At 42.1% G+C, this 72,089-nt stretch overlaps 1 long non-coding RNA gene and 1 other non-coding gene across 2 annotated transcripts; one reads left to right on the top strand and one right to left on the bottom strand.

Moving 5' to 3' along the window:
• Positions 1-16,924: 16,924 nt before the first annotated feature.
• On the bottom strand, positions 16,925-17,028 carry LOC135268992 (small nucleolar RNA U13). Its single transcript, XR_010337319.1, has one exon. It is a non-coding gene; the product is annotated as a small nucleolar RNA U13 (small nucleolar RNA).
• A 40-nt stretch (positions 17,029-17,068) lies between these two features.
• On the top strand, positions 17,069-26,945 carry LOC105721562 (uncharacterized). The gene is made up of 3 exons (XR_010337290.1): positions 17,069-17,408; positions 23,909-24,006; positions 24,860-26,945. It is a non-coding gene; the product is annotated as an uncharacterized LOC105721562 (long non-coding RNA).
• The last annotated feature ends 45,144 nt before the right edge of the window (positions 26,946-72,089 follow it).

The following is a 72,089-nucleotide window of genomic DNA, read 5'->3' on the forward strand; positions in this document are numbered from 1 at the left end:
CCACTGCACCTGGCCCAATGTAATTTTACTAAGTTTTTGGAGTGATAACCTTTAAGGGATTATCAGAATTATAATTTGTAAAAGCATTATTTATAAGTTACAGAAATAACACTTTGCAATTCTTATTTTTTCCTAGGGATGCAAACTAAGAAAGGGCTATAATGAAATTATGATTGTGTGCATACAAATAGAATAGATGCATTTGTTAATGGAGGGAAATCGTTTTTGTGACCATTCTTTTTTGATATTATTTTGATCCCAATGGAATGTTTTTAGAGTCTCAGATTACTTTTCACATGGGGAATGACTGTTTTCATTTACCAAAGATAGTCTTTAAACTAGTGATCTGGGAAAGATTGCTGTGTGAAATTAAAAAGTTTATTCTTGAAACAATGATGAAATGGGCACATCTTTTTAGCCTTGATGGAATGAAGCCACATGACAATTAATTTATAGTATGCATTGCCTCAGCCATTAAGAGCTTTGGAAGGACTCCTGGTGTTGAAGGATGAGGCAGATGGGGTGTTCTAGAGAACCAGAGAGTTTATTTTGGCTTCAAAGCTGGTTACTATTATAAGAGATAGAAAACTGGGCAATAGCAAGCTGCAGCAGAAGGGACGGCCTCAACAGATGAGACTGATGTATTATTTTAAGAACTTTCTTCCAAAGCCAAGTCATAACACCTCATTGCTTTATATGAAATACAAAACACATTTTCTTCATAGGACTTGCTTTCCTTGAAAATGATTAACATCAATTGCATGAATAGGGATGTTATTTTAATATAAAAATGTGGAGCTCTTAATTAATTTTCACAATGAAACATATTGTTATGTGCCTTGTTGGTATAGCTGTACGTTATACAAGTGGTATTCTGTTACTGGTCCCTGGTTCCATTAAAAAAAATTTGGTTGTGGTCAGGAGTGGTGGCTCACGCCTGTAATCCTAGCACTTTGGGAGGCAGAGGTGGGTGGATTACTTGAGGTCAGGAGTTTGAGACCAGCCTGGCCAGCATGGTAAAACCCTGTCTCTACTAAAAATACAAAAATTAGCCAGACATGGTGGCGCATGCCTATAATTCCAGCTACTTGGGAGGCTGAGGTACGAGAATTACTTGAACTCAGGAGGCAGAGGTTGTAGCGAGCTGAGATCAAGCCACTGCACTCCAGCCTGGGTGACACAGTGAAATTCTGTCTCATAAAAAAAATTTTTTTTGGTTGTATGCTTGAGACAATTGTGTTCACTAAATATTCCATGGGCTCCCCTAGTTCTCCATCTCACTTATAGTTGAATTGGGGCCATGGGTCTAGATCAGGCTGATGGGCCATGAGAAAAAGGAACTTTTGTCACTTTTGGAGTGAAACAGTTTAAAAACAAGCATAGGCTTTCCATCATCATCTTCTTTGGTGTGACCATTTTGACATGGAGAAGCCACAAAACAGAAGCAGCCTCTATCTTTGAGTCACCACATCAAGGAAAACATCCCTGGAGAGCTCTTTACCTGCATTAGACATTTTGAGAATAGGAAGGAAACTTTTGCTGTGATAGTCCAGTGAGATCTGGGTGTCTATTTTATTCCAGTGAGATTTGGGTATCTATTTGTTACTGCAGCACAGGCTAATGTTATGCTGACTCTTAACCATAGTTATAAATTTCAGTTCTTTATAAATTACCCAGGCTTTGATATTCTGTATGTCTTCGTCCATTTGCACTGCTATAACAAAATACTGGGTGATTCATAAAGAACAGAAATGTATTTCTTACAGTTCTGGAGGCTGGCAAGTCCAAGATCAAGGTGCCAGCAGACTTGGTGTCTAATTGGGGCTACTCTCTGCTTCCATGATGGCACTTTGTGACTGTGTCCTCATATGGCAAAAGGTGCAGGGGCAATGAACCCTGGTGAAGCTTCTTTGATAAGAAACACTTATAAAGGAAGACTGTCACAACAGCTGGATGTAACAACTGGATATAACAGTTGCATTTGACAAGCTGACAGAGGTGGTTACTAATCCCATTTTGTAGGCCTAACTAGGAATGATAATAATTTCTTTTCTTTTCTTTTCTTTTTAAGACAGAGTCTAGCTCTGTTGCCCAGGCTGGAGTGCAGAGGGATGATCTTGGCTCACTGCAACCTCTGCCTCCTGAGTTCAAGCAATTCTCCTGCCTTAGCTTCCTGAGTAGCTGAGATTACAGACATGTGCCACCATGCCTGGATAATTTTTGTATTTTTAGTAGAGATGAGGTTTCACCATGTTGGCCAGGCTGGTCTCTAGCTACTGACCTCAGGTGATCCGTCTGCCTCAGCCTCCCAAAATGCTGGGATTACAGGTGTGAGCCACCATGCCCAGCCTGGGAATGATAATAATTCACTTTCGATTTGAACATTTTAAAACATTTTGATAGCATTTTAAATTTTGGTTAAAATAACACATGTGCCATATTTAAAATCAACAAGCCCCTGTCAGGCCTGATGCCACCTCATTTCTCTGCCGGTTTACATTTGTATAGAGGTTTTCCACATTCATCTCACAGAAATAAATCTGGCTATTCAAGGTCAGTCTAAAGCTGTACTTCTAGAACTCAACATATGTAAATATGACCACAACATTGAGGTTTTTTTCCTCCATAGTAAAGACTTATCTTTTTTTTCCCTTAAATTAAAAGGACTGTATCAAATCGATTTCTATACTTTTTTTCTCAGTAAGCAAAAATAAGTTTTTCTTGTGCTATAAAGACAGCATGATATCTTTATGTCCTCTGTTCATCAGAACGTATGATAATAGTGACACTATGACATGTATGCGCAGGATTTTGTAATTATACTGAAATACGAGCTGTCTTTTGTTCATCTGTTTTATCAGGATTGCTCTCTCTTTTCTCATATTTGAGAAATCTAATGAGATCAAACAGAATAAAAATTGGGGTACTAGATTATTATTATTTATATATACATATTCCTAGAAGAATCTAGGCCTAATATAACTTTCATAAGGAATGATTTTTTCTAGGATCATTTTACCTGTTCATTATATATCCTCCAAACAAAAGTCTCTAGGTTTTTTTTTACATTTTCTTCTGGGAAAGATAAATGAGGCATTCCATAGTAGAATAAAAAACAGATTTGACTTTTGGGAGTTGGGAAAGTTCTGGTGAAATGCCAAGTGCTGAGCTGTGGGTTTTCAAAATTCTTCATTTTGAAGCTTACAATTGTTGGAAAAATATCACATATGAGACTCATGTCATTGATCTTGACAGTGAAATAGGTCAGGTGCCCAGGTGGTGTCTAAGGAGAAGCCCACAGAAAAAAGGTAATGTATACATCTCTTATTCAGCCCAGACTCTGTTAGCCATCCATATAAGAGGCTCAGTGGGGTTGAAAATCCTCAGTACCATTCCTTGAATACAGACTCATAGTCTGACTTTTATAATCATGGTCATAGTTATTGGGAGGCCTGATTTTTTTTCAAACTTTGCAAATTCCAAATTAATCCAGTATGAATTTGTTCATGGCACCATGTAACAGCAATGCCTGTTCTCAAGAGGCATATGCTTAGATCTATTTTTAAAGCAAATCAGCCTGAAATTCCAAATGTCATTATTCTGACTTTAGTTCATATGGTGAATTAACTGCATGCTCATAATATGCACAGAAACAGCAGTGATGCAGAAGAAGGGGCGGGAGGTTCCGGGAATGATGAATGCCAGGTAGGAAAGTGGAGAAAGGCCAGAATATGAGCACCCTCCCCACCCATTGTGGAGGGAAAGCTTTCTTGGTTTTCTTTTCCCCAGTGGGAAAAAGACTGCATTAAGAGAACTGGTCACTGTATTCCCAGCTACTCAGAAGGATAAAGCATGACAATCGCTTGAATCCAGGAGGTAGAGGTTGTAGTGAGCCAATACTGGTAGACAGATGATGATGTAAATTGAGTTTACTAAAGAAATGGTGAATGACATTGTCATGGAACAATTTTAGTTTCTAATAAACAGTTATAGCTTGGTTAGCCCGTCTGTGGGTGAGGTCGCCGCAGTCAGTATGTGCATACCCACCCCAAAATCGGCACAGAACATCTGCAGAAGTCAGTATGCCTTACTCTTACCCCTTCCTGGAATGGTGGAGCTGGATTCTGAAAGGGATTCCTGGACTTGAGAACATTCTGGGCAGACCCTGAAGGGGCAAGTCCATAGTATACAATATGTGGTAACAAGACAAGCTTCTCATCAAATCCATAAAGCTATCTAAACTGCATAATATCTAGCAATGAACTTAACCAAAGAAATGAAAAATCTATACAAGGAAAATGATAAAGCATTGATGAAAGAAAGCAAAGAGGACACAAGAAAACTGGGAATATATTCCATGTTCATGGATTGGAAAAATTAATATTATTAAAATGACAATTCTACTCAATAAGATTTACAGATTCGATGCAATCTTTATCAAAATACCAGCAATCTTCTTCACAGAAATAGAAAAAACAATCCTAAAATTTATATGGAACCACAAAAGACCCTGAATAGCCAAAGCAATCCTGAGCAAAAACAGCCAAGCTAGAGGCATTATACTACCTGACTTCAAAATATACTGCAAAGTTACAGTAACCAAAGCAGCATAGTACTGGCATAAACTCTTACTCATAGACAAAAGTAACAGAATAGAGAACCCAGATATAAATCCACACACTTATAGCCAACTCATTTTTCACAGAGGTGCCAAGAACATATGTGGGGGAAAGGACAGTCTCTTTAATAAGTGGTGCTGGGAAAACTGGATTTCCATATGCAGAAGAAGGAAACTAGACCTCATCTCACTATATACAAAAATCAATTAAAAATGGGTTAAATATTTATTATTTTTTCTTTTTTGAGATGGCATCTCACTATGTTGCCCAGGCTGGCCTTGAACTCCTGGGCTCAAGTGATCCTACCACTTCAACCTCCCAAAGTGCTGGGATTACAGGTGTGAACTACTGTAATCGGTTAAATATTTATTTATTTTATTTTTCTTTTTTTTTTGAGACCGAGTTTTGCTGTTGTTACCCAGGCTGGAGTGCAATGGCACGATCTTGGCTCACCGCAACCTCCGCCTCCTGGGTTCAGGCAATTCTCCTGCCTCAGCCTCCTGAGTGGCTGGGATTACAGGCAAGCGCCACCATGCCCAGCTAATTTTTTGTATTTTTAGTAGAGACGGGGTTTCACCATGTTGACCAGGATGGTCTTGATCTCTTGACCTCGTGATCCACCCGCCTCGGCCTCCCAAAGTGCTGGGATTACAGGCGTGAGCCACAGCACCCGGCCTCGGTTAAATATTTAAATCTAAGACCTGAAACTGTGAAACTACTAGAAGAAAACATTGAGGAAATACTCTTAGACATTAGTCTGGGAAAAGATTATTTGTGCAAAACCTCAAAAGCAGAGGCAACCAAACAAAAACAGGCAAATGGGATTCCATCAAACTAAAAAACTTCTGTATGGCAAAGGAAACGACAAAGTGAAAAGACAACCCACGGAATATAGTTCGGCTTTGTGTCCCTGCCCAAACTGATTTTGAATTGGAATCTACAGGTGTTGAGGGAGGAAACTGGTGGGAGGTGATTGGATCATGGGGGCTATTTCCCCCATGCTGTTAGTGAGTGAGTTCTCATGAGGTCTGACAGTTTTATAAGCGTTTGATAGTTCTCACATGATCTGATGGTTTTATAAGTGTTTGACAGTTCCTCTCTCACACTGTCTCTCTTGCCTGCTGCCATGTAAGATGTGCCTGCTTCCACTTCCTCCATAACTGTAAGTTTCCTGAAGCCCCCCCAACTATGTGGAACTGTGAGTCAATTAAACCTCTTTCATTTATAAATTACCCAGTCTTGGGTAGCATCTTTATAGCACTGTGAACACAGACTAATATACCACAGAATAGGAGAAAATATTTGCAAACTACTCATCTGACAAGGGATTAATAACCAGAATATAGAAGGAACTCAAACAACTCAATAGCAAAAATGCCAAATAATCTAATGTAAAAATGGGCAAAAAATCCGAACAGACATTTCTCAAAAGAAGACATACAAATGGCCAACAGGTGTATGAAGAAATGCTCAATATCACTCATCATCAGGGAAATGCAAATCAAAACTACAGTGAGATAACCCCAGTTAAATGGCTTTTATTAAAAAGGCAGAAAATATAATATAATAAAAATAAACTGCACAGATAATCATAATCTACAAGTTGGAGTTTGAAGTATCTCTTTGGGACTCCATTTGTTATAGTCTGAATGTTTGAGTCCCCTGCAAATTCATATGTTGAAGTTTCAACACCCAAGATGATGGTATTAGGAGGTGGGACTTTTAGGATATGATTATGTCATGAAGGTGGAGCCTTTATAAACGAGGCCACAGAAAGCTGGGCCCCTTCCACCATGTGAAGGTGCAGAGAGGAGACACCATCTATGAACCAGAAAACAGGCATTCACCAAACTTCACATCTGCTGGTTCCTTGATCTTGGACTTCACAACCTCCGTAACTGTGAGAAATAAATTTCTGTTGTTTATAAGCGATTCAGTTTATGGCATTTTGTTATAGCATCCCAAACAGATGAAAACACCATTCAACATAAATTTCATTTCAGGAGTGAAGCTCAAGCTCAAGAAACCTCTAAAGGTGTATCAGTGACTTGAATAAATTGTTAGAAACTTCTATTCTAAGCACTTATGTTTCAGAATACAGTATATATTCAAAAGACAGATGTCAAATAAGGAGAAATGTTTGTAAGAAAAGGGATCTGGTTAAATATAAAGGATTCCACAGATACATCTAGTGCATGGGCTCATCTAGGGTGGAATATCGTATCAAGCATTTAAAATATTCCCAAGTATCCAATATTTTTAAGTGCCAGCAGGGTTTCGTTCATAAATTCTTATGGCCCAAATGAGGCAGGGAAAATTCTCAACCTTTTTATAAGTGACCAAACTATAGCTCACAGGGATCTGGAAAGGAAAAGACTGTCCAATGTTACACAACAAAAATGAAAAACAGTACCAAAAATAGATTTAACTGCATTATGCTTTGCATAATATTTTTTAAATATCTTAACTGTTTTTGTCTTAGAAATGTATTCTCACTGAGTACATCAGGTAATCCTCCAAAATAAAAACTTCAAGGGAATAGAGATAGGAAAGAAAGTCAATCAGATTTTATCAGAAAATTTTTGCCTGATTTGAATTTTAAAAAATCTTAATACTAATATTAAAAATTTTCTGCCGTTTGAGTTGAAGTATAACTCATGTATAGCAAAGTACATAAATCTTACTTAAGGCATTAGCTCAATGAATTATATACACTTGTATAACCACCACTCAAATTACATTTGGAATACTTCCAGTACCCCAGAAGGCTCATACTCCCTCTCAGTCAATGCTCCCTCACAAAACACCCACTTCTGTGGCTTCTCTTTAGCCCCACAGGTTACTTTTGTCTGTTTTGAGCTTTTTTTGTGCTGGCTTCTTTTGCTCAACATTATATCTGTGAGATTCTTTCCTGTCTATAGCAGTAATGTGCACTTTTCCATTGCTGTGTAGTGTTCCATTGTATGAATATACTACATTTATTTATCCATTCTCCTTTAGATGGACAAAGGTTGTTTCTGGTTTGGGAACGATTTTGAGTAATGCTTCCGAGAATGTTCTTAAACTTACCTTTTAGTAAAGACAACTACTCATTTCTGTTGGGATTACACCACAGAATGAAAATGCCAGGTCATAGGGCATAACTCCATTCGGCTTGGCAGCTACTGCCAAGTTGTTTTCAAACTGGTGGAAGGGCTGAACCTTCCACAGCATGTATGAGAGTTCCAATGGCTCCTTATCTTTGTCAATACTTGGTTTTATCTGTTCTTCAATTTTAGGTGTCCTGGTAGATGTGTAGTGATATCTTATGGTGGTTTTACTTTGTATTTCCCCAATAACTAATGATGTTGAGCACCACATAAATGTATTTATATATGTATATTTTATTTTAAAATATAGATCTTATATTTATAAAATATATAAAAAATATTCTAATAATAAATAAATACATAATATATTTGCATAAATATTATGCATTTATTAAGACAAATATATTAAATAAATACACATAGAGAGATATATGCATATATTTTGAGACTAGGTCTTGCTATGTTGCCCAGACTGGTCTTAAACTCCTGGGCTCAAGTGATCCTCCAACCTCCATCTCTGGAGTACCTGGGACTACAAGCATGTGTCACCATGCCCAATTATATGAATATTTTAAAAAAATACATAAGTGTATTACTCTATTTTTAGTTTTCCATGTGTCTTTTCAGTAAGGCCCACATGTTTACACAATTATAATGAGAGTATATTTAGAATTTTGTGTCTTTTTAAACTAAGCATTTAAAAGGTTATGTCCTTCATGTTTATCCTTTAAAAATGGCTTCTTAATATTCCCTTGAGTTTGGTGTTGCTAAGACAAGTTTACTTGACGATTTTCTTCTTGTTGATCATGACAATTACCTGTTTTCCTGCTGGCGCATTCTTGTCTGCAAAGAGGAGAAATGCAGGTGCACAGACCAAGGGAATGTTTTAATATCATGGAAACTGTCAATAATGAAGTAAGATGAGCCAGTTAAGTACATTAGGTCCTTTAAATATGGTTTTCATTTCTTTCCCAGTATAACCCCTGGAAAGCGTCATCTCTGAACTTTTGATTTTTTTCACCTGTAAAATGGGTGCTATGATCTGAATATTTGTGGCTGCACAAAATTCATATGCTGAAACCTAATCCCCAATGTGGTGGTATTAAAAGCTGGGTACTTCAGGAATTGATGAGGTCACGAGGGTTCTGTCCTCCTAAATGGGATGAGTGAACATATAAAATAGTCCTGAAGGAGCTTGTGTCTCTTTTCCACCATGTGAGGACACAGAAAGAAGGTGCCAATGGTGAGGTGGAGAGTGAGCCCTCATTAGACACTGAATCTGCTGGTGCCTTGATCTTGGACCTCCCAGCCTCTAGAACGATGAGCAATAGATTTCTGTTGTTTATAAATTAGTCAGTCAGTTATTTTGTTACAGCAACCTGAACTAAGACATGTGGATTAAAAAGAGTAATATAATCATCTCATAGGGTGATTATGAAGATTAAATAAGTAATCATGGATAGTACTTAGACCGTTCCTGGCATAGGGGTAGTTTTATAAAAAAGTTATTCATGCCGGGCACGGTGGCTCACGCCTGTAATCCCAGCACTTTGGGAGGCCGAGGCGGGTGGATCACGAGGTCAAGAGATCGAGACCATCCTGGTCAACATGGTGAAACCCCGTCTCTACTAAATATACAAAAAATTAGCTGGGCATGGTGGCGTGTGCCTGTAATCCCAGCTACTCAGAAGGCTGAGGCAGGAGAATTGCCTGAACCCAGGAGGCGGAGGTTGCGGTGAGCCGAGATCGCGCCATTGCACTCCAGCCTGGGTAACAAGAGCGAAACTCCGTCACAAAAAAAAAAAGAAAAAAAAAAAAGTTATTCATTATTTACTTGTGCGCGCGTGTACATGCATAGGTGGAAACCTTCCAAAAATATTTAATTATGTCACAATCGTACTTAAAAAAAATCCAGTTATTAATTATAATGTATAAATTAACTCAAATTATAATTTATTAATTATAAATGATAAAGTTCTTTATAATTTGTCCTACTGATCTCACCAGCTTGCTGTTCCACCCATCCTGCGCGCACACGCCACACACACACACGCACACACACGCCACACACTTCAGCCATAGCTGAACTCCTGAGTTCTCACATGGGGTTGTGCCTTTACTTCCTCTCCATCTCCTCTATCTTCTCTGGAGAAGCACGGACTACAGCTGAGGAGTTTCTCCTAGTTTCTGGTTGTCACCATTTCCAGAGGCTCTACTGGTTTCCTTCTCCCGGGTTCTGGGAAGCACCCTTGCAGCCTCATTCCTTCTTATACTGGTTGGTGTTTCTTTCTCGCAACCAAAGAGTTCTGTTACTAGGACCTGCCTCATGTGAGTTCCGTGAGGTTTAATGAGATGACTCGTGACCGGTATCTATCATGATGCTTCACATATCCTGAGTGTTTAAACACCCTTATCATTGTGTGCTCCAAGTTGTTGACCAGAGGTGGATCTATGCACGTGAAAACACAAAACACTTAGCTTGCTGCCCCCTGGAAGGGAATTTCAAGTTGTGGATTGGAAAAGGATTCTGTTAAGAAAACAGAATGGACTTAAGGTGATTTGACTCTGAGGTTCTACAGAGTCACATTTACTTGAGAGTGTGCATGGTGAATGAAACTTAACACAGTTTCTGTAGGATGTGATGACCACCTGAGTAAATTGCGAGGGCCACGTTTAGTGTAGTCTGATGGGAGTGAGAATACTTCCTTTGGTTCCAATGCCAGCTCTCACCCTGATTAACTGGCTTATCTCAGGCAAGTGGTTAAATTTCTCTGCGCCTCTGCTTTCTCATCTGTAAAATGGATATGGTAGCTACCTTCAAGACTGTTGTAAAGATAAAATGAATTGACCGGACGCAGTTGCTTATGCCTGTAATCCCAGCACTTTGGGAGGCGGAGGCAGGTGGACCTTGAGGTCAGGAGTTCGAGACCAGCCTGGCCAACATGGCAGAACCCCGTCTCTACTAAAAATACAAAAAATTAGCTGAACATGATGGCACACGCCTGTAATCCCAGCTACTTGGGAGGCTAAGGCAGAAGAATTGCTTGAACCTGGGAGGCAGAGGTTGCAGTGAGCTGAGATTGTACCACTGCACTCCAGCCTCGGTGACAAGAGAGAGACTCTGTCTCAAAAAAAAAAAAAAGAAAAAAAGAAAATGAATTCATACATATGAAGCTCTTAGCATAGTGCCAGGTATGTAGCACTCAGTAAGAGTCATCTCATATTTAATCATCTAAGTTTCCTTTATCATCTCATTAGAATGTCAATTATTTTTAGCTGGAAATGACCTTAGTGCTCATACATGCCAGTATTTGACACACTTGTTTATTTCTTCTTCCTTTTTAAACAATGGGCTCTTTTTTTCCTAGTGAAACCAATGTGGAACTCTAGCAGTGAGGATGGGGCCACCGTGTGCCATGAACACACAGTATTTCTGGGCCATCTGGAGGCTTCTCTTTCATATCTCTCAAGGAATAGAGGTGGGAGGCAAATGTGTCCACACTCAGAGGTGATGCTACCTAACTGCTAACCCAGACGTGTGTGGACTCCCAGCAAGTGGTGTAAGCACAGATCTGGGCCCAAACCCCTTCATTTTATTCTCAGGGAGGCTGAGTTTCATGAAGATGCTAACAAGGAAATTTAAAAGTGGCAGAATTAGAACTTACTTAGGTTGTCTGACTTAAGGCCAGTAAACTCTCAGCTAAGCTGATTACATCTTACTACTTCTTTAGCAAGAAGACAACAAGAAGACAACAAGAAGACATTGGGTTTAGAACCAGGAGAACTGGCTTTGGATCTGGCTTTGCAACTTGCTAGTTTCATAACCTTGAAGACAATTTTTACCCTATCTGCCCCGCCTCAAAACCACGACCTCCATTTTCTCTACAAACTTCCTCTGCAGGTTGGCTCCACATTACTGCACCCTTTGTCCATAGCAGATGAGTGCTATTATTTTAGTATTCTTTGGAAAAAGCTGGATCCTTATTCCTGAAAAGTCCAATGCTGTGTAAAATGCAGGTGTTGGTTTAATTAGATCCAGTTGATGGAATCATGTTGTCCAAGTAACATCTGTAGCACTTCCTTCTGAATCTTGATTTAAATTTATTTTTTTATTTTAAGTAATAGTACTATGGACGCCATGGCCTTAAATGTGGATTTGCAGAATTATAATTCAATTCTGCTCACTATTGGCTCAATGCTGGTCTTTTATCTCCTTCAAAAGTCATTTTTTGAGGCTAGAGGTGGTGGCTTATGCTTGTAATCCCAGCACTTTGGGAGGATGAGGCAGGTGGATCACATGAGGCCAGGAGTAAGAGACCAGCTGGCTAACATGCGAAACCCCATCTCTACTAAAAATACCAAAACAACAACAACAACGACGAAAAACAATTAGCCAGGCGTGGTGGTGCACGTCTGTAGTCCCAGCTACTCGGGAGACAGACAGGAGAATTGCTTGAACCTGGGAGGCAGAGGTTGCAGTGATCCGAAATTGTATCACAGCACTCCAGCCTGGGGGTGACAGAGTGAGACTCTAAAAAAAAAAAGAAAAAAAAAAAAGAACTCATTCTGAGATGTCCTGCTCATGCATGGGAATTCTTTTCTGATTTAGCCCCGAATAATTTTCCAGCCCCACCTTCCCCATTGCCAAATACATACTTATTGAAACACTTGTCATTCCCCAGATTCTCCAAGCTCTCCCTGCCTTGCCTTCAAACATAATTGTTCCCTTTCCCTGGAATACCCCCTCCTGTTGGGCTTCCTGCCATCGTCCTTCAGGCCTGAGTTCCACTGTGTCAGTTCCTCTGAGTGGCCCCTCCTGGCCCTGCTGGCTGTATCTGCTCTTCTCGTCTGTGTGCTCATGGATTACAATGTGCCGGGATTCTCTTGGGGTTGTCAGTTGTCTTATCTGGTTCCTCCACTATGAGCTCTTTGAGCACAGAAATGTGCACTATTCATGTCAATACTTCCTCCAGGACTTACAAGAACTCATGGGGTAACATGAACAATCCATAAATATTGCTGAATGCATAAAGACTGAATGAATTATTTCTGACAAGGGAGGAAAAATGTTATAAAGGCATTATTAGGACTGGGCGCAGTGACTCATGCCTGTAATCCCAGCACTTTGTGAGGCTGAGGCGGGTGGATCACCTGAGGTCAGGAGTTCGAAACCAGCTTGACCAATGTGGAGAAATCTCATCTCTACTAAAAATACATAAATTAGCTGGGCGTGGTGGTGCATGCCTGTAATTCCAGCTACTCAGGAAGAGAATCACTTGAACCAGGGAGGCAGAGGTTTGGTGAGCTGAGATCATGCCACTGCACTCCAGCTGGATAACAAGTGCAAAACTCAGTCTCAAAAAAAAAAACCCAAAAACTATTTAGTCAATACTGATTTAACCTATATTAATTAGAAGTGAAATTGTGGCCTTTAATAAGTGACTTGCTGAGATTCAGTTTTAAAATGGATTTTAGTAAGGTGCCTTTGACTGTGAGTTTCCAGTTCTTTTGGAATTTACAATCTCCCTGTCTCCTTTTCTTTCGGAAACAGTTTTGAACCAAAAGCAATCTCAAATTCAACCTGATTGGATTAACTTTCTATTAACAAACCTACCATTTTCTTGCTTGTATTTGAACTTACAACAATGATGCATTTTATTAACATTTGGAAAAAACATTCCAGAACCTGATGAAATACAGTTGCTACCACCCTTATTAAAAAAGAGTAAATTTAATAGATATTTGCTCTTTCTTCTCACTTAGAAATGTTCCCATATCAAGTTTCATTAAATAGAGAAAGACATTAAAACTGTAGGTCCTTTTAGTTGCCAAGACTTTAAAAAATGGGTCTTACATGTTAAAAATTAATACTTTTTTGCCTTCATTTCTGGACCAAACCACATATCATCACCAAGATTGCCTGGTCAGGAAGAGTTTGCAAAGTGAGTTTATATCACGAGGTTTCATTGAGCTAACTGCTTCCCAAAAATAGCATCCTTCATTTGGAAGAGCTTGAAGTTCAGATAGCTGTTCTTCTTTTGTTAATTCGTTTTCCAGTGAAGTGAAAGTTCCTGTCACAGATTTATTTTTATTGTGAAAGTTGTAGGGGAGCAAAGAAATGTTATCTGTAGTCTTGTGGAAGGAAATGAAATCTTGGGACCCCAAACTCATTAAGCCAAAGGGAAAAGTCAAGCTGGGAGCTGGGTTACACAAGCCTGCCTCCCCCTTTAGGTTCCTAAATAAGATGGCTACAAGATAAAAGAGCTACATGCCTCCCCCGTATTTTGCCCACAAGAAAATTCCTAGGGAGCTGCAAGATCTTTTAAGGTGTTTCTGTTAAGATTTCGCCATGGCAATGGAAACTGATAGCTTATCCTTACAGGTGCAATCACCCCGGCCCACCAGACACAAATGCATATCTAATTGTTCCCTTGCCTCAGTTTGTCCATGTTATCTTACGTCAAATGCAGATTTCCTGCATTTTTCCTCTGCCCCATTTGTCTATGTCAATTTATGCAAAAAAAAAAAATGTGATTAATTGAGCCAGACAAAGGCATGAATCACTATTTTTCCCTATACCCCCCTCTTACATGAAAATTTTGTACTTCTCAATATCCTGCCATTTCCCCTTTAAATCTGGAGCCTTCAAAATCATTTTTGGAGAAAGGCATAGACCTGTCTTCTGGGTGCGCATCCTTAACTTTGGCAAATAAACCTCCTAAAATGATTGAGACTTGTCTCATCATTTTTCTTGATTGACAGTCTGTTTTCATTATTCAGATGTATCATTTCCCCTGTATCAACAGTGCCAAATGGGCTGGTTAGAGATATCATGAAATATACACTACCTTCTTTCTTTCTTTCCTTTCCTTCCTTTTTTCTCTCTCTCTTTCTTTTTTGTTTTGTTCTTTTGTTCTTTCTTTCATTCTTTCTTTTCTTTTCTTTTTTTTTTTTCAGAGACTTAGTTCCTGATTTCAACAGGGAGAGGTGGTTACCAGAGGGCACTCTAACGGAGTCTTGCTCTGTCACCAGGCTGGAGTGCAGTTGCATGGTCTCGGCTCTCTGCAACCTCTGCCTCTGGGGTCCAAGTGATTCTCCTGCCTCAGCCTCCCGAGTAGCTGGGACTACAAGTAAGTGCCACCATGCCTGGCTAATTTTTGTATTTTTAGTAGAGACAGGGTTTCACTATGTTGGCCAGGCTGGTCTTGAACTCTTGACCTCAGGTGATCTGCCCGCCTTGGCCTCCAAAATACTGGGATTACAGGCGTGAGACACCACGCCTGGCCTCTAATTTCTAATATTGTGTTTGTGACTCATGTTGACAGACAATGTCACAAGGTATGATCAAGTCATTAAACTCTCTCTTTGTATCGGTTGACTGTAGCTGCAGAACGACCTCAAGATCTCAATGGCATACCCCAGTATACGTGTATTTCTCACTCTTGAGTTTACAAGTCAGCTGAGACAGCTTTGTCTCATTTTGAGGGTTGACTGTGGTGGACCTGCTCCATACAGCTCTCTTCCTCTCCTGGTTCCCGCAAGTCGGCCAAGGCCTGTTCTATGATCTTGGTGGGTAAAAATGTGTTATCTTCCCTCTTGGCTAGGCAGAACTGCTAGCCCTCCCTGGATGACCTGTCCTTCCCTTGGTTCTTGCTGGTACTCTGTGAGTTCTGGGTTTCTGCATTGGTGTCCACCTGGCCCCTGGTGAAGGAGGCCACCTGAAGCCTCTGCTGTTGATTATTTCTCCCTTCAATGTGGGAGGCCCTATGAGTCTTTCAATTTACTGTCTCCTGAGTCTTCCTTGGGGACTATGGGAATGTTTCAGTTCTGCTTATGTTATTGGGAGCCGCAAATAGCCTGAGCAAGCAAAATATTAGGGTGCTCATCAGATGAGCTATTGTCCTAGTTATGGTTCCTCAAAGAAACAGAACCAATATCTCTTCCCCATATCTATCTATCTATCTATCTATCTATCTATCTATCTATTATCTATCCATTCATCCATCCATCCATCCATCATCTATTTACCTATCTAAAAAAAGATTTGTTATGAGAAATTGACTCACATGATTATGGAGGCTGAGGAGTCCCATTATCTGCCATCTGCAAGTTGGATACCTGGGAAAGACAATGGTATAATTCAGTCTGAAGTCCAAAGGACTGACAACTAGGGAGGCTGATGGTATAAATCCCAGCCTGAGGGCAGGGATGTCCTAGCTCAAGAAAAGTGGGTGGCAATATTTTTTTTTCCTTTCTCTACTGTTTGTTCTATTCAGGTCTTCAAACAATTGAATGAGGCTCACTCACATTAAGGAGGGCCATGTACTTTACTGAGTCCACCAGCTCAAATGCTAATCTCATCCAGAAACACGCTCCCAGACACAGCCAAAAATCATATTTCACCTGGGCACCCTGTGGCCCAGTCACGTTGACACATGAAATTCAACATCACAACCATGTCGTGCTTCCAGATTTACTTTGTTGTGTGCTATGGTTTAAATGTTGACGTCCCCTGCAAAATTCATGTTGAAACATAATCTACACTGTAGTGGTGCAAAGAGGTGGGCTCTTTTGGGGTGGATTAATGCCCTTATAAATGAGCTTCCAGAGAGAGAGAGATCATCCCTTTTGCTCTTCCACCTTCCGACGTGTAAGAAGACCCTCACCAGACATTGAATGCTCGTGCCTCGATCTTGGACTTCTTAGCCTCTAGGACTGTAAGAAATACATTTTTTGTTTTCTATAAATTACCCAGTCTCAGATATTTTGTTACAGCAGCGCAAATGGACTAAGACAATGTGTCTGCACCATAAGCTAATGCAGGACAACATGTAAGGGCCGGTTTTTAGGATTCACAATGAGGAAAAGGGGCAAGCCTTCCCCCTCCCTGCCTCACAGCGTCTCTGTTGGTGTCCCCAACCGGCACACCTAGATGAGCCCTCCCTTGGTTGGGGGAGGACCACCATTCCCCTTCTGGCTCAGAGAAAGGTGCATTGCGGCCATGGTCACCATCCATTCTAGGGAAAGGCAAGTGGAAACTCCACTTAGGCTTCAATTATACTCCTTTTTTAGTCTAGTTTTCCCCAAACAGCCTTGTCTTGGTGACATTATTGGGCATTTTCCAACCCATTCATAAATGTGGCACTTTGACTATTGGTTCACTATGGTTTAGGTTGAATTATATGAATGCCAACATTCAATATCATTTCTTTTTCACATCAGATGGGTAATGTGCCAACGTCGTAACAGGATCTGAGGGAGGCACATCTCACATATGAGCCTGAAAACACAATCATCACACTTAGGAACTACAAGAGGATCTTGACATCATTTTGACTGAAGCATAACAGCATTCCCATATGGCTCGATCCATATGTTAACTGGTAGAATTCCTAAAGAGAGGGAGGGTGAGTCTTAACCTGCTTCCCTCCTCTCTCCCCACTGCACTTCACATTCTGAAGATCTCAGAAAGCACAAATCCTGGAGGCAAATGGACCAAGCAAGAGGTTGTCAGAATTGCTGCCATGAGCCAGGCAGTGGCTATGGAGGGTTTACGCACTGACCAGGGCACCTGTGTACCGTAAGGCCTCTTCCTGCACTGGCATTCGTGATTCCGAGAGTCTGCTTTCTGCTCTGTGGCATCCAGGAGGGAAAGAAGTTGCAGCTCCAGTTTCACCTGGAAGTTTGACTCCTGCCCCAGGTGGAGTGATGCATTCATGCTTTCACATTGAAGAGGGCTGCAGACTGTGATGTAAAATGCATCAGAGTGTGTGTGTGTGTATGTGTGTGATGTGCACACAGGTGTGTGTGCAGGTGTGTGTGGGTGGGAGGGACATGGACAGAGGTAGTGGGCAGGCCTGACGGGAGGGGCTAGAAAAGCAAAAGCCAAAAACCTTAGTCCTTAATGACTGGTTGGTTTGCTCAGGCTTTTGAGGACACGCCGGCCCCACTGCAGACCCAATTTCAAAGATAGTTCAGGCCAGTCAGGGAGGGAAGGTAGGTCAGGGCACATCTGTATCCCCGAAAGGAGCTGAAATTGTTCTTTTCTCTGCATAAGGATGACGCAGAGAGAGAAGCAGAGCAGACATAGCCATTTTCGTAGTACTTTCTCAAATCGTTTTCAGATTTGGGAATTGCGGTTTCTAAAAGAAGTAGTGCCAGGCTAGCTGCCATCTGATAGAGCCATGGAGGTGTTTTTATACAGTCTTGAAATGTGTGGCTTTGCAGCTCCCCATGTGACAGCAGGCAGTACAATTCAATTTGGACCGGTTGGGGGAAGGCCAGTTAGACTTTGTGGGAATTCTGAATAGTAGACTATTTTAAAAGAAGTGGCATTGCATCATATCTTATCTTTCAGATGTGTATATAGGGATTCAAGCTGTTTATGGAGTTGCTATGAGTAGAGGGCCTGCTGCTCCTTCTCCTCACCCATCCCTGCTACCCTGCTACTCAAACTGCCTGTGCTCACCCAGGGGGCTGGAATGCTGACCTGCACCCCTCTCCCCATGCTGTGTTCCCCAGGAGGCCAACCTCTGTAGACAGCAGCTACCTTGATTTCTCACTTCTAGTGGAAGATGGCAGGGTTGGGGGAGGTGATGGGAGGGAGGAAACAGAGAGTCGGCAGTATTGCTTTCTTACCCCTCCCTGGAGGGCAGGGTTGGCAGTGGCTGCCTCCTCTTCTGAAGCCCCCAGCTCCATTGATGGCCACCTCTGGATGCAGTTCTCACTGGGGCTTGGAGAACCTGCCCAGCTCACTCCTTCAGGCCTAGGGGCGGTGGTGGATTCCTGCTGTTTTCACCCCAGGGCACTTCATCCCAGCCACTCTCCCCTGAGTCTGCCCACAGCATTGTTCGCTTTTCCTCATTCAACCCTCTTTGGAGCTGCCATCTGTTTCCTGCTGGAACCCTGACCAGGGTCCCTAATGCTGCGTAATCCATGACTTACCTGCATATATTTCAGCACTTATCTTCAGCACCTGACTGTGGACAGCTTCCTGTCTTTAAGTCCCTTCTCTCTGGGTTCCCCCATCTCCCTCTCCCCTGCTTGCCACTTCCCTCCTTCCAGTTCCTCCTGGGTCTTCCTGACGTGTCCTGGTCTGCCTCAACTTGTAACTCTTGGCCTCTTCACTTTTCATTCCTTATTCTCCCCCAGATGATCTTGACCACACCCATGGCTTTAACTTAGAGGAGGGAACTAACCCTTGCTGAGTGCATCTATGATTGATATCAGGGGCTTTCTTCCATCACTCATTTCAGTGTTGAATACTTAGTGTCTTCCATGCATCAGGACTGTTCTGGGGCTGGGGATATGTTATCTTTTTGACTCTTTACAACAAGCTATGCACCATCGTCTCCATCTTATAGATGAGGCTTCTGAGCCTCAGAGAAGTTAGATACCGTGCCCAAGGCCAGGCTGGGATTGGAGCCCACTTTGCCTCCAACGTCGGAGCTCCTCCTCCTCCTTCTGTATTGTATTCCCAACGGAGCACTTCTTCTACATTGCTGAACTTGAGATGAACTTAGCAGAACCTTTATATATTCGAAAAGCAGGCTCATCTGACTTTGGGGGTTTGAACTGTAGTAGACAACATTTTTTGCTAGCTCATTCATCAGAGACATGTGCCTGACTCTGACTTTGAGCCTCTGTTTGCTCCGTCATTCACTGTGATTCTAAAAATTACCCCTGGCTCCCCAAGTGCTCAATTTTAGACTCATGCTCTCCTGACAATACAAGATTACTTTAAAACCAGAGCAGCAGAATCTATTCCAGAGATTTCTTTTCGTATAAGAAATTAGAAATAGGAATCATTGTTTGCATCTTTTCATTCTACAAAAAGAAGGTGCAGATGAACCGTTTTCAGGGTGTAGGGCCAGGGCTACCCCAAGCTGCGGCCTCCGAAGCTCCATTATCATGGTTATTCCATTGTTGTGACCTCATTAAAAGAAACAAAGGGGGCCGGGCGCGGTGGCTCACGCCTGTAATCCCAGCACTTTGGGAGGCCGAGGCGGGTGGATCACGAGGTCAAGAGATCGAGACCATCCTGGTCAACATGGTGAAACCCCGTCTCTACTAAAAATACAAAAAATTAGCTGGGCACGGTGGTGCGTGCCTGTAATCCCAGCTACTCAGGGGGCTGAGGCAGGAGAATTGCCTGAACCCTGAAGGCGGAGGTTGCGGTGAGCCGAGATCGCGCCATTGCACTCCAGCCTGGGTAACAAGAGCGAAACTCCGTCTCAAAAAAAAAAAAAAAAAAAAAAAAAGAAACAAAGGAGGGATGCTTAGAGAATGGAGCCCCCACCTGGATCAAGCTTGGGCTGTGAAATTCAATCAACTTAGTTTCAAAATCTAGCTGGGTGATCTTGGTCAAGTGACTTAACTTCTCTGAGTCCTGACTTTACAGCTGGGAATGCTAGAGGTGAGTAAACCAGGTATGTACGCTCAGCAGTGCGTGGTGCGTTGGGTCCTAAAATCTTGGCCAGCCACTTTTGGTAGAGATCACAAATGTCACTTTGGTGGACTGAAGTTACTACTGGGGTTAAGTTGGGGAGGGGAATTGCTTCACTGGCCTCCCACCCCACATGCTTTGGAAAGCAAAGTACTGGAATGAACCATCAACAGTTTGTATGAGGAGTTCTATACCTTCTAAGAAAGAAGGGACTAAGCCCTTGTCCCTAAGAATTGAAGCTCAGAACAGGCTTCAGGAAGGTTCAGGAGGACGCTGAGCAGGGTCAGAGTGAGAAGGGTTCTGAAATAAAACTACCAACAGGGTAGAAAGAAGTGGGGCCTGGGGGTTGTGGTGGCAGGTGCCCTTGGCCTTGAGTGAGTGAGGAGAGAAGAATCCAGTTGGCCCTTGTCCCTTGAGAGGCAGTCCCATTTTCTGCTTGTCCCTACCCAGCTCTCCCGAAGGCAGACTTGGGCCTTAGAGGAAGTGGCTCAGAGGAATTGCCTAAAAAAGACCTTGTATACCTTAGAGTAAAATTTTTTTTGATATGGACAGGAGACAGGGAAATAGTGGGCAGAAAAGGGCAGTTACCTGGCATAGGCCCCACCCCCAGGCCTGGAAACCCATGGCACTAAATGGGAACAGGCATTTCTGTTTTTCCACCCAAATGTTGCCTTCTTGGCGCATGACACCTCCCTATCCTGTACCCATATAAACCCCAAACCCCAGGCTCCATGAGCAGATGAGCAGACAGACAGATGAACAGAAGAGCAGAGAAGCAGAAGAGTGGCCTGGTAGAGAAGGAGAGAAGAGAATCAAGAGGTATTTGGCTTGGGACGGTCAGAGAGGAGATTGGCCATGGGACAGCTGAAGTCCAGGGGAAGATCATCTTCCCATTCCATCCCCTTTCCAGCCCCCATCCATCCCTCTGAGAGCCACCTTTGTCACTCAGTAAAATCCCTGCATTCACCATCCTTCAAGTCCATGTGTGACCTGATTCTTCCTGGATGCCGGACAAGAACCTGGGTACAGGTGTGGGTACCTGGGTATGAAGAGGACACTGAGCACTTGAGCCATCTGCAGATGGCAGAGCTAAAAGACCACGGTAGCATGCCCACTGGGGCTTCAAGAGTCACAGGCACACACCCCTAGACACCACTGTGGGGCCGGAGCCCAAAAGAGCTCATCTCGGCTCTCGCGTCTGCCCATGTGCATGCTCCCCCTTCTGTAAGGGGTTTGAGCAGTGGTGGTGGCTGGCCGAGTAGACAAGCCACTCCCCTGTCTCACGTCCTGTGAGGGTGTCAGGGAACCCTGCCATTTCATTTTGACCGAGTTTTGGAGTAAGGAGACTGAAGCAAGCAGGACAGCCTGAAACTCTCCTCCTGCCATGGGTAAGTGAACAGAATCCTCCTGGACATGAGGGAATCAGATGGGCAGGGGCTGGGCCTTCTGCAAGTCAGGGTAATTGGGCTCATGGCATTATAACTTGGAAAATTACCAGAATATCAGTTACCAGTCACATATGTAAATCGTTAAGCACAACGCTTGGCACATAATAGGCTATCAGGAAATGGTAGGTAGCTATGAGTAATGTTACATTACTAAATGTCAACAAAAAGAGTCAAACTCTGTAAAATATTTGAAGAGATATATTCTGAGCACAATATGAATGACCAGTGGCCTGTGACACAGCCCTCAGGAGATCCTGAGAACATGTGCCCAAGGTGGTCAGGCTACAACTTGTTTTTATACATTTTAGGGAGACATAAGACATCAATCAATACATATAAGATGTACATTGGTTCATCCAGGAAGGCCGGACAACTGGAAGTGGCAGGGGTGGGGGCTTCCAGGTCATAGGCACATTCAAAGATTTTCTGACCAGCAATTGGTTGAAAGAATTGTTATCTAAAGACCTGGAATCAATAGAAAGGAATATCTGTGTTATGATAAGGGGTTGTGGAGACTGAGGTTTTATCATGCAGATGAAGCTTCCAAGTAGAAGAGGCTTCAGAGAGAATAGAGTGTAAAAGTTTCTTTCTTTTTTTGAGGGGGGGATGCAGTTTCACTCTTGTTGCCAAGGCTGGAGTGCAATGGCGCGATCTCAGCTCACTGCAACCTCCGCCTCCTGGGTTCAAGCAATTCTCCTGCCTCAGCCTCCCGAGTAGCTGGGATTACAGGCGGCTGCCACCACACCCTGCTAATTTTGTATTTTTAGTAGAGATGGGGTTTCTCCATGTTGGTCAGGCTGGTCTTGAACTCCCGACCTCAGGTCATCCACCTTCCTCAGCCTCCCAAAGTGCTGGGATTACAGGCCTGAGCCACTGCACCCGACTTAAGAGTGTAAATGTTTCTTATCAGACTTAACCAGTCTGTTCTGTTAATAATCCCAAAAGGGAGGAGGGCATCATGCGGTGTGCCCAACTTCCCCTTCCCATCATGGCCTGAATTAGTTTTCCAGGTTAATTCTGGAATGCCGTCGGCTGAGAGGAGGGGTCCATTCAGATGGTTGGGGGGCTTAGAATTTTATTTTTGGTTAATGTAAGAAAGATCTCGATGAACCACTAAGGCTGAGGGAAGAGGGGAGCAGGGCAGGACTCTGTGCTACACCTCATCACCTCTGCCAGGTGTCGGGCCCCAGTGGCTGGCACCTTGGACAGGGTGGGAATGGTCTGTGGGAGGAAGCCCAGAATTGTCCCTATACTTTTACCTATGGGGTTGTCACCTCCTGTTTTATTGCCCAGAAGCACAGTTAAGAGAGGCTAAGCGTTGCCCAAGTCCTCAAAGTGTGACCTTCAGAGTCTTAGTATCTTGGAAGAATTCCAGAAGCCATCCACCCATGGTTATCAAACATTTTAAAGCAGCAAAGTTCCTCTCCCCTTTTTTCTTCAATAAAATTTAGATGACATCCTGATACATAAAACGAAGTGGCATTTTTCTAATAAGGTATATTTTTAAGTGGAAATGTATTTCGTTGACTTGTGTTAGCATCAGTCAATGAGAACAATAAAACTATTTTGAAAAACCCGAAAACTCATAATTGAAGCTATGGAAGGTGGTTTCAATCTTCCATCAGATCTGGCAGTCATAAAATTCAAATCAAAGTGCAAATGGAATCCCAGAAGGCCCGCCCCGCCCCATCCCCCGCCCCCCCCCCCCCCCCGGCCCCCCGCAAGACACTCGGCATTCTTCAAGTCTAGCTCATTGTGTTAGTCTTCGTCTCAGCAGGAAACAGTTTGCATTCTCAAACTGAGGGACTTTAAGGAGGGTTTAAACTTATGAAACCATCCACAACTGCAGGAATGGGGAACCACACAGGATGGTGTAACACCCCAGGGCTAGTTGCTAGGGGCTGAGGGGGCTGGGCAAGGGAGCCATTACCAGAAGCTGGAAGGGGAGGACTGGGTAGACAGGGCTGCCTCAAGAGAGCAGGGAACTTCAGGAGAGGGACATTGCTACTCCCAGGAGATCCTGTAGGAAAAGAGCAGGGGGCAGACGAATACTTCCCTCACTCTTAGGACTCCCTCCTAATCACTTCCTGGGGCTCCCTGATGGCAGCCTAGAAGCCAGAGGGCAAAAGAGCCTTGTGATGTCATTCCTACAGGTCAGCCTCCGAGGACAGAAAGTAGGTTGCAAAAGGTGGACAGTGAAGCTAGAGGAGCCAGGGGACTGCCCCACCCCGCAAATACACCCCTTCCCCTGTTCTTTCTTTCTTTTTTTTTTTTTTTCTGAGACAGAGTTTCGCTCTTGTTGCCCAGGCTGGAGTACAATGGTGCCATCTCGGCTTGCCGCAACCTCTGCCTCCCGGGTTCAAGTGATTCTCCTGCCTCAGCCTCCTGAGTAGCTGGGATTACAGGTATGTGCCACCATGCCCAGCTAATTTTTTTGTATTGTTAGTAGAGATGGGGTTTCTCCATGTTGGTCAGACTCGTCTTGAACTCCTGACCTCAGGTGATCCACCTGCCTTGGCCTCCCAAAGTGCTGGGATTACAGGCATGAGCCACCATGCCTGGCCAGTGTTCTCCTGTTTTAAATAGAGCAAGAATGAAGGCTCAGAGAGTTCAGATGCCTCACCCAGGGTTACAAGGTTAAGGCAGTGGTAGGAAGCCAAGTGCTCCAATCTCAGTTCAGCCTTCTTTCCACTGTGCTTTTACATCACTGTGGGCTGAGGACTACTTTAGATACAGAAATGCTAATGTCATCCATTGGATTTTGGATCTAGAGTTAGGGGGTAGGTTTAGCCTAGTCCAGTAATTTCCTTTATTAGGGTCAACTAAGGTCACTGTTGCTGTGCAGCCCAGTGACTTTGCAAGTCTAAAGAGAAAGCATAGCTGTTTAGGGGACCAGCACATCAAGGAGCTCTTTGGTTTTCTGTCCCAGACTCCAGGTCAAACACTTTCTCAGAAAGGGCAGGAAGAATGTCGGCCAAACAGTGTAAGGGATCGTATGGCGTGACTTCTCTAACCTAGCTTACTTCGAAAAAAATACACATTTATTTTAGAAGAGTTTTACAATTATGGAAAAATCACAGATATAGTACAGAGTTCCTATATATCCTACCACCAGCTTCCTCCACGACTGACGTCTTACATTCGTATGCACATGTGTTGCAATTAGTGAAGCAGTATTGATATATTGTTATTGACTAACATTCATACTTTATTTGTATTTCCTTCATTTTTACCTAATGTTCTTTTTCCGTTTTCCAGGATCTCATCCAGAGGACCGTATTACTTTTAGTCATCATCTCGTCTCAGGCACTTCTTGGCTGTGGCGGTTTCTCAGATTTTCCTTTTGAAACAGCCTCATTGTCTGGAGTAACAGCCAGGTTCATTGTCTCACGTCCACAGAGAAGAGGACACGGACACACGCAGAGTGAGATTGAGAGCAGAAGTTTAATAAGCGAACGAAAGAGAATAACTCTCTGCTGCAGAGTGCGGTCCGAGAAAACGGGCTGCTGGATCTGTGGTGCAGTGCAGGGGGTTTATAGACGAGCTGCTAAGGAGGTGGTGTCTGATCCACGCAGGGCACAAAAGATTGGTTAGACCAGGTGTGCCACTGGCATAGGGCGCAAATCTCAGGTAGCCCCAATTCTAATCTTTTATTATGCAGGCAGGTTCTCTTTCTGAGCTGTGCCATGTTGCTTAGTTTTTAAATTACCATTCACATGGTAATAAAAAAAGGGAAGATGGAGCCTCTATGCTGGACATTCCTGGCTCCCAGGTAGCGCTTTTCTATTGGCACAGCTGCTGGCATTCTCCTGTGAGTGCTGGCATTCCGGTTGGTTATCTATGTTTGCAGCTTGATTTTTCAGGCTGCCCTTTGTTAAGAAAAAAATAATTTCTTGGGCTGCTTTTTGTTAGAAGGGAAGCTCTGGTGAGGACTCTATCTGCCTAAATAATGTATTTCTACTTCCTGCATCACCTGTTTTCATGGACCTTGACAATTTTGAGAAGTACTGGTCAGGTATTTTATAGAATTCGGATTCTGGGCAGAGTATCTATATGTATTATTGGAATTCTGCACAGGAGACTTGTCTCTTCTCCCCATTAATTTATTTATTCGGTCACTTACGTATACCCTTACAGACCTGCGGATACTTATTTTGTGTTTTGTGTTATAATCCAGTATACTTACCATTGTTGCTCAAATCGTTCTACCTTCAGACATGGAGAACTCTTTCCCTCAGTTCCTGTATCCCTTTGATATATCCACATCTTTGTGGAGTTTTTACATTTTTCTTTACTTTTTTGAGCACTTTCTTGATTTCAGACTGTATAAGATGCTTCAGTTGAGACAGCCAAGTATACAGGAGTCCCGGAGAATCTGCAGCTGGCCTGTGCGCTGGGAGAATGGGGTGGAGCTGTGGCAGTTTGCACCATTTGCAGTGGGGAAGGAGTCTGGCCCCTTCTGTTCCTGTGTGGCAACCTGGGATTCAGTCGGTTAGGTGGAGAGCCAGCCTGTTAGCAGGACTTCCTCTCACTTTGCTGTGTTGTTCTTCCTTTCTCCTCTTGACCCAATAAATTCCATCCCCCCTCACCCTTCAAAGTGTCTGCGAGCCTAATCTTTCCTGGTCTTGTGACAAGAACCCGGTTTTTCCTCCAACACAGTCATATCTTGTATATTTCCTGCTCTAGTCTGAGATTCGGCATTTCTCCAAGGACCCTTGGTTCCTTTTATTGGAGAATGGCATTAGAGGCAAAGATCTGGGCATTAGGTGTGCTTGTGGCTGCAGGGGTGTCATTACTTCTAGGCCCTCTTAGCTGACAGAGCAAAGAGATACGTGAAAGGAAAATAAATCTTGGGACTCCCAAATCACTAAGCCAAAGGGAAATGTCAGGCTGGAAACTGTGTCAGGCAAACCTGCCTCCCTTTTTATTCTGTTGGATTTCACCCTGGCAATGTAACTTGATAGCTCATCTTCACAAGTATGGGATAAAGGACAGAACACAAAGTCATCCCTCTGCTCACCAGAGACAAATGCCTATCTGATTGCTTCTTCTGCCCTATTGTTTATTTTACTGTATGTAAAAATGCAGATTCACTGAGCCAGACCTCTACTTGTCCCTGACCTGTAAATGTATTTGGTGAAAGGCTGATCAAAAACTTGAAAGAATGCAACTGTTTGTCTTCTATCTACCTACACCTTAAAAAAAAATTCTTCCTCTTTCCCCAATACCTGCCCCTTTCCCTTTAAATATTAAAGCCTTCAAAATTATCTTTGGAGAAAGGCACAGTCCAGTCTCCCGGATGCATGTCCTTATCTTTGGCAAAATAAACTTCTAAACTGATTGACACCTGTCTCAGACACTCTTTGGTTTACAGATATAAATGTGTATATATAAGCCATGTGTTTGTAGACATCCAAACTGCTATTGCAAAGTTCTGAGAAAATTATGACAAGTTTAAGAGATTTGACCTAACCAACTCCATCTTGCTTCTAACCTCCAGCCGTCCTTGTTCATTCCTGGGCATGGGTTGAACTAACTTTGGGAGGAGTTTAGTTTATAGTTTAACTTGGAAACAAAGACAGTAACAGCCCTTCCCAGAGCAAACCCCCTTCCTACCTGAGGACTAGACTGGCTTTGTAGGACAAACAAATTAGCCACAAGATTAGAAATTATGATTTAGGAGTCGTGCAGCTGGAGGCTAAAAAATTCTGACCCTCTCCAAATTGCTCCTGGGGATAACATCACTATTGTAAAACCTAAGATCAGTGCTTGAGACATTTTGCAGACCCTGTACTTGACGCATCAGCTGACACCACCCAGATGGATGAACGGGCTTATTTGGTCCTGTGCTCCCCCCTCAGGAACTGACTCAGTGCAAGAGAACATCTTCAACTCCCTATGATTTTATCTCCGACCCAACCAATCAGCAGTCCCAACTCACTGACCCCTACCCATCAACTTGTTGTTAAAAACCCTAACCCCTGAGTTTTTTGGAAGACTGATTTGAGTTACAATAAAACTCTTGTCTCCTGTACAGCCAGCACTGCATGAATTAAACTCTTTCTATATTGCAATTCTCCTGTCTTGATAAATTGGCTCTGTCTAGGCAGTGGGCAAGGAGAACCCATCAGACGGTTACAAATTTAGAAATATTTCTATATATAATCATCTGTACCTATATTAAGCTAATTATGAGTTCATACTGATGTCTTCAGTGCTAACCCATTACCATATGAATCATTCTAGCCACCTCCCCTTGCTTATATGTAAACTGCTGTGCTCCAAAAGTGAGAAACCTGGCTTTCGCCATCTGCCATCCATCTCTTTCTCTCCCTCTCTCTCTCTCTCTCTCTTTTTTTTTTTTTTTAAGAGAAAGGGTCCCTCTCTGTCATCCAGGCTTAAGTGTAGTGGTATGATTCACTGTCACCTCAAATTCCTGGGCTCAAGTGATCCTCCTGCCTCAGCCTCCCAAATAGCTGGGCCCATAGGTGTGTGCCACCATGCCTGGCTAGGTTTTACATGTTTTGTAGAGACGAAATCTCATTATGTTGCACAGGCTAGTCTCGAACTCCTGGCCTCAAGCAATTTCCTCACCTCGGCCTCCCAAAGCTCTGGGATTATAGATGTGAGTCACTGTATCTGGCCTGTCATCCATTTTCTTAATTGTTCAATTCCAGAATACAGGTATAGTGATTTCAGAATTGTTAACCTGTACCCCCAAGTAAATCTACATTATCAGCTAAAGTACAGTCTTATATACAGTTCCATTTGCCTTTAGTCTCATACACTTGTCATTTCCAAAGTTACTTAGGTCAGCACCTGATACGGTTTGGATCTACGTCCCCAGGCCACTCTGATGTTAAACTGTAATCCCCATTGTTGGAGCTGAGGCTTGCTGGGAGGTGACTGAAACATGGAGGTGGTTTCTCATGAGTAGTTTAATACCATCCTCCCATCCTCCTTGGTGCTGTTTTTGTGATAATGAGTGAGTTCTTGTGAGATCTGGTTGCTTAAAAGTACATGACAGTGGCCAGGCTCAGTGGCTCATGCCTGTAATCCCAGCACTTTGGGAGGGCAAGGCAGGTGGATCACAAAGTCAGGAGTTCAAGACCAGTCTGGCCAAGATGGTGAAACCCCCTCTCTACTAAAAATACAAAAATTAGCCGAGAGTGGTGACACATGCCTGTAATCTCAGCTACTCGGGAAGCTGAGGCAGATAATTGCTTAAACCCAAGAGGCAGAGGTTGCAATGAGCTGTGATCGTGCCACTGCACTCTAGTCTGGGTGACAGAGTGAGACTCCATCTCACAAAAACATGTGCATAGCACCTTCCCCCCCAGCTTTGTCCTGTGCCAGCCATGTGACGTGCCTTGCTCCTCCTTTGCTTTCCGCTATGATTGTAAGTTCCCTGAGGTCTCCCCAGAAGCAGCAGCTGCTCTACTTCCTGTACAGCCTGCAGAACCATGAGCCAATTAAACCTCTTTTCTTCATAAATTACCCAGTCTTGGATATTTATTTATAGCAGTGTGAGAAAGAACTAATGCAACACCCTTTCCCTCTACCCTGTCAGTTATGTTGCTTCCTACATTTGTAATAGAGTTGTGTTGTTTTGTTGCATTGCACATACCAATGGCATTCTCCTATATGATTTTTTAAAAATTTGCTTACATTAAGGTTCATTCCTTGTGCTGTAAAGGTCTATGGATTTTGGCAAATGTATAGTGTTATGTATCCACCATTGCAATATTATATAGAATAGTTTTACTGCACTAAAATATTCCCACATGCTTCACCTATTCAACCTTTCTCTCTCCCCAATCTGAGGGCAACCATAAATTTGTTTACTGTCTATCTATTGAAGGACAGCTTGGTTGCTCCCAGTTTTTGGCAATTATGAATAAAGCTGCTATTAAACATTCACGTGCAAGTTTTTGTGTGAACATAAACTTTCAAATCAGTTAGATAAACACTTAAGGAGTGCAATGATGGAGCTTATTGTAAGACTCTGTTTAACTTCGTAAGGAGCTGCCACACTGTCTTTCAAAGTGTCTGTACCATTTTGTGTTCCCATAGAAATGAATGAGGGTTTCTGTTGCTCTACATGTTCACCAGAAGTTGGTATTGCTGGTGTTTTAAATTTCAGCCCTTCTAATTGATGTGTAATGCCTAGCTGATCTTAAAACATTTTGGAATATATAATAGCTCTCTTAACATTATATGATAGCTCCACTTAATGGTCTTGACTTCCACTTAAGGGACTCATGGATCAAAAGACGTTCTCCACTCTTCCTTTAAAACACAGATGGCTGCTTCGTGTGCTGTTCCCTCATGAGATGATGCTAATTTAGCTCTGGTTTGCCTGTGCTGCTGAGCCCCCACCTGTAGAGATGATATGCTTACCAAGAATCAGTTTTGTTTTTGTATGTTTAAGCTGGACATATTTGTTACTGTAATTATGTAATTGATTGAAATAGTAATGAACCTATAAATATAAAGGTGAAATGAGATATTTTTTAGATGTAAAAATTTAATGGTCTGCATTTGGTCTGGCTCTTTTCCACTTAATTCAGATGATGGTATGCTTTATTTCCAAAAAGCCCTGGGTATGTATTTCAGGTATATCAACAAGCATAAATATCCACATCACTCTATTTTTCATCTTCCCAAGAATATTTCTGTTGCAACTGATGCTTCCCCGCCGCCAAAATCCTTGGGGAAGATTTATTGCAGTATAGAGTGCTAATGCATATTGATTTACACCTTTGACAGCACTCATAGAGTAGAAGCTAAAACCGCCTTTGTTCTAAGAACTGGTTTACAAATGTTAAAGCAAACTAAATATGACCTGAGAAGGACTCTGTACTTCTGTATCTGAGTCCTTGTTGACGAACGATAACTTAGCTTAATAGGCAGACAAGGCTGGGAGCAATGGCTCATGCTGTAATCCCATCACTTTGGGAGGCCAAGGTGGTGGATCATGAGGTTAGGAGTTCGAGACCAGCCTGGCCAACATGGTGAAACCCCATCTCTACTAAAAATACAAAAATTGGCTGGGCGTGATGGCGGGCACCTGTAATCCCAGCTACTTGGGAGGCTGAGGCAGAAGAATTGCTTGAACCCAGGAGACAGAGGTTGCAGTGAGCTGAGTTCATGCCACTGCACTCCAGCCTGGGTGACAAAGGGATACTCCGTCTCAAAAAAAAAAAAGCAGACAAGATTGAAAAGCTTAGGAGTATGTGCCTATAACAATAGCTGTGTCTTAGCCAATCCCAGCGGCCACAGTTCACCCACTCAGACTGCTAAGCGTTAGGCCAACACCAACCTGTAACCAATCCAGCTATTGCTGTACCTCACTTCTGATTTCTGTACATCGCTTCCCTTTGTTTTGTCTATAAATCTCCTTCCACCATGTGGCTGCACTGGAGTCTCTGAATCTGCTGTGATTCTGGGGGCTGCCCGATTTGTGAATTGTTCATTGCTCAATTAAACTCCTTTAAATTTAATTCGGATGAAGGTTTTCTGTTAATACATATTTTTTTTTTTGAGATTTTTTTTTAAACATGAAGATTTAATGCTTTGGGAAAGGCTTAACAAGGCAAGTGACAAAAGATGCTCTTGAATTAGGTGTGGATGAGGGAACTCTTATGATTAACAGAAAATTATAAACATCTGTGCTCAGAGATGCTCTACCCTTTCTTGGGGCTGTTAAAGAAAACCAAATTAGAAAACATAGGTAATGATCTGAAGTTTCATTTGAAAGCGAGAGAAAGAACTGGGAAACCACGTCACTGGTCCTGAACTCAAAGAAAAGGCCTTCGACCTGCACCCGTGATTTGTGGTGTCACGGGTCTTCCCATAGATGATGATGGCTTGGATGCTGGAGAAAAATGAGTGGCTTCATTCATGTGGAAAAACCATCTATTGAGCACTCTCCTGCTCAAAATTCAGACTTTAAGTTAAAATGAAAATTCAAGATTGTATGTATTTTTAAAAAATAATTATTTTCCAGCTGGGTGTGGTGGCCCATGCCTATAATCGCAGCATTTTGGGAGGCTGAGGCAGGTGGATCACCTGAGGTCAGGACTTCAAGACTAGACTGGCTAACATGGTGAAACCCCATTTCTACTAAAAATACAAAAAATTAGTCAGGTGTGATGGGGCACTCCTGTAGTCCCAGCTACTCGGAGGCGGAGGCAGGAGAATCGCTTGAACCCGGGAGGCAGAGGTTGCAGTGAGCCAAGATTGTGCTATTGCACTCCAGCTTGGGCAACAAGAGCAAAACTCTGTCTCAAAAAAAAATTATTATTATTTTGCACCTTAAGACAATAAACCAACCAATGACTAGTCTCCATTGTGCTGGAAGACAGGACTTTTGTAGTAAATTACTTTTTTAACGACCAGTGAGGTTATGGGGTGGGCACAGAAATGCAATGCAAAACTTAAAATGTCAGCAATTAGAGACTGGAACTAGAGATGAAATCTGTTTAATTGACAACTCTGATGTGTCAGAGACCGATAGGCACTATTTTTTTTCACTCTTTGTATTTATAATTCTGTAATAGAAATGAATGTTCTCTTCAAACAGAAGCCTCTCTTGCTGGAGGAGTGAGCTTGAGCGGCTCCTGGGCATGAACAGAGAGCCTGACCGAGAGGGCTTAACTCCTTTGCCTGCTTTGGTCTGGCTGTTGCTCTTCCAGGTCTGAGGTTCACATGTGAAAGGCAGTGTGTCTGCCATGACTCATAGTCATTTTACTCTAAATCTGCTGTCATTCACAGTAATCACTTAGTTGGAGCAGTTACATAATTTTTAGTTATCTTTTTTACTGTTCTGTATTTTTAAAAATTCTAAAGGGGGAATTTTTATTTTAGTAGTCAGAAAATAAGTTATAATAATAAAAAAGGCTTTATGGATTTTGAAATGCTTTGCTCTTTGCAAGGTACATTTATAACTGCCCTCCTCCATGACGGTCACACCCACCTCTCTGCTCCCTGTAATGCATCTACTTGCAGGTGAACTTCAGTCCTTGTCTTTTTTTTAAAAAATTTTTTAATTTTTTGAGACGGAGTCTCACTCTGTCACTAGGTTGGAGTGGTGTGATCTCGGCTCACTGCAACCTCTGCCTCCCGGGTTCAAGCGATTCTCCTGCCTCAGTCTCCCGAGTAGCTGGGACTACAGGTGTGTACCACCATGCCCAGCTAATTTTTGTATTTTTTAGTAGAAATGGGGTTTCACCATATTGGACAGGCTGGTCTCGAACTCCTGACCTCGTGATCTGCCGACCTCAGCCTCCCATAGTGCTGGGATTACACGTACGAGCCACCATGCCCGGCCAGGCCCTTGTCTTATTGTCTTCTGCCCACCAGAAGTCCTGCTCCACAGTTCTCCAGCCCCCTCAAACCCGGGACCTTCACCTCAACTCCAGTTTCTCACCCTCTTCTGGGGATACACACTGCCACTGAGTCTCTGTCAGTTATGGCTCAGACACACTTTTTTTTTTTTTGAGGCAGAGCTTTGCTCTTGTCGCCCAGGCTAGAGTGCAATGGCGTGATCTCGGCTCACTGCAACCTCTGCCTCCCAGGTTCAAGCGATTCACCTGCCTCAGCCTCCTGAGTAGCAGGGATTATAGGTGCCCGCCACCACGCCCAACTAATTTTTTTGTATTTTTAGTAGAGATGGGGTTTCACTATGTTGGCCAGGCTGGTCTCGAACTCCTGACCTTAGGCGATCCTCCCACCTTAGCCTCCCATAGTGCTGGGATTACAGGCACGAGCCACTGCACCCGGCCCGGAAACATTGTTGAGGTTATGAATCCTCTCTCAGGGAGGAAATGATCTTTTGGACCTCACTTGATATTTCCCCGAAGTTGCAAGGGGTTCGCAAACCCCTGGGAGCCCATCCATTTGCCCTTGCCTGGCCTGAAACTTCTCTGCCCCTGGAATCTTGGTTCTAACCTGGCATTTCTGAGCCACAACTTATCCTTCCAATGCTCTTCCTCCTTCACAGCCACAACACATTTTCTTTGATCTCATCAACACTTCCAGGCCTGAATTTTCCATCAGTCTAACAGAACTCACTTGTAGTAATGTCTTTTCCTAAGTAACTCAAACACTGCAGTCCAACGTTCCGACTTGTTTTGTCTCCTTTTTCTTTTTATTTAACCATCAAGAAAACTCTAATTCTGGGTCTAAACCTCTATTTCCCTTCTCCTTTCTTACCTCTGCACCTCCTAGTCCCTCTGGGGAAAGTCAGACAACTGATAAGGGTTTGCCACTACACATGTATCATCTCCAACTTCATCCACACCTTAAAACTACAGCCTGGGCGACGGGCGAGACTTCGTCTCAAAAACAACAGCAGCAACAACAAAAACCTACTCAGTCACCCCCCGCCCCATGAACCCAGTGCCTGTTTCTGAATGCCTTCACCCTCCTCAAACTCCCCCACACCCTCCTGGCGCTCAGCCATGACCTTGCCCTCTACAGACTCGAAACGCTCTTCAAAACCTTTCCATCACAGCTCCTGCAGCCTTTACTTCTTTCCATTTTCAAGCCTTCAGAATAACGTAGGCGCAACTTAGAGCAGCGATTTTCAGTGTGTGTTTCCTGGACCAGGGGCATCAGCAGCACCTGGGAACTTGTTAGAAATATCATTCTCATGCTCTGCCCAAATCTACTGAATCAGAAACTCTGGGAGTAGGTCCCAGCCCCCCAAGTTTTAACAAGTCCTCCAGGTAATTCAGATGCATGTTAAATTAGTGGGAGAACAGTTACCTTACAATACAATGTAGCCTCTGCCTATTTCTTTAGGCTTCTGTCTTGCCACATGGCCAACTCCTCCGTTTTATGGTGCTCTAACCATGCAGAACTGCGGTACTAATCATTCTCTAATCTGATTCAGTTTCCTCTTGGCCCAGGGATTTGTAAAAGCTGCTACCTCAGCTTGGGAATCCCTACTGCTATTTATTATTCCCCTCTCCCCTTGTTTCCTAAGCTTCGGGGACTTCCTGTCTCTTAGAGTTAAAATCTGGATGTGAAGACAGACTGGGATGTGAGCTCTGACATTATCAGCAGAGGCCTCTGGGACTCCAGGACTAGTGAAATCGGAGAGTTCCCTGACCCATTCGAGGGACTTGTGACAGGGGTGTGACACATTTGCTGTGCACTCAAACCCCTTATGGAAGGGGGAGCACACACATGGGCAGGTACAGGAGCTGGGGTGAGTGCTTTTGGCCTCCATCCCCACTGTAGCATCTAGGGGTGTGTTACAATTAATGCTCTTTCAGCAGTTGCTGTCTGTGACTGGGTAAGTGTTAAACCAGCTCAGTGGAGAGTCAGGGTGACTGCCTTTTACACCCTGCCCTCCTGGTACCTGGCTCCTTGTCTGGTGTTCACGAAGAATCAAGTCACATGGACTTCCAGGATGGTGAATGCTGGGACTTTATTGAGTGATGGAGGTGGCCCTTAGTGGGATGGATAGGGAGCTGGAAAGGGGATGGAGTGGGAAGATGATCTTCCCCTGGAGTTTGGCTGTGTGGCCAGTCTCCTCTCTGATCATCTCTAGCTGAACTCCTCTCAACATTCAGATACTCCTCTTCTCTCCTTCTCTGCCACTCTGCCAGTGGAGCTTGGGGTTTATATGGGCACAGGATAGGGGTGTGGCGGGCCAGAGTGGTCTTGGAAAAGGCAACATTTGGGTGTGAAAACAGGAATGTCTGTTCCCATATAGGGCTGCAAGTCTCCAGGCTTGAGGGTGGTGCCTTTGCCAGGGAATTACCTTCTTCTACCTAGTATTTCCCTGCTTCCTGTCTGTATCACTAGGAACCCATGCAAATATGGGTGAGGCTCTTGCTGTGCTGACTTTCCTGTCTCAAATGAGAGGTGACTTGAAGGAAGAGTGTGTGTGGAAGGGGAGACAGTCATTACAAGGACTTGTCCCTTTTCATTATTTTGTGATAAATGAAAGCTAAATTAATACCCAGACTGTGTTTCAAATGTCACTCTTTGCAATTTTTTTTTTTTTTTTTAAGAGACAGATTCTCATTCTGTTGCTCAGGCTGGATACAATGATGTGATCACAGCTCAAAGTATCCTCAAACTCTGGGCTCAAGTGACATCCCCTGCCTCAGCCTCCCGAGTAGCTGGGACTAAGGGTGTGCACCACCATGCCTGGGCTAGTTTTTAAATTTTTTTTGTAGAGACAGGGTCTTGCCACATTGCCCAGACTGGTCTCAAATGCCTGGCCTCAAGGAATCCTCCTGTCTCAGCCTTCCAAAGTGCTGGGATCATAGGTGTGAGCCACCACCTGACTGCAATTCTTGAACATTGAGTTAGTTCTTGTTAGGCAGATTGTGTTATCAGCTTGGTTGGAAGCTAGAGAACTTCAGGTTGGGTTAGGGGAAAGGAAGAGCAAGGTAATCTGTCTCTGGGCTACCTAATTGCCTCTGTGGTCTCAGTTTATGATTTCACAAGATAGCTCTCACAAAGGCATTGGGCATTCTTAGGACAGATGCACTCTGTGTCATTCAAACCAATTCCAGGAAAAAGAGGTCTGAATGAGGAAATTCACATGAAGTAAATTGCTCACTTTTTTGGGGTACTTTGCCTCTTTTATGAAGCCAAGCAATCATCTAGACCTAAGACGATGACTTCCAACTGAATCCTCCACTTTGGAAGGATGACTCCACTTCCATAGGAATGTATTTTGTTTACCTGGCTGCACTGCAGAACAAGCCTGTCAGTTTTCAATGGTCATTCATCAGACATTTTCAATTTAGCTAATTTCCTGTGGTTTCTACCCAACTTGCTTCAAATTATTATAAAATATGTTATTAATAAAACCTGATGGAATTTCTTGGTATTTTTCATGCTGTTTTCAAGTCTGATCGGAAAGTAACCTGAGCCCTGGACCCAAAGTGAACAAACATTCTTCATAGCTACCGTGACCTGTTAATTTAAGCTGAACTCACAATTTTTCAGTTGTTCCAATTGAGACTCTTACAATCACCTAATCTTTCATCTGTGGTGTTATCTTGTGAATATTTCAGAATTTTCATGGCAGCGTTGTCTATAAAGTATAGAAAAGGAATCATAGAATTCAATGTTTTGAAGCTTCACAGATACTTACTATGTGGCATTTTCCAATTTTTCTTAAAATGTTGCTTTTATATTATGACACTTTCCTGGATTACTTAACAACAATTCCATTATTTCATCTTTTTTAAGACTAAAAGAGTAAACAGCTTCTGTGGTTTCTGATTGTACTATTAAAGTTGCCATTTTGTGTTTAGATCTTCCGTATCCTGTTTTTTTTTTTTTTTTTTTGGTCAGCTTAATCTATTGGTTACCAAAAGGTTTATTTAGGTATCCTACTATGATGGCTGAGTTTTCAATTCCTTCTAGTAACAATTTTAGTTTTGCTTTACATACTTTAAGGCAATGCTGTTAAGAACATACAGGCTCAGAATCATTATAAGTTCAAGCTTACTGATAGGTATTACCCAGTTTATGCTTAATTATTCAGTAGATTATTAATTTCACTTTATATTAATGTATTAATTATACATATTTATGCTAATATAATTAGATTAGTTTTTTACTGTTACTGCAACAAATTACCAGAAACTTAGTGGCTTAAAACAATACAATGTATTATCTTATAGTTCTGTACGTTAGAGGTCTGGCACAGCCTGGGCATAGTGGCTTACACCTGTAATCCCAGACATTTAGGAAGCCAAGGCAGGAGGAGCACTTGAGGCCAGGAGTTGGGACCAGCCTGGGCAACGTAGTGAGACCGTGTCTCTACAAAAAATAAAAAAAATTAGCGTGGTGATGTGTACCTGTACTCCCAGCTACTCAGGAGGCTCAGGTGGGAGGATCACTTGAGCCCAGGAGTTCTAGGCTACAGTGAGCTAAGGTCATAGCACTGCACTTCAGCCTGGGCAACAGAGTGAGACCTTGTCTCCTAAAAGACAAAAAGTTTGGCTGGGTGCTGTGGCTAACGCCTGAAATCTCAGCACTTTGGGAAGCTGAGGTGGGCAGACCACTGGAGGTCAGGAGTTGAAGAACAACCTAGCAAACATGGTGAAATTCCATCTCTACTAAAAATATAAAAATTAGCCTGGTGTGGTGGCAGGTGCCTGTACTCTCAGCTACTTGCTAGGCTGAGGCAGGAGAATCACTTGAACCTGGGAGGTAAATGTTGCCATGAGTGGAGATCTCACCACTGCACTCCAGCCTGTGCCACAGAGTGAGACGCTGTCTCAAAAAAATAAAAAAAAAAGGCGTTCATTGCTGGAGGCTCTAGACTCTAGAGTGGATCTGTTTCTTTGCCCTTTCTGACTTCTAAAGGCCACCTACATTCCTTGGCTCATGGCCCTCTCCTCCATCCTCAGCACCAGCAATGTTGCATCCCTCTGTGCTTTTCTCTCATAGGGACGCCTTCCTTGGTGATATGGTTTGGCTGTGTCCCCACCTAAATCTCATCTTAAATTGTACTCCCATAATTCCCATAAGTTGTGGGAGGAACCCGGTGGGAGACAATTGAATCATGGGGGCAGTTTCCCCCATACTGTTCTCGTGGTAGTGAATAAATCTCATGAGATCTGATGGTTTTATCAGGAGTTTCTGCTTTTGTGTCTTTCTCATTCTTTCTTTGCCTGCTGCCATCCATGTAAGATGGACTTACTTGCTCTTCCTTGCCTTCTGCCGTGATTATGAGGCTTCCCCAGCCATGTTGAACTGTAAGTCCAGTTAAACCTCTTTCTTTTCCAAATTGCCCAATCATGGGTATGTCTTTATCAGCAGCATGAAAATAGACTAATACAGTAAATTGGTACCAGTAGAGTGGGGCACTGCTGAAAAGATACCTGAAAATGTGGAAGGGACTTTGGAACTAGGTAACAGGCAGAGGTTGGAATAGTTTGGAGGGCTCAGAAGAAGATAGGAAAATGAGGGAAAGCTTGGAACTTCCTAGAGACTGGTTGAATGGTCCCTAGAGATTAATGAAACTTTGAACTTGAGAGAGATGATTTAGAGTATCTGGCAGAAGAAATTTCTAAGCAGCAAAGCATTCAAGACGTGCCTTGGGTGCTGTTAAAGGCATTCAGTTTTATAAGGGAAGCAGAGCATAAAAGTTTAGAAAATTTGCATCCTGACCATATGCTAGAAAAGAAAAACCCATTTTCTGAGGAGAAATTCAAGCTGGCTGCAGAAATTTGCACAATGAGGAGCTGAATGTTAATCCCCAAGACAATGGGGAAAGTGCCTCCAGGGCATGTCAGAGGTCTTCATGGCAGCCCCTCCCATCACAGGCCCAGAGGCCTAGGAGAAAATGGTTTTGTGGGCTGGGTCCAGGGTCACTGTGCTAAGTGCAGTCTAGGGACTTGGTGCTCTGTGTCCCAGCCACTCCAGCCATGACTAAAAGGAGCCAAGGTACAGCTTGAGCTGTTGCTTTAGAGGGTAGAAGCCCCATACCTTGGCAGTTTCCATGTGGTGGTGAGCCTGCAGGTGCACAGAAGTCAAGAACTGAGGTTTGGGAACCTTTGCCTAGATTTCAAAAGACGTATGAAAATGTCTGGATGCCCAGGCAAAAGTCTGCTGCAGGGGCAGGGCCCTCATGAAGAACCTCTAATAGGGCAGTGCAGCAGGGAAATGTGGGGCCAGAGCCCTCACACAGAGTCCCTACTGGAGCACTGCCTAGTGGAGTTGTGAGAAGAGGACCACTGTCCTCCAGACCCAAGAATGGTAGAGCCACCAACAGCTTGTACTATGTGCCTGGAAAAGTTGCAGACACTCAATGCCAGCTTGTGAAAGCAGCTGGAAGGGAGACTGTAGCCTGCAAAGCCACGGGATAGAGCTGCCCAAGACCATGGGAACCCAACTCTTGTATCAGCATGACCTGGATGTGAGACCTGGAGTCAAAGGAGATCATTTTGGAGCTCTAAGATTTGACTGCACCACTGGATTTCAGACTTGTCTGGGGCCTGCCACTGCTTTGTTTTGGCCAATTTCTCCCATTTGGAATGGTTATATTTACCCAATGTCTGTAGCCCCATAGTATCTAGAAAATAACTAGCTTGCTTTTGATTTTCCAGGCTCATAGGTGGAAGGGACTTGGCTTGTCTCAGATGAGACTTTGGACTGTGGACTTTTGAGTTAATGCTGAAATAAGATTTGGGGGAACTGTTGAAAAGGCATGATTGGTTTTGAAATGTGAGGACATGAGATTTGGTAGGGGCCAGAGGTGGAATGATATGGCTCTGTGTCCCCACCCAAATCTCATCTTGAATTGGATTTCTATAATCCCCATGTGTCATGGGAGGGATCCAGTGGGAGATAATTGAATCATGGGGGCAGATTCCTCTAAACTTTTCTCATGGTAGTGAATAAGTCTCATGAGATCTGATGGTTTTATCAAGGGTTTCCATTTTTTCATCTTCCTCATTCTCTCTTTGCCTGCTACCATCCATCTAAGATGTGACTTGCTCCTCCTTGCCTTCTGCTATGATTGTGAGGTCTCCCCAGTCATGTTGAACTCTAAGTCCAATTAAACCTCTTTCTTTTGTAAATTGTCCAGTCTTGTGTATGTCTTTATCAGCAGTGTGAAAACAGACTAATACACTCATACAGTCTTCTACAGCCATTTCCTGCTTTTCAGGACTCTGTGATTCCATTGGCTGACCTTGATAACCCAGGGCAATCCCCCTATTTTAGGGTCAGGAGGTTAGCAGCCTTCATTCTGTTTGCAATTTTAGTTCCTTCTTGCCATGTAACCTAACATAACCACAGGTCCTGGAGACTGGGATATGGACACATTTGGTGAAGGGTGTTATTCTGTCCACTGAACAGTTATAATCATTTTTTTTTTAGTGTTTGAGTAGTAATCTATTTTTAACCATTGTGAGTTCTTATAGGTGTGTTTCTTGAAAATAGCATCTAACCAAGTTCCTTTTCTTCTTCCTTCCTTCTCTCCTTCCTTCCTTCCATCCATCTATCCATCCATCAATGAAAAACTCTTTTAATGCAGAATTTAGTCAGTCTACATGTATTCTAATTACACATTTCTTACAGGTCTGTTTCTACCATCCTACTCTTTTTTTGTACTTTTTCTTTGCTGCTTTAAGAAATTTTTCCTTTCCTCTTTGCTGGTTTAGATTTTATTTCTACTCTTTTGTATATGTATTCTATTTATACATTTTATTTCTACTTTTTTGGTAAGTGATTACTCTTACAATTTAACACACATTCTGGATATTAAGAAGACCTAAGTTAATCACTCTCTTGATCTTCTTCCTATACATACAAGACCATTTTACCTTTAATCCTCTCACCCCAGACCCCTGTCTAAAATGCAGTTCTCCGGCATAAATTTTAGTCCCCATGTTAGTTTGCTAGGTCTGCTGTAAAAAGGTACCACAAAGTGGGTGGCTGAAACAACAGAAATGTTTTGTCTCACAGTTCTGGAGGATGGAAGTCCAAGGTCAGGACTGGATTGTTCCTACTGAAGTCTGTGAGAGGAACTCTGTCCCATGCCTCTTGCCAGGTCTTAGTGGTTTTCTGGCCCTCTTGGCTGGTAGATGCATTGCCCCCATCTTTGCCTTCATCTTCACATGGCATTCTCCCTGTGAGGGCGTCTCTGTGTCCAAAGTTTCCCTTTTTATGAGGACACCAGTCGTTTTGGATTAGGGCTCACCTTAATGACTTCATTTTAGCTGAACTATTTTATCTACAATGACCCTATTTCCAAATTAGGTCATATTCTGAGGTCCTGGAGGTTAGAACTTTCAACGTATGAAATTTTGGGGGATACAGTTCAGCTCATAATATCCCCATACTTTGTTTTTACAGACTTCAAATTAGCCATTATGTTTAGATTTACTCATTTGCTTACCCAATATTTTGCTCACCATTGCTTCCTGTAGTTTACTTCCAGGTTCAATTTTCCTCTACCCCAAGTATATCTAGTTTTGATTTGTTTGCAGATGTCTTTGTTTTGTCTCTACTCTTATGACATTTTAGTTGGATCTAGAATTCCAGATTGACAATTATTTTCATATAGCACTTTGAAAATATTATTTCAGAGTCTTCTAGTTTCTTTTTTTACCATTGTGATGTCTGAAATAAATCTTTTTTTTTTTTTTCTCCCCAAGAGAAGGTCTTGCTCTGTCACCCAAGCTGGAGTGTAATGGCATGATCATAGCTCACTGCAGCCTTGAATTCCTGGACTCAAGTGATCCTCTCTTCAGCCTCCTGAGTAGCTGGAACCACAGGTTTGTGCCATCGCACCTGGCTATTTTGTTTTTAAATTTTATTTTTGTAGAGACAGTGTTTCATCATATTGCTCAGGCTAGTCTTGAACTCCTGGATTCAAGTGATCTTCCCACCTTGACCTCCCAAAGTGCTGGGTGTGAGCCACTCCACGTGGACAGTCTGAAATTAATCTTATTGTGATTTCTTCATAGATGATATTTAATTAATTCTTTTTTTTTTGGACGGTGTTAAAGTTCTGTTGTTTGCTGCAGTTAAACCGCACTGTGTCTAGATGTGGATTTATTTTATTTTCCAAAAGATTCATTGTTGTCTTGAGTCTACAGAATCATGCCTTTTGTCATTTCCAGCCTTATGTCTTAGAATGTTGCTTTTGTCCTGTTTTCTTTTTTCTTTTTTTTTTTTTGAGACTGAGTTTTGCTCTTGTTGTACAGGCTGGAGTGCAATGGCACCATCTTGGCTCAGTGTAACCTCCGCCTCCCGGGTTCAAGTGCTTCTCCTGCCTCAGCCTCCCGAGTAGCTGGGATTACAGGAGCCCAAGGGTGGCATCCTTTACTATCTTGACTTCTTTCACCATAGATTAGTGTGACTTGCCTTTTAGCTGTATAAAAATGAAGCCATGCTCTATTTCTCTTTCACTCAACATTACGTTAGTGAAATTCATCCATGCTGTACGTATTGTAATTTATTAATTCTTATCACAGCACAGTACTCCGTTGTATGCATTCCACCTAGAACTTTCATTATAAGCATGTTGGATCCCCTCTCCTGTCTTCCGTATCACTTAACTTCTCTTTCATATTTTCTTTCTTTTAATTCTCTGTGCTTCATGCTGTGTAAATTCCTCAGCTCCTCCTTCATGTTCACTGAGTCTCTACTCAGCTACCTCAAATTTGTGGCTTAATTCATCAGTTGAATTTTTTATTTCAGTGACAATCTTTTTTCATAAATTTAGAAGTTCTATTTGACCCCCCTTAAAATATACTTGTCCTGTTTTCAGAATGTTTATCTATATGTTTAATTTTTAAATTTTGTTTTTAAAATTAATCAAATATATTTATTTACACTCAAACGGCTCTGTTAAATGAAACTCTAGAGGATCTAATCCTGATATTTGCTATATATGCAGATTTTTGTTCTTGGTGCATTTTTTTTTTCTTGTGAATTTTACAGTCTTGAATTGACAGCTGATTTTCCAGTGGGATTTTACATCTGGGACTGCAGTGCAGTCTTGTTGGAGGAATCCTCTTTGGAAAGGTTTTATGTATTTTTCTTCCCGGACCCTCAAAGGTATCCTAAGACTGGGGCTAGCTTTTCTATTAATTTGTTGGATTTCTTGGATTAAAGTTTTCTGGAGTATGCAGCTTGTTATATATGTATGTATATACTCTAACATATGTATATTTTATATATATATACAGACACACACATATACATGTATACATATATATGTATATTGGGGTTGAGTAAGGTGCAAGTGCTGGTTCTGAATCCTCAGGGGATATTTCCCCTTCCCCCTCAGAATCCAATAATGAGACAGACAACAATCTTTACCCAATAAACTATTTGTGATCCAGAGAAATTTTAAAAGTGATACAGTCCTGTGATGTACACGACCAGGGCACCGGTCTCCAAGACAAAAGAAGTGAGCACTGAAACCCAAGAATGAGTCCCAAGACTGGGACTGTAGAGAGTCTTGTTGGAGGAATAGGGCAGAGAGAACCTACACATTAGGCAAGGACTGGGAACGGGATATCAGAGAGCAGAACAACCTATGAGCAGGTGAAGCGGAAGGGGCGGTTCTGGGGCTAATTTTCATTGCTGTGAGCACTCGCCCTGGGATCACATTCAAATCCTCCTTATGCCAGACTGGAGCCCTTTCCTGGACTGGGCCAGGTTCTTAACTGCACAGAATCTGGCCAGTCTGCATTTGCAAAATTTTGAATTACAGGAAGTTGTCTTCAGCACCGTCCTTTTGTCTGTTCTGTCATTTCCCACCCCACTTGCTAGAGTGGCTCTCTTCCGCCGCCAGTTCAATGCCTCCCGGACAAGGGTCTTCACCTCCACTGCCTATGGGGAGTGGTTGAAGAGGCAGCCAACATAAATTAAGAAAACTAGACAGGATGGTGACTTTAGAGACGCAGAGCTCTGGGGGACGGGCTCCTCTACTCCAGCTTACTGTTGTTAAGTTCCAGCATCACTTGGGTTAAAAATTTGGATTAAAAAAAAAAAATCTAAAAATGTTGGCAACTCATTAAATTTAAAAATGTGCTTTGCTCACCAAAAACACAGCTGTGGCCACATATGGCCTGCAGGCCACTGGTTTCCAGCCTCTGCTCTGAGCTGCCTTTCAGAACCTTCCTGGGGCCTGAATCCCCTCATTTCATGGCAGCCCCCCTTCCCTCCAGGCCTGCTTGTCAAATAATACCTCTCACTGTCCATGTCATCTGCACTCTCAATTCCCCACCACACTCCCCATTCCTTGAGTGACCATGTTCGAACACATTCCTACTGGTGGTGAATTCTCCCATCAGTATGTCGGACCGAATCATAGTGTGTAACGTCGGTGGGGAAACCCAGGGAAGAGTATTTTGTCTGATGCATGTCGGGTGGGGTGTCAACAAGGTGTGGCCTTTGCAGCCACCCGCTCACAATCCTGCCTTTCTACTGACCAGCTGAGTGATCCTGTCAAGAGGCTTCATCTCTTGAAGCCCTGGTTTTCTTATGTGCACAATCTGGATAATCATCCCTGGCAGGGTTGTCGTAAAGCTATTTTAATTTCTGTTGTATACTCAATGCTTATTTTTGCTCAGATTGTAAGAATTCTGCAGTTGAAGGGGCCATTAGAAATCACCTGTCAGTCCCCTCACCATGCAGATGTAGAAATGAGAGGGTTTGGTTCAAGGAATTAACCCAAGGTCTCAGCTAGTCAAATTGAGAATTAGTTTGCAAAAAATGTTTTAATGATATATTTTACGGTAGAATTGGTTATAATATCCCATAGCTCACCCATGCAGCAATATGAATTAATTATTAAAGCAGGACGATTGCTCCAAAATCAATTAAAGTATTGGGGAGAGAAACTGGGTACTCACATTTCTTTCATTTATTATCTGTGCAACAGTCACTTAATCTTTCTAAGCCTCAATTTGGCATTAAGAAAAGGAATTGTGATAACTTCTTTGCCATCTGAGTATACTCTGAGTGCTACTGATATGTTATTTTACAAACTTGGAGCACACACATGGTTTCGTCATCTCTTAAAAAATGAAAACTGGCTGGGCAAGGTGGCTCACAACTGTAATCCCAGCACTTTGGGAGGCCAAGGCGGGTGGATCACAAGGTCAGGAGTTCAACCCCATCTCTACTAAAAATACAAAAAAATTTAGCCGGGCGTGGTGGCATACGCCTGTAATCCCAGTACGTTGGGAGACTGAGGTGGGTGGATCACTTGAGCAAAGGAGTTTGAGACCAGCCTGGCCGATATGATGAAATCTCATCTCAACTAAAAATTAAAAAAAAATTAGCCAGGTGTGGTGGCATGCACCTGTAATCCCAGCTACTCGGGAGGCTGAGGCAGGAGAATCGCTTGAACCCAGGAGGTGGAGGTTGCAGCGAGCTGAGTTGGCACCACTGCACTGCAGCCTGGGTGAAAAAGTGAGACGCTTGTCTCAAAAAAAAAAATTAAAAAATAAAAAAATTAAAACAACATAAAATAACAAAAACTAACCCAAGATCATTATTAAAACATTTTTTTTTAGAGGCGAGGTCTGTCTGTGTTGCCCAGGTTGGCCTCGAATGCCGGGGCTCAGGCAGTCCTCCTGCCTTAGCCTCACAAGTGGCTGGGATGACAGGCCACACCACCACACCCAGCCCCGAGGTCATTCTTGACCAGCAGTAAGGCCAATATCTCCTTCTTAGGGCTACCCGTTCCCCCAACTGTTTAAAAACCTGAGGCTTATAGCGAATAAGGTGGGGGGTGGTAGGGGTCTTGCCGTTGCCACGGCTCCTCCTCGCCACGCCGTGTCATTGTCAGTGCCACCTCTAAGCCCCCAGAGACTTTCTACAAGTTTGGGAGGAATGGCCGCCTGGGCACGCACAGCTCTGTGGACGCTCGGTTGTGGCAGATCTCAGAACTGGGCGAGATCTCAGTTCCCACTTGCTTGTCTGAGCCGCACGTCCACTGTCCCAAGTGGTGGCCCTGGTAGGGAGGACGCCGGTCCAGCACCGTCTGACAGAGGATGCTGACCCGATGCGGGCTGAGCTCTGTGCTCATTACCGCGAATCTCGGAGGGAGGACCCAGCCCCTGCCTTCCTTGCGCTCCTGAGCTTACGGCTTTCAGAGCTCAGCTGTTTCTGCTCTTCCGACCGCCCTTCCAGGAGGCAAGAGGCACCTGGGGAGCACCTGTGTCAGCTCTTCCTCCTCTCAGGGGAACCACAAACATCACCGTCAGAATACAGAGGGCTTGAGTTCTGCCCCTTTGGTAGATTCTAGGGCCAACTGCCCTCCTCCCAAGGACCTGAATACCTACAGGAAGGCCCTCCTCTGAGTGCTGTTGGGACTTACCCTGTGGAAGTTGATACAAGTAACTTGTAGAACATGCTGTCACTGAGCAAAACCAAAAAACCCAATGCAAATTAAAGTTCCCTAGAGCCCTCTTGATGCATGTAGGCATCATATTGTATTAGGCATTTAAAAAAAATCTGCAGTGAATGCTCTAATTCAGATGGAATGTGAAATCAGCTGGTGGCTTCAGAACCCTCCAAGGAGCCGGACCTTCCGGGAAACCCTGAAATCCTTTTTTGGCTAGACTGGCTCCAGCTGGCTCTCATTTGCATATGAAATTGAGGGTGCTTCAACATCCTCCGAGCCAGGTTGTGCAACTCTCAGCTGGCCTCCCTTGTCACCGAGAAACAGGGGCCCAGCCTGGAGTCAGGGCCTGGAATTGCTTCCCCTGGGGCTCGGCCAGGCCTTCGAGTTAGCATTTGCGCTTTCTTCCAACAGAGTTGAGCAGCCCCCCAGAGCCAGTCCCTGTGCCAGAATCCAGACAACCACTAGATCCGTGGTAGATTACTACAAACGACGGAGGTTAATTTTCTTTGTTTAGAATTCTAGCAAGATTGACCATTTAAGAAAAAAAAAAAAAATCAGAGCTCAGTGAAATCAAACCAAGGATTAAGTGAAAACACCAGCAAACAAAATCGATAAATCAGTAACTTAAAGACAAAATCGATAAATCAGTAACTTAAAGAACGAACCTTTGAGGCCTGCTGCCTGGAGTGCTTTGCCAAGTGACGTAAGGGTCAATGACTTCTGATGCAGAAGAAAAGTTGGGAATGATTTTCCTTAGCGGGAATTCATTTATTTTGCGTGTGCGCGGACAGTGAAGGGCTGAAAGCGATGCTATATCGCCCCCTAGTGCTAAATACACGCATATTATCTATGCTGCTTGGGCTCCGAGATTGCCACCGCCTTCTCCAAATAAAGCCAATCAGCGCACTTGGATGAAATCTAACGGCAACAAATCACCTGTGACGAATACTGAATACAATTATTCCAAGACTTTCCATGCCTTCTATTTTATTTTAGTTTTTATTTCTCATCTTAAACTTTTATTAAAATATATTTGACTGATTAAAGCAAACATAGTAACCATGTCTAATATATGTGGAAATAAAATTATTGGTAAGAGCAGCACAAAGATCGGAAGGCAAAGATTGCATTATCTTGTTGTAATGTTCGTATATTATATTATACATGAATCCATAACATACCAAGGAAATGATGCCAGGAAAGCATATCTAAAAGAATACTATAATTGTGAAGTATTCTTTTTTAAATTTTAACTTTTTCCAGATTTATTAAGGTATAGACAAGTGAAGTTGTATATATTTATGGTGTAACATTCAATGTTTTGTGATTAAATCAAACTAACATATCCGTCTCCTCACATACTTATGCTTCTTTCTGTGGTGAGAGCATTTAAGATAGAATCTTTTAGCGCCCCCCCCCCCGCCCCCCTCCGCCTTTTCCTTTGAGACAGAATCTCCTCTGTTGCCCAGGCTGGAGTGCAGTGGCACGATCTTGGCTCACTGCAACCTCTGTCTCCCAGGTTCCAGCAATTCTTCTGTCTCAGACTCTCGAGTAGCTGGAACTACAGGCGCCCAGCACCACTCCTGGCTAATTTTTGTATTTTTAGTGGAGACGGGGTTTCAGCATGTTGGCCAGGCTGGTCTCGAACTCCTGACCCCAAATGATCCACCTACCCTGGCTTCCCAAAGTGCTTTGATTACAGGCATGAGCCACTGCACCTGGCCGGCAATTTTCAAATATACATTGCTATTATTAACATTTATTAACTATAGCCACCACGCTGTATAATAGCTCTCCAGAATTTATTCCTCTGGTCTAACTAAAACTTGGTACTCTTTAACCAACATCTTCCCATTTCTTAGTCCTGTGACTCATTGCAAATCAAACGACAAAAATCCTTGAAGAGTAAATAGCAAACTTTCCTAAAAATTCCCAGTGGACTCTTTCTCCCTAAAAACCCTAATTGTTGCTTTCTTTCTCCAAAAGCAAGAGAAGGGTGGGGCTTTCTGAACTGGCTCGGGGCACTCTCCCTCCTGCTCGTCCAGAGACTTTTCTCTCTTGGCTTATTTCACTTAACATTGTATTATGTCCTCCAGGCTCACCCATGTTGTTGCAATTGTTGCAACACACAAGATTTCCTTTCTTTAGTGGCTGAATAGTATTTCATTGTGTATTTACACCGTATTTTCTTTATTCGCTCTTCTGTTGCTGGACACTCAGGTTGATTCCCTATTTGGCTACCGTGAGTAATGCCGCAGTAAACACTGGCATGTAGGTATCTCTTTGACATGCTGATTTCATATCTTTTGGGCATACAGCAAGTAGTGGGACTGCTGGATCATATGCTAGTTCTATTTTTAATTTTTGGGGAACCTCCATGCTGTTTTCCATACCGGCTTTGCCTGTTTATGTTCTCACCAACAGTGTACCTCCTTGCCAACACCTGTTATTTGTTTTTTTTTGGTAACAGCCATACTCACAGGTGTGGGGTAATACCTCATTGTGGTTTAACTACTTGCATTTCCCTGACAATTAATGGTGTTGAGTATTTTTTTTTCCACATGCCTACCTTCTAATTTCTATGTCTTAATTGCACCGATCATGGAAAAGGAGTAAGAGGATTTGGGGAACTCACAATGTATTTGGGAAGTTGGATTGCATGTGAAATGCAGGAAGTGAGCAAGAGGACACAAAAGTCTGGATGAGCAGGAGGGAGACTGCCCGGAGCCAGCTCAGAAAGCCCCACCCTTGTCTTGTTTTTGGAGAAAGAAACAATTCGAGTCTGCAGGCAGAGAGAGTCTAAAGCGAATTTTTAGGAACTTGTGCTATTTACTCTTCAAGGATTTTTGTCGTTTGACTTTCAATGAGTCATAGGACTAAGCTAGATCTTAAATCAGTAGCAAGCAGGCCACACTTCATTGGGGTTACACATTAAAATATGACATTTCATGCTGTTTCAATATTTTTGGTAGCTGCGTGAGTGAAGGACTAGAAGGGATAAACGTGTCGGAAGAACAGTGGGATTTATTTATAAACACTGACGAATATCTACTGGGCCTTCCTTATGTGCCGAGCACCTTCCTAATTGTGCCCTAATGGAAGAGAAAATGGAACTATCATGCACGTCTGGGAGAAGGGGGAGTGAAATGAGATGGAAAGAAGGTTAACTGAGGTGACAAGGCCAGTGACAGAAGTAGAAAGTTAATGAGCCAGGAGCCCTTATAATGGATCCCTGGCCAGTGTCTGCTTCCTCCCTTCTCTGGGGCACTGCTTGATGTCAGCACCACTGCAGGCCAGGACATTTTTTTTGAAAAGCAATGTGAGTTTCTCTATGAGATTTGCAAATACATGTCATATTTAAGTCAAATAAGCTGACTTTTTTCCCCATGGAACTGTATTATTAGTAAATATCAAATATGACTGTTGTGTAGCTCTGTGCCGACTTTCCAGCAATTTAGTAGTTTCTGAATGGCTATGATACTGCCCAGTCATTTTTCCACCCATTCACTCATCCACCCACTCATCCACCCATCAGCCCATCCATCCATCCATCCATCCACCTATCCATCCATTCACCTACCCACCCACCCATTCTTTCATCCATCTATTTACCTGCCCACCCATCTATCCCATCCACTCATCTTTCTATCCACCCATCCACTCATTTACGTATCCACCAATCCACCCAACATTCATCTAACCATCCATCCATCCACCCATTTTCCATCCAATCATCTAACCATCCATGCACCCAACCATCCATCTATCCACCCACCCATTCACTCATCCACCCACCCACTTATCCGTCCATCCATACATGCATCTTTTATTCTTCAAGTATTCAAGTATGAGTCAGGCAGTCTGTTAAACATTAAATATTTACTGGTGCTCAGTGCTTAGGAGACACAGGGCAGTTTTTCATGGTTATTTAGCACCATCCCCTAGTGCGGTTCTAATGATAGGGAGGGAGTAAATTATCATGAGATCTGGTTGTCCAAAGTATGTAACACCTTCCTCCCATCTTGGTCCTGCTTCCGTCATGAAAGACGCCTGCTTCCGCTGTGCCTTCTACCATGAGCAAAAGCTCCCTGAAGCCTCAATAGAAGCAGATGCTGCCGTGTTTCCTGTACAGCCTGTGGAACTGTGAACCAATTAAACCTCTTTTCTTTATAAATTACCCAATTTCAGGTATTTATGTATAACAATGTGAGAACAGATCTTTCGTCCATTGCTTATCTGCTGTGAACCTTGTTTTGGTATCTAAAAAGCAGTGATAGCAATACTTCTTTGCAAGGACTCCATGAGGCAGTATCCTCATAGATTTCTTTGCTCCTAATATAACATCTGCAACATAGTAGGTGCTTGTAATAGTTTCTACTGCTGCTGTAACAAATTATTACCTCGTTGCTTGAAACAACACAAATTTATTGCCTTATATTTCTGTAATTTAGAAGTTCCAGCGTTGGTTTAGTTAGAAGTCTTCACTTGGCTCAAACTCATGTGTTGACAGGGCGGTGTTCTCTTCTGGAAAGTCCAGAGGTGAATCAGCTTCCTTGCCTTTTCCCGCTTCAAGAGGCTGCTCATGCTCCTTGGTTCATGGCCCCTCCTCCATCTTCAAAGCCAGCAACATCGCCTCTCTCTGACTTTCCTCTCTGGTCCCATCCTCCTCTTCTGATTCCTGACTCTCTTCTGATTCCTTGTCTGCTTGTAAATGGATTACACTGGGCCCACTCAGAGAGTTTAGGATAATCTATTTTAAAGTGAGCTGATTAGCAACCTTACTTCCAGCTGCAACTTAATTCTCCTTTTCCATGGGGTACGGTTTGGCTCTGTCTTCCCAGCCAATCTCATCTCCAATTATAATCCCCACGTGTTGGGGGAGGGACCTGTAATCCCCACGTGTGGAGGGAGGGAGGTGGCTGGATCACGGGGGTGGTTTCTCCCATGCAGTTTTTCTGATAATGAGTGAGCTCTCAGGCGACCTGAGGGGTTTCTAAGCATCTGGTATTTCTCTCTCCTGCCGTCCTGTGAAGAAGGTGCCTTGCTTCCCCTTTGCCTTCCACCATGATTGTCAGTTTTCTGAGGCCTCCCAGCCACGTGGAACTGTGAGTCAGTTAAACTCTTTCCTTTATAAATTATCCAGTCTTGGGTAGTATCTTTATAGCAGTGTGAAAATGGACTAATACGCCGTGTTACCTGACGTTATTTCCAGGTTCTGGGGATTAGGATGTGGACATCTTTGGGAAGGTCATTATTCTGCCTGTCACAGTGCTCAATTAAGATAATTCATTATGATTATCATTTAGATATTCAGAAACTAAGCCATGTCTGACTGGTTTCAATAGTCAGCTGATCTGGATGTGCCCTGATTTGGGTCGAGGCTACATTCCTTTTTCTCTCTGGCCATGATCTATCACCTAAAGAGAGCTGAGGCTTTTTTTTGTTGTTGTTGGATGGAGTCTTGCTCTGTTGCCCAGGCTGAAGTACAGTGGCATGATCTTGGCTCACTGCAACCTCCGCCTCCCGGGTTCAAGCGATTCTCCTGCCTCAGCTTCCTGAGTAGCTGGGATTATAGGCGCTCATCACCATACCCGGCTAATTGTTGTATTTTTAGTAGAAATGGGGTTTCACTATGTTGATCAGGCTGGTCTCAAACTCCTGACCTTGTGATCCACCCGCCTCGGCCTTCCAAAGTGTTGGATTACAGGTGCGAGCCACCGCACCTGGCCAGAGCTGAGTTCTAAGAAGCCTCCAGTTTTTTTTTAATTGCTAGACAGAAACTTGCATGTTTAGGCCCAGTTTTCACCCTGGACACTTCACTTACTGCCACAGATCATCTTGAAATCTTTAGCTCAACAAAGTTGCCTCATCCAGTGATCTTTTCTAGGCAGCCCTGTGGCATTTGAACCGGGGAAGAGGTTTGGGCATGTTCTGGTTGTCTACTGCAATGTAGCAAGCCACACTAACTTAATGGCTTTATCAACAACCATTTTATTCTATCTCATGATTCTGTGAGTCTCAGATTTGGGCAGGGCTCCTCTGGATGATGATTTTCTCTGCATGGTTATTGACCGAGTCAATACTGATCAGTCTGTACTGATCAACAGTCAGAGCGACTGGTCTGGAGGGGCCACGGTGGCTTCACTCACATGTCTAGTGATGACGGCAGTGGCTGGGAGGCTGGGCTCGGTGGGGACTGTTGACCCACCATGGCCTCTCAAGCATGGAGGCTGCAGGTAGTTAGAGTTCATAAAGGTAGCTCAGGGCTCCCAAAGAGGATGCTGTTGTGACGAGCAGGTGGAAGCTGCATGACTTTGTAGGCTGGAGGGACTCTTAAGCTACCCAGGGTCCCATTCCCTGCTCCCTTCTGGCTTCTGTAGTGATGCATCCACCCAGATTCTACAGCACGGACTGTAGACCCCAGATCTCATCACGGATGGTATCAGAGACTTTGAGGCCACGTTTAAAAGCCAGCCGAAGGCGCTACTGAGTGTTTGGGCATCATTAGGGAGGCAAGGGGAGGCATGGGTCATTCTAGTGCTGGGCTAAACAGTGGTTCTTGAGTTTTGTTTTTAAAAGGAGACACAGGGATGAATATTCTTTTAAATTTCGATAAGAACTAAAAAGTTTATTTTTAGAAAAATGTCCAATACATGCACCTGTGTGCACAGCCACACAACTTGATATATCATTTCCGGAGGCCCATGGATCTGAATGAAACCCACTCATGGACCCTAGGGTGAGACTTCCTGGGTCCAGGTAGACCTGAGAGCCTTTCTGAGGGAAGGGGACATATGTGTAGGCTGACATCTGGTGGTTATTTTAGAAAATTTCTGGCTCCTGGCTTTGGCTAGGATGTGAGGTCACCTACTGTGGTACTGTGCTGTGAAACATAGAAGAAGGAGGAACAGGTTTGGGCTGTGTGTGTATGTGTGTGTGTGTGTGCATGTGTGTGTGAGAGAGAGAGAAAGAAAAAGAGAGAGAATAGGGGCTGGGATGCATATTGAACTTGGGTCTGAGAGTCATCCTGATGAGTTTTCAGGGGCTAATCAGTGGATTCTGTGTGTATTAAGTCTGGAAAACCGTACACTGGGGGATTTCAGGCAGAAGATCACTGCTGAAGCCTCTTCTGGCTGGGGACTGGTCCAGAGAGTTTTTTAAAACAGTGAGGAAATAGGTCTAGAACAGTCAGCTTAAAGTCATTCCTAAGTAACGGTAGGACTGGGATGAGAACCCTTGACCTCACGCAGGAAGCTAAGTGCTCTTCCTGCTGTTGGGGAGCCTTGCTATGCTTCATTTTGGAGGTCACTGAAGGTTTCAGGAAGGGAAGGACAGCTCCGTCTCACAGGGCCGCCTACCCATGGAAAACAGCATCTGTTGTTTTGGCCGGCCCAGGACCATTCCCCTTTCTTCTGGACCAGCTCGCAGGTTTTCCTTTGAGGAAATAACCCTTCTTCCCTTCTCAATTCACGAGGTTCAGGAAAGATGAACCTCATCTGCTGAAGTTAGGGGTGGGCATGTTGCCCATCCCTGGTCACAGTAATCGATTGAAAGATTGGCTTGTGAGTGTCCTGCCCAGGAATTGGAGACACTCTTTCTCCTGGGGTTGCAAACTAGCCAAGGTAAGCCTGAAGGGGACCACAGTGTGAATAATATGCAAATGAAGCCAGCCTAGAGAAGACCAGTGGCGAGAGACAGAGTGTGAGGCCCCAGGTCCTGATGTTCTGTTGGGAGCCACTGAATTTGTTGTATCTGAAGCTGGTCATACCCCTGGACTTTATAATTGTTTCAAGAGCCAATCAATTCTCTATTTTGACTAAGTCAGTTTAATTGAGTGTCTGTTCGCTGCACCTGAGGGAGTACTGCCCCAAATACAAAGTGTCTCAGTTTGATAACTTAGGTGATTAGCACTGCATTAACATGACCTCGAGGACTAATTTAGTTTACTACATGGTCCAGTTAGCATTGCTGAGAAAGCTATGCTCCTTGAACATCTCTAATAAAAGTAGGATTCTGAGAAAGCAAGACTGTCTGACTGCAGACAGTTTTTATCGCTAGCCGAACAATGCAGTGGTTTTCCTGCTGATAAGGGATCGGCGGTGCCGTCTCTATATACAAAGAACCGAATGTCCTGGAAAGAATATAGGCGGTACGTTTAAAATAACAACACTGTGTGTTTTTAAATGAAAATGATTTTGACACATTTGCCAGTATCCTGAGTTGCACTGAAATAATTTTGTGATTAAACTTCCCGGGAATACTGAAATAATCCAATAAGAAAAAGCAAGTGAATTATGGACCAAATACATTGTGTTAAATCATAGTGAGCGTTTAAAGGGGAGTGGAGGTGGTATCAAAATATTTCTTTTTTTTGAGATGGAGTCTTGCTCTGTTGCCCAGGCTGGAGTGCAGAGGCACAGTCTCAGCTCACTGCAACCTCTGCCTCCTGGGTTCAAGCCATTCTGCTGCCTCAGCCTCTCAAGCAGTTGGGACTACAGGCATGAGCCACTACGTGTGGCTAATTTTTGTATTTTTAGTAGAGATGGGGTTTCGCCATGTTGGCCAGGCTGGTCTTGAACTCCTGGCCTCAAGTGATCCACCTGCCTCGGCCTCCTGTAATGCTGGGATTAGAGGTGTGAGCCACTGAGCCCGGCAAAATCTTTTGAAAGGAAGGAACTTTAACACTGAGAAATAGCATGATAGTAACTGATTTCCCTGCAAAGTAATTGCAACAAAAAATAAAAATCTTTCAACCTGTTTCCGTATGAGCAGTGCCTAAATAAGTACTAATCTGATTTCAGAATTTTGTTATTTTGAAACAATTTATGACAGAACCAATTTCAGTTATGCATTTTGATACAATATGGTGTAGCAAACATATTAAACTTATGACACAGAGGAGGTGTGAATGTGTTCTATGAATAAATTTGAAATTTGTCTGCTTGATCTGAAGACAGATTGGGACATCTATCAGTAACATGAGGGAGAAATTTCTCCCTGGCCTCATCATCTAATAATTTTTTTTCATTTATCTTTTCAGGCTGTGAAGGCTGTCAATTCTGACAGACTTTTAAAGATCAATATTTCATATGGAGTTGAAATTGAGGTCCTGAAATGATTATATTCTCACACTTTTCAGAATCATTAGGATTAGGAGTGTGTTAAAACAGGATATAACTTAGACCTGTGTTTAAGGAGATTAAATTTACTTATAAAATAATCTCAAAGACCAAAGTATTGCTGAATCAAACCTCTCAGATCTCACCTTAACAGTCTTTTTATTTTCCAACTATAGATAAGTAATAGCCCCTCAAGGACTTTAATGACAGGTACACACAAAGTTTATGTGTGAGCTTAGAAGTTACATTTGAAGTAGTGTTAATGACAATGTTGGAATAATAGTATCCAGAACATCTTATAGCCTGACTTGACTTTGGAATGCCTTAAAAGACAATGGTCATTGTAGCTTTATATCATCAATCATGCTTACTTCAAGCTGACTTGAAACACAGTGATCATTCTCCTTCTCCAAATACTCATAAAATGAAGGCTGAACTCTATACAGTGTGAGCTTTCAGGCACATTAACCATATTTCTTTGACACTTGAGCAAGTTGATTAGGTTTTTTGTCCATCTTTTTTTTTTTTTTTTTTTTTTGAGAGGGAGTTTTGCTCTTGTTGCCCAGGCTGGAGTGGTGCAGCTCACTGCAACCTCCACCTCCCAGGTTCAAGCGATTCTCCTGCCTCAGCCTCCTGAGTAGCTGGGATTACAGGCATGCACCACCATGTCCAGCTAATTTTGTATTTTTAGTAGAGATGGGGTTTCTCCATGTTGGTTCGGCTGGTCTTGAACTCCTGACCTCAGGTGATCAGCCCACCTCGACCTCCCAAGGTGCTGGGATTACAGGTGTGAGCCACGATGCCTGGTAATCAATCATTGTTTATATTATTTTTTGCTACGGCACACAGTACGAGATATAATTTGATTCATTTACTTAATCAACATTTATTGGGCAGCCATTGGACAGGACACTGAGATCTCACAGGGCTCACAACTTAATGAAAAGACCGACAGATAAACTTGCAATGACAGCCCAGTTTCAAGAGTGCTGCATGGAATGGGAGGCCATATTGAGAAATAGCTAATGTCCAAGGTCAAGGCTCAAAAGCTCTCCATGCCTCTGTGTTCCCATCTGTAACATGGGGATAATAACCCCCTCAAAGAATTATGGTGCTGATGAACTGTTGAATATGACCACCCACAATTTCTGAATTTATCTTTCAGGTTTAGTTCATAGAAACACTGAATCTATCAACCTATCCACCAATATCTAGCACTGTCTTTCTGCCAATTTCAAATTCTTGATGAAGGAATTGATTAGTTCAATTGAGTTAGGTGACTTCTCTTGGTCTGGTGATCTGTGGCTACCAGAAGCCCACCCCTACTATGTTGTGGATTAATGAGTGAATTTCATTGAGAAATAGACAGAAAATCCAAGCCTTGTCTGTTACCCTACATGCAGATTTTGTTGCAGGTTTTTTGTTGCAGGCTTTTGTTGTAGGTTTTGTTGATTAGGAAAAAGGCCAATAAATCTGAAAGTTTTGTTGGATTAATAATTTATTGGTGGCGTGGCTCACGTCTGTAATCCCAATGTTTTGGGAGGCCAAGGCAGGCAGATCACTTGAGGTCAGGAGTTCAAGACCAGCCTGGCTAACTTGATGAAAACCTGTCTCTACTAAAAATACAAAAATTAGCTGGGCATGGTGGTGGGTACCTGTAACCTCAGCCACTCGGGAGGCTGAGGCAGGAGAATCGCTTGAATCCCGGAGGCTACAGTGAGCTGAGATCGTGCTACTGCACTCCAGCCTTGGCGACAAGAGCAAAACTCTGTCAACAAAACAAAACAAAACAAAAATTAGCTGGGTGTGATGGTGAACGCCTGTAGTCCCAGCCTGGGTGACAGAGTGAGACTCTGTCTCAAAAAAAAAAAATTATTTCCACAGTTTATTTTCTCACAGATATTAGCAGCATGGCTGTTATCCCACAGGGCTCCACTGACTTTTAAAAAAATATTAAAAGATATTTCTTTATTTGAAAACTCTGGAAAGTCCCGTTCTAAAGAAGACATATTTACATAAATATTTCTGGTGCTTGAGGCTTACTAAAAAAGTGAAAAAATACAAGAGTTCTGGAGACTGGTTGCACGGCATATGGAATTTGAGGTAGCATGGTATGGGGTGGAATTCAGGGATAATTTTATTCCAAACCCTTCATGTCATGGATGTGAATGTACTTAACACTACTGAATTGTATACTTAAAAGGGTTAAGATGGTAAATTTTGTGTTATGTATATTTTACTCCAATTAACATTTTTTAAAAACGAGAAAACAGAGACACCAGGCAGACTCACTGAAACATTTTAACATTTGATGAAGTTTCTTATTTAATAGACAAATGCTTCCATCCAAACAAAACATGGTTCATCAAGCTAGATTTCCATATTTATTTTATATAAAATTAAAGTCTGAAGATTGAAAAAAATGGGGTGTGTATACCCTGGTATACAGCATTAAACTCATGAGGAAGAAAACCACCCAAGGCATTTAAAATCTACAGTAGAAGAAATTATTCATTGTCATTGTTAGACATCTCCATGCAGGGACATTTTTATCAGGTTGGTGCAAAAGTAATTGTGGTTTTTGCCATTAACAGTAATGCCAACTTTTAAAATTTGCCATTGATAGTAATAGTGAAAGCCACAATTACTTCTGTATCAATAGAACAGAATGTTCATTCAACTTATAAACAGTGACAGAGACTGGCTACTTTCCAGGTACTAGACTAAGTGTAAGGCATAGGGGTAAACAAGACATCGAGGGGTCCTGTCCCCGCTGAGTTTAAAAAGAAGACCATTGGACATGAAATGACCAGTCAGCGTGCTAAGTATCTTGGTGCCTGTGGGAACACATAGGAGAAGCTCTTTACCTGGTCTGGGGTTTCCTGGAAGAAGTGATGTCTCAGCCCTGGGGTACAGAATAAGCAAGAGTTACCCAGACAAAGAGGTGGAGAAAAGAGTGATGGGCAGTGGGAATACCATATCCCAAGATGCAGAGACAAGAGAGAAGGCGGCGAGTCCAGTGAATTGAAGGATATCTGGAATGATTGGAGAATAGGGTTTCACCTTAGTCTGAACGTGTCCAGGGTTAAGATTTTCTGAGCAGTTGACATGGAACAATAAGCAAGGGATTTAGGAGGTTTGCAAGAGATTGGTTGAAGGAAAGACCATGATATGGAAGTTGAATTGGAGAGGAAGAGACGATCCCAGGAGTAGAGGAGCTAACAAGGAGCATTTGCCAGCATTCGTTGTGAGATGGGAAATGAAGGGCAGATCCTGAGGACATGAAGATGAAAAATAGGCAGCAGTATAGTATATCAGTTAAAGGAATGAAACTGGAGAGCCCACAGATCTCCTTCGAGCCACTCTTTACTATAAATCCGACTTTGGGTACGCCACTCACCTCCTCTACATCCCATTTTCCTTGACTGTAAAGGGAGGTAATGAAAATGATTACCTACAGGTTGTCCTATACCTTTGATTGCATGCAATAAACTTCATAAACCATTTGCGTATAGAAACCATCATTGCACATTCAACAGCTGCTGCTGTTTACTCAGCTCTTTAAGGGATGGGTCAGTTCTGGTTACAGTAGGAGGAGGCTCTTGTATGTGGCTGGAAGAAAGCAAGCTTCAAGTATGCATTTTTCACTATTATTCACAGCATCTAGATATTACCTACACACAGTAGTTGTTCAATAAGATTTTGTTAAATGAATTGATGATTGTGTAACAAGTGGTTGAAATCACTGTCTTTTGGAAAATACTATGCAAACACATAGATTAGAAAGGTTGATATCCTTTGACCCAGTGATTCATGTATGCGATCCAAAATACCTCTAAGATATAAAAAGCTTAATGTACAAAGATGCTTATTGCAGTGCCAGTGAAAATGGTGAAAAAGCAGAAATAACCTACATGATCAATAGGGTGATAACCTACATGATCAATATTGTGTATCCCATCAAGAGCATATGCCAAAGCTTACTTCACCAGCTCACGAGATGCAACCTTTGGCATATGCACTTGATGGGGTGTAAAATATTAACACTAAACGTATTTGTGATGCATAGATGCTATCATGGAAAATGCTTAAAAATGGTATTAAGTGGAAAAAGCAGGTTTAAACTGTGGTCTTATCACATAATGAAAATATGTAATATTCCTTGGGAAGATAAAAATCTATGCACAGAAAAAGGTTAGAAAATACACAAAAACGTGGATGGTAGGAGTATAGAGAATTCTTTTTCTTTCTTCCGTTGCTGTCCTCCTTGTTATTTTTTCAACATTGTATGACTTATCTGTACAAAAGTGTGCATGTAACTTCATATAAATGAGAAACATGCCTGTCAAATGAGAGAGAGGCTGGGTGGACAGATGTTATCCACCACGGCGGCTGCTGCCTTTCAGTCCTAAATGTCAGCAGCAGTGCTGCTGAGGAGAGGCAGAGAAAAAGAGAAAAGGAAATGAGAGTTGAGGAAGGGGAAAATAGTAAAAGGGGTACCTAGTATAGTAGTGGGGACAGGGCGCACCCTTATTTTCCAGTGCTGTGATGTGCTCCTGGTATTTCTTCTTGTGAGACAGCTGGAAGGAGTGTTGCAGGGAAAGACCCTGCTGCCCCAGCAAACGTACAATGCACGACTCACGGCACTTTCCTGTTGGTGGGTACCGTTGAGTTTTCAGGAGCTCAATAGGTTGTAACTCATGCGACTTTGCCCACAGGAAAGTGGCAGGCTCCCCTCTCCTGCCAACTCCCCAATTGAGGCAGAATTCTTTCCTTCCTTCCTTCCTTCCTTCCTTCCATCTTTCCTTCCTTCCTTCCATCTTTCCTTCTCTCCCTCCCTCCCTCCATTCCTTCCTTCCTTCCTTCCTTCCTATCTTTGCTTCCCTCCCTCCCTTGTTCCCTCCCTTCCTTCCTTCCTGTCTTGCCCTGTCGACCAGGCTGGAGTGCAGTGGCGCGATCTCAGCTCACTACATCACTACAACCTCCACCTCCTGGGTTCAGGCAGTTCTCCTGCCTCAGCCTCCTGAGTAGCTGGGATTACTGGCTAATTTTTGTATTTTTAGTTGAGATGGGGTTGCAGCATGTTGGCCAGCCTGGTTTCGAACTCCCGACCTTGTGATCTGAGCAGCTCAGCCTTCCAAAGTATTAGGATTACAGGTGTGAGCCACTGAACCTGGCTAGAATTAATCATTTCTTAAAGTCCCTTGTACTCTGCATTTTGCAAATATGAATATACCTGTATACATGGAATAGATTATGGAATTTGAGGTAGCATGGTGTGGGGTAGAATTCAGGGATAATTTTATTCCAAACCCTTCATGTCATAGATAAGGAAGTTTGAAAAGTGGAGAAATAAAGTGACTGTGTAAGATGATAAAAAATGTTGGCAGCAAATCTGGGTCCATTCTCTGTGCACATTCTTGGCAAGCTGGTTCTTGCTCTGCTCTGTTATTGGAGGCTGTAGGCTACTCAGAGAGTGTCTCTTGTGGGGGACCCAACACTTATGACACCTGTGAGTCGTCAGAATAGAAGCTGAGGGGGAGAGCAATGCAGAGAAGCTTGGTGGCTTCTCCCTTCCACAGCCTTCCAGGGGAGTAAATATTTCTCACTTAAATAATGATAATGATTATTATCATTCATAATAATAATCACAGCTAATCATTATGGAGAGTTTATTAAGTGTCAGGGCTTGTTTTAAACATTTTAACATATATATATTTATTGAATGTTTTAATATATACATTATTTAATCCTTTTAACATTCTAATGAGGTAGGAACAATTATCCTCACTTTTACCAATGAGAAAATTCAGGCACAGAGAAGTAGTTAGGTGGCCAAAGTCACTCTGCTGATAAGTGACAATGTCAGGATTTGAACTTGGGGAATTGGATCCAGAGTCTGTGTTCCTAACTACTATACTATTTAAAGAAGAGAAGCAGGAAAAAAAGAGACATCGAGAGAGCTAGAGAAGGGGAGAAAAGGGGAGGGGAGTGAGAAGGGGGTGGGAAAGACACTGAAGCTTATTAGAAATCTGTACACTAGAAAATACATCTCCTCACAGAAATGAGGCGACCTACAGAAAACTTCTCTAACTTTGTGGTAAACAAAATTTTGCAGTAAAATATTTCCAAGACTTTCTACTTACAATAGCTCCTTTATGCCAAAAATTCTTGGTGAAGTGTTAAGATGTCATCAAGATTCGGGAACATGAGTACTTAAGCCTGGACCCTGTGGCTGTTGAAGTCTTGCCAAGATCGTGGAGTTGGTGGATCTCCAATCCCTTCCTGTTCTGCATTTTGGAGTCCAGACAGATGGGAGAGTAGGAGTGGGTATAAAGGACGTTAAGAGAGAGGGAGGCTTTATATTTATTGAATCTCTTGGCAAATTTCTGCCTTATAGCTGAAAGAGTTTATTGTAAAATTTCCTGACGAATAAACAATTCTGTTTATAGAATCATGTTTGGTAAAATTTCCTTTATTTTTTACTTGGTTATATTTCTATTATAAATTTGGTCTGGTCTCTGAAAGTAATAGACCTATATGGCATTAAACATAAGATCTGAAAACAAGAAAGAAGAATACACATTCAATTAACTACTGGTTTGGCTAATGTGTCGCAACAACGGCTTACCTGCTTCTTAAAATCAGCTGATTTTCAAGCTAACTAGTTAACTAATTCATTATAAAGCTATGATCTTATATTCTCATCACCTTGCCTTATTCTTGAGGCTTTAAAATGCAAAAATTAGTGCTCTAAGTATACTGTCCAGCATTTAAAATCTGGGCAGTCTGGAGGGGAAACAGATGCGTTTTCTCAAATCGTTAACATTTGGCTAAGCTTGCCTTTCCAAAAGCTTAAAATAGGCAAAGTCTCTTTTTTCCCTGTTTATCCCTTGGTGTGGTATTTATTCACCTAGCTGTCAAGCTTTCTTCCTGTCTTCATCTTTCATCAAAACCTGTTCAGGTGCTTCATTCACACTCCAGTGAATATGAACCCAGGCAGATGTTTGAATATTGGCAAGAATCATACCTTAATATAAAACGTTAAAAAATATGTAGAAGCAAAATGTGTGACAAAAAAAGCACAAAGGCTGAAAGGGGGAAAGATGGGACTGTAGTACTGTAAGGCCCTTATACATTATGTGAACTAATAAAATATTACCTGAAGGTAAACTGTGATAAGGTAAAGATGGATAGTGTAACCCAAGGCAATCACCAAAAAGAAAAAAATTAAAACATATAATTAATAAGGAATCAGAAAGATAAAAAAGTTATAAATATTCAATCCAAAAGAAGACAGAAAAATGGAGGAAAATCAAATGTAACCAATAGTAAACATGCATTAAGATGGTAGATTTAAACCCAACCATATCAATAATCACATTAAATATAAATGACCTTACCATTACAATTAAATGCAAAGATTGTCAAGTTTATTTAGAGAAATTCAACTATATGCTGTCTACTACACAGATAGGTTAAAAGAAAAAGGATGGGAAAAGATATGCCAGGCTATCATTAATAAAAAGAAAGCTGAAGTGGCTATGTTAATATCAGATAAAGAAGATTTCAAAGCTAGGAACATTTTAAAGGATAAAGAGAGTAAGTTCATAATGATAAAGAGGTTAATTCATTAAGAGGACATGATAATTTTAGATGTTTATGTACATAATAAAGGGGCTTCAAAATATATAAAGCAGAAACTGACAGAACTGAATGGAGAAAGGCTCCACAACTAGAACTTCACGATTGCAGTTAGAGGTGACAACATCCTTCTCTCAACAATTGGTAGGTCAAGTAGACAGACAATGGTAAAGATACAGAATACTTGAAAAAGTCTATCAACCAACTTGACCTAATGAACATTTATCTATAAGCGTTCCAACAGTTTTCTCAACAACAAGACAATGCACCTTTTCAGGGATACCTACAACATTACAAAGAATAAACCAATTCTGAGTCATAAAATACATTCTAACAAATTTAAAAGAATTAAAGTTATATAACATGTATTTACAGACTTGTTATAATGGAGTCAAATTAGAAATCGATAACAGAAAGATATCTTGAAATGCTCCAATGTTTGAAAACGAAATCACATACTTTGGAATAATCTATATCAAAGAAGAAAGCACAAAAGAAATATTTTGTACTAAATGAAAATGAAAATATTACTTATAATTTGTGGGATGCAGCTAAATCAGTGTTAGTGGAAAATTATAGCATTAAATTAGAAAAGTAGATAAATCTAAATCAATATTCTAAGCTTCCACATTAAGAAACTAGAAAAAGTAGTGCAAGTCAAATGCAAAGTGAACAGAAGAAAGGAAATAATAAAAATAAGAGCAAAAATAAATGTGATAAAATAAAAGAATAATGAAAATGAATAAAACCAAAACTAGTTCTTTGAGATAAATAAATCAACAGACTTCTAGTCAGAATGATCAGAATTAAAAAAAAAAGGAAAAGACACGAATAACTACTATCAGGAATGAGGTAGGGGCATTAAAAGAATGATAAGGGGATTTTCTTTAAAATTCCATGCCAATAGTTTTTTTTTTTTTTTTTTTTTTTTTGAGATGGGGTCTTACTCTGTCACATAGGCTGGAGTGCAGTGGTGCGATTGTGGCTGCAACCTCAACCTCCCAGGCTCAAGTGATCCTCCCACCTCAGCCTCCCAAGTAGCTGGGACTACAGACATGCACCACCATGCTTGGCTAATTCTTTTGTAGAGACAGGGTCTCACTATGTTGCCCAGGCTCATGCCAATAAATTTGACAAATTATATGAAAAAGACAAATTCCTTAAAAAAGCAACAACCGCCAGATCTCACTCAGGAAATAACATAAGCTGAATAGCCTCACATCTATTACATGAACTAGATTGTAGCTAGAAAGAGAATTAGGTTGTTTTTCGAAGGATAAATGCTTGAGGGGATGGATTGCATGCCTATATCAAAACATCTCATGTACCCCATAAATACATATACCTACTATATATCCACAAAAATTAAAATATAATTAAAAAAGAAAACAATGCATTTTTGCTGGTGATTTCTACCAGATATTTAAACTAAAAATACATATTGCAAACAAGCTTATACAGAAAAACAAGAGAGAAAGAAATTCTGACTCTTTGAGTACAGAATTATGCTGAAACCTAAGCCAAAACCATTATAAGAAATTAATAATACAGGCCAGCATTTCTTATAAATTTAGATAAGAAAATTTTGAAAACTCTTTTAGAAAGTTAAATCCACCAATATATAAAAGGGATAATTCATCATGAACAACTGAAGTTGTTCAAAGTTGGTTTAACACTTGAAAATCAATTTTCTATATTGACAGAATAAGTAAAGAAATCTCTGTATCTTATCCTCAATTTTGCTGTGAACTAAAACTGCTTTAAAAAATAGAGTATTCGGGGATAGACAGACTGATATTCTCACTTTCCTGGACTGCCTGGCCCAGCTTTCTCTAAAAAAAAAAAAGAAAAAAAAAAATGGAGTGTATAAAAAATAAAAATTATATGGCAACCTACCAGCTAATAGTACACTTAATGGTTAAAGAGTGAATGCTGTCCCCCCTAAGATCAGGAACAAAGCAAGGATGTCCTTTCTCACCACCTTTATTGAACATTGTACTGGAGTTTTAGCTAGAGCAAGAAAATGTTGGATGCAGTGGCTCACACCTGTAATTCCAGCACTTTGGGAGGGTGAAGTGGGAGGATCACTTGAGTCCAGGAGTTGTAGACCAGCCTAGGTAACATAGGGAGTGTCAGTGTCTACAGAAAAAAAAAAAAAAAGCTAAATGTGGTGGCATGCCACTGTGGTTCCAGCTACTCAGGAAGCTGAAGTAGAAGAATTGCCTGAACTTGGGAGGTTGAGGCTGCAGTGATGTAGTGAGCTGCGATTACACCATTGCACTTCATTTTGGGTAACAGTGAGACTGTCTCAAATAGAAAAAAAAAAAAAAAAAAGCAAGAAAAAAAAAGTCATGCAGATTGAAAGGGAAGGTAGGAAAGATAGAAAACCATATTAATTCACTGACCACATGATTGTTTATTTAGATCTCATAAAAATCTACCACATAGCTACTAGAACTGTAAACTATAAGTTTGTAGGACACAAAATCAACACACAAATATAAATTATAATTCTATTTACTAGCAGTGATTAATCAAAAATGAAAAATACCATTTATAATAACATAAAATATAAAATAGGGATAAATTTGACAAAATAGATGCAAGAACTGTGCACTAAGAACAATAAAACATTGCTGATGTAAAACCAAATCAACACAAACAAACACTAAAGAAGTGGGGAGATATACTATGTTCATGGATCAAAAGGCTTAGTATCTGCCCAAACTGGTCAATGCAATACCAGTCAAAATCTCAGCAGGCTTTCTTATAGAAATTAACAAGTTGATTCTAAAATTTATATGGAAGTGAAAAGAACCTGGAACAGCCAAAATAATTTTATTGTTTTTATTTTAAATATTTTAAAATTGTAATAGTTTTTGAGTACAAGTGGTTTTTGCTCACATGGATGGATTGTGGGGATGTGTGAGATTTTAATGCGTCCGTCACCTGAGTAGTGTACACTGTACCCAATATGTGTTTTTTTAATCTTTCAACACACCCCATCCAAAACAATTTTAAAAAGAAAACAAAGTTGGAAGATTATGCTACTGTTTTCAGATTTTTTATGAAATGAAGATAATGTGATATTTGCAGAAAAATAGATATTTAGATTAATGGAACAGAATAGAGAACCCCAAAGTAGTCCAATGACCAGTTGATTTCTGACAAAGGTATAAAGGGAATTCAGTAGGAGAAAGTTTAATCTTTTCAACCAATGGTTGACAGATCAATTGGACATATCTATGCAAAAAAATGAACATCTATTTCATACCATATACACAAACTAATTTTAAAATAAATTAGATGGAATAGGTTCTAGTGTTCAATAGCATAGTAGGATGATTATAGTTAATAATATATTGTATATTTCATGAGCTAGAAAAGAAACTTCAAAATTTTCCCAACATTAGGAAATAATAAATATTTGAGGTGATGGATATCCTAAATACCCTGACTTGATCATTAAACATTGTATGCATGTATCAAAATGTCACGTGTCCTATAATTACATACAAATATGTATTAAAAATAAATAAAATTAAAAATCACAATCAGATACCATTATACATCCATTAGAATGGCTATACTAAGAATATCAAGTGTTGTTGATGATTTGGAGCCAGTGGAACTCTCACACATTGTTGATGGAATGTAAAATGATGACCACTCCAGAAAACAGGCAGTTTCTTAAAATGTTATGCATATGCCAACTATACAACTCAGTAGTTCCACTCCTAGGAATTTACCTAAGAGAAACGAAAGTGTCTTTACAGACTTGTATATTTATTCCGGCTTTATTTGTAATAGCCAAACACTGGAAACAACTCGAATACCCATCAAAAGGTGAATTGATCAACAAACCATATCCAGACCTCAGAGTGCTAATTATTAATAAAGAGTAACAAAATATTGACATGTAACAACAGGGAATAATATTTAACCAAATGAAGGAAGCCAGACCAAAAAGCATATATATTATATGATTTCATTTTTACAAAATTCTAGAAATGCAAACTAATCTCTCTTGATGGAAGGCAGAGCAGTGGTTGCCTGAAGGTGGGGGAGGAGCATGGGGGGATGGATTACAAGGGGGCAAGATGAAACTTCAGAAGGTGTTGAAATGCTCATTAACTTGATAGTGGTGATGCTCTCATTGTGTGCATGTGCTAAAACTCATGGAATTGTACAGTTTATTAAATATAGGCAGTTTATTCTATGTCAATTACACCTCAGTAAAGCTGTTAGAAGTTTAGAAGGTGGAAGATATTTTGCAGCCTTTGCTGATGCTTCTAAAATTTCATCAAGTAGACTGTGACCTGCACTGCCTATGTCCAAATTTGGCCCTGTTTTGCTGTCAGAAAAATAGTTAATATAATCTAGGTTTTATGTTTGGGAGGCTTCTGAATATACAATGTGTTTATGTCAAATGGCTCCACTGTTTACTTGTTGTTACCTTGCTAAACCCAGTAACAAAGAAAGAAAAAAAACTCATAGTAACCGTGGAGCTAAGAATCCTTCCAATACCAGGAAATCAGGTGTAAGGCAGCTTAAGGAGCTCTTATTTTTAACCTTATTTTGCCCCCAAATGAAATATACACCCCATGTTGAGGCTTTGGAGCACTGAGAATGAACACAGATGATAAATCAAATTTAGGGAGGAGGGATGTTCTCTATAACTACTAAATGCTAACTTCAAAACACTAGATGGCTCCCTTAATGTATTTTAGATCGGAGTTAAAAATAGGGCTCCTCATCAGAATTATTGAGAAAGATGACAATCATTTATCAAGCAATAGGTGCATCCAGATGGGCTATTGCTGATGAAGAGAAGGGAAATGCAGTGCAGACTGAGTAAAACACTCTTAGGTATTAGAATCTTTGGCTATCGAATAAAACACCAGTGGAGCCTAATGACTTGATTGCTTGAAGAAATCAGGAGTATGTTTTTAAAAATGGTCATGTGTTATCTCAGAAAAGAAACAGTAAATTAAAAATTTTTTTAAACCATGTATTTGACAGTTGGTGTGATAATACCATAAATAGCAGTTAAAGCTGAACTTGCCAACCTTACCTTCTGCTGAGCCTCTGAGGATGTTTTAGAACCAAGGTTGTGGTGTTTAATTTTCTGAGGAAGCCAGACACACGCATTGGCTAAAAGGTCAGAGAACCTGATAAAGAAGAAAAAGCACAGGTTTTGGAATTAGTCATTCTCAAATATTGCTAGATGTGGGAGTTTACCTAGTTTTTCTCATCTGTATATTGGGCCTGCAGGAAATGTGTGTTTGCCTGTGTCCACTAATGAGCAGACTTCACTCCCTTTTGTGTGTATACAGTAGAAACATCTATATTTGCATTATGCCTTATAGTTTGCGAAAACAGTTTCATATTTATGAGTAATTTGTAAGCTTTTTTTTTTTAAAAATGTGCTTTTTCTTGAAATATTACATGGAAGCACAATGTGTAAGGAAATCTAAAAATGGATTTTCTCTGGTTGAACGAGGGGTGAAGTTTCAACCCTTCCAATGCATCCCCCCATACCCACGCCTTCTTCCCCTCAATATGGCCCTTTCCCTATGAAGCACAGTTTGAAAACCTCTGCTAGAAGTTACATCGTTTGATCAAATATGGAACTAACCTGGACCTTTATATAATACATATAGAATCTTAGAAGGGGGAAGGATCATGGTCACTGAGATAACAGATTTATTTCATTGAGAGCATTGTTCTAAGAGATACTGTGGTCTGATTGCAGGAAAGGTGCTATACTGATGGGCAATAGGAGTATCTTTCTCCAGCTGATCTGTTGGCTTGTTGAAGAGTTGAAATCTGTCTCCCTTTCTCTGTATCTAAAACGGTTACATCAATTAATAGCAGCCTCCTGTCTGTTTTCAAGGATCCCAAGAAAGTGATTCTAGTTCACAGATGAATCATTATACCAGGCTAGAGAGAAATAATGAAACTAATACGAAAACAAATGTGGATACAGACATTTCCTTTCATCTTAGACAAGCCAACATTTTCCTTGATGTCAATTTTTATAGTAAATCTTGGCTTACTGACTAATAATGGAGCTATCCTATTTTTTGGATTGAAAAAAGAAATTGCGCACCGGGTGCGATGGCTCACGCCTGTAATCCCAGCACTTTGGGAGGCCGAGGCGGGTGGATCACGAGGTCAAGATATCGAGACCATCCTGGTCAACATGGTGAAACCTCGTCTCTACTAAAAATACAAAAGATTAGCTGGGCATGGTAGTATGTGCCTATAATCCCAGCTACTCAGGAGGCTGAGGCAGGAGAATTGCCTGAACCCAGGAGGCGGAGGTTGCGGTGAGCCGAGTTCACGCCATTGCACTCCAGCCTGGGTAACAAGAGCGAAACTCCATCTCAAAAAAAAAAAAGAAAAGAAAAAAAGAAAAAATAAATTGCTAGCGTAGTGGCCCACAGGAGGTTCTTTCAAAGCAAATGAGCCCCTGTTTTCCAGGTAGGGGTGATGTTGATTCCCCCTCAGTCCCGGTGGGATGATCTTCCTGGAAAATGGTCTTAGTTCAAGCTTCTCCTTTAAGCTCCAAAGTGATGACTGAATCCTGTACAAGCTTATGATCTTGAAAGCCACGCTAAAGCCTGCAGGTTGCTATGTGGCTCCTGACACAGACTCAACTGGGCACAGGATCTAACTGTGGGTTGGGCTGCAGAAAAGCCTCGTTTTCAAGGATCTGCATGCAGATGGATGATTCAATCATCTGAGTCTCCACCTCCTCCCTTCTGTTGCCTGATTTTAGTCATCAAGGAGATCAAGGGAAGAAGCAGCGTGGAAAAGTCTGCCTGGGCTGGCAGTTCTAGCAGGAGATTGGGTGCAAGGGGGAGGTGGTGAAACCTTTCCGTTAGGTACAATTTCTAGGTTAGATGGTGACTATGAGTATCCAGGTTTTTCTTATATGTACTTCAGATCCTTAGAGGAAGATCAGTAATCTATATATTCACTTAGGACAATGAATCCCAGACTTCTGGATTTTTATGGATTAGGAAAATTAATTTCTTTTCCTTCACAACAAATGAGTTTAGGAGGTGGCTTTCTATTTGGCCAAATAAGGCCTTTAAGCACCTACTACCAGGCAAACTTCTGTTGTCATTATTTCATTAAAAAAAGGAACTTTAATCAACACCCCTCCCATGAAGGAAAGATAAAATCTCCCAAAATGGCAATTTTTGAAATTTAGTAAATTTGGCTTTGTGAAAAAAACTCACTACATTATTTTTCTCATTTTGTTGTGGAATTTTAAGAACCTTACCATGGCCTAGCATTTGGGAACCTCGGTTCTAGAAAACCCTAGAATGCCAGGGCAGATCCACCAGGAATCTATTTCAGGTAGAATCAATTATCCCAACAGAAAAGCAGTTACAAGGTCTTTGAGTGGCTGGCTCAGGAGCTTATTGTTAAGATGCTAGAGCTTCCCTGCTTTTGGTAGTGTCCTTGGTGATCAGGGAGCGATCAGAGGTAAGAGAGAGGAACAGATCACTGACTCCTAGAGCAAAGGGATACATTTTGCATGGGATTTTTGTCTAGGGTCACTTGGGTGACAGTTTATTCAATCCCAAAAGCACCTGGGTTACATTCCTTGGACATGGAAAGGAGGCAGGGGCTGTAGGAGAGCTAAAACCTAATTAAAGTGTATAAAAGACTGAAGTAGGAAATTAATCAGGATGACCCCCTTCAGTCGCTTTATGATCAACGTATCCTTGGTGGAGAGAGTTCGTGTCATTCCCCAGCAAGAGCATTGCCAGTGGCCAGGTTAGCATCAGCAAAGGTGAGGGATGTGGAGAGGTGTCATCACAGCAGCCACAGACTCCAGGCAGAATCAAGGTGAGGTCAGCGCATGCTAAGAAAGCGGGGAATTAGAGGCAGCTGGGATCACAGGGCAAAGGTGCCAGAGATTGGCAGAGGTGGGCACTAGTGACCAATAAGATAATGACGACATGACTCTGCCCAGAGAGGGAAGAAGTTTTGGGAGCTCCTCCAGGATCCACTGATGAGGACAGAAGGTCAAAATATAAAGAGCTGCCATATATGCTCATTCTCCCAACCAGCCATCTCCTGATTTTTAACGTCTTGCTTTGGTGCAGTACATTTGCTACAATTGATGAACAACTATTTAGACATTATTACCGAAGTCCATAGTTTACATTAGGATTAACTTTTTGTGTGGTACTTTCCATGGGTTTAGACAACTGTATATTGTCTTGTATCTACCATTACAGTATCATATGGAATAGTTTCACTGCCCTAAAAGTCCCCTGTGCACCACCGATCGTGCCTCCCTTGCTTTCTGGTGTTCTGGGTCTGTCCCGCAGACCCTGGCCGATGGATGAAATGAGTACTCAGACACAGGTATGCTGTGTAAGAGCAGCTAGGTGACTGCCTGGCTCTAGTGGCCAGAGAGCAGCCTCGAGAAACTGGAGCTGCTTGCTTTTTATTCAGTGCAGGCACGATGCCGAAAACCTGGAGCCAAGGCAAGCTGTAGGTAATTAACATTTATTGTTCCCCTTTCAGGGAAATTCACATGCGGATGATCAAAGGTCACTTCTTGGTCAATATAAGTAAACAAGCCTGTTTGAGACAAATTCCCCTACACTCCCTTGTACCTACTCCTTGCCCTCTACCTCTGGGTTATAGAACAGCTGCCTTCAGCTATTCTCCCCCCGGGGCTCTGCAAAACCTTCCGACCTTTCAGGTTTGCGTCCTTTCTCTCTAGTTTTTTTCCACCACTCTGACGGATCCCCCACACTGGTGAACCCCTGGTGACCACCGATCATTCTAGTGTCTTTATAGTCTCGTATTTCCAGAATGTTATCTCGTTGGATTC

This window comes from Aotus nancymaae, unplaced genomic scaffold, assembly GCF_030222135.1.
Source record: "Aotus nancymaae isolate 86718 unplaced genomic scaffold, 86718_ANA_hifiasm-v0.15.2.pri h1tg000048l, whole genome shotgun sequence".
NCBI lineage: Eukaryota > Metazoa > Chordata > Mammalia > Primates > Aotidae > Aotus > Aotus nancymaae.